The 68,412-nt window shown below is 41.2% G+C and overlaps 8 protein-coding genes across 11 annotated transcripts in view; 5 read left to right on the top strand and 3 right to left on the bottom strand.

Annotated features, from left to right (window-relative positions):
- The window catches only part of LOC103154073 (serine/threonine-protein phosphatase 2A 55 kDa regulatory subunit B beta isoform-like), a 4,771-nt gene extending 3,310 nt beyond the window's left edge, over positions 1-1,461 (top strand). The window contains exon 4 of the mRNA XM_016662420.1: positions 1-1,461. This exon is cut by the window's left edge and continues 403 nt beyond it. The gene's annotated coding sequence lies outside the window, so the exon portion shown is untranslated.
- A 916-nt stretch (positions 1,462-2,377) lies between these two features.
- On the top strand, positions 2,378-4,461 carry LOC103154069 (probable G-protein coupled receptor 151). Its single transcript, XM_007575225.2, has one exon. It carries the CDS (start codon positions 2,627-2,629, stop codon positions 3,953-3,955), a length of 1,329 nt encoding a protein of 442 aa, XP_007575287.1. The 5' UTR covers positions 2,378-2,626; the 3' UTR covers positions 3,956-4,461.
- A 2,270-nt stretch (positions 4,462-6,731) lies between these two features.
- Positions 6,732-11,511, top strand: LOC103154072 (serine/threonine-protein phosphatase 2A 55 kDa regulatory subunit B beta isoform-like). Its single transcript, XM_016662419.1, has 4 exons — positions 6,732-6,934; positions 7,478-7,569; positions 7,661-7,784; positions 9,648-11,511. Exons 1-4 carry the CDS (start codon positions 6,791-6,793, stop codon positions 9,801-9,803), a joined length of 516 nt encoding a protein of 171 aa, XP_016517905.1. The 5' UTR covers positions 6,732-6,790; the 3' UTR covers positions 9,804-11,511.
- Positions 11,512-12,427: 916 nt separating this feature from the next.
- LOC103154068 (probable G-protein coupled receptor 151) lies at positions 12,428-14,509 on the top strand. Its single transcript, XM_007575224.2, has one exon. It carries the CDS (start codon positions 12,677-12,679, stop codon positions 14,003-14,005), a length of 1,329 nt encoding a protein of 442 aa, XP_007575286.1. The 5' UTR covers positions 12,428-12,676; the 3' UTR covers positions 14,006-14,509.
- A 3,076-nt stretch (positions 14,510-17,585) lies between these two features.
- Positions 17,586-40,058, bottom strand: LOC103154067 (disintegrin and metalloproteinase domain-containing protein 19-like). Its single transcript, XM_007575223.2, has 23 exons — positions 39,712-40,058; positions 39,408-39,520; positions 39,162-39,232; positions 29,852-29,930; positions 29,521-29,597; positions 27,096-27,297; positions 26,681-26,746; positions 26,269-26,340; positions 26,003-26,169; positions 25,188-25,272; positions 24,915-25,054; positions 24,619-24,796; positions 24,430-24,519; positions 24,048-24,243; positions 22,086-22,194; positions 21,783-22,005; positions 21,427-21,504; positions 20,035-20,143; positions 19,795-19,918; positions 19,587-19,677; positions 19,132-19,482; positions 18,928-19,028; positions 17,586-18,631 (listed from the first exon to the last, which is right to left on the bottom strand). The coding sequence occupies exons 1-23, from the start codon at positions 39,815-39,817 to the stop codon at positions 18,625-18,627; spliced, it is 2,835 nt and encodes a 944-aa protein (XP_007575285.1). The 5' UTR covers positions 39,818-40,058; the 3' UTR covers positions 17,586-18,624.
- A 905-nt stretch (positions 40,059-40,963) lies between these two features.
- On the bottom strand, positions 40,964-47,756 carry LOC103154066 (probable tRNA(His) guanylyltransferase). Of its 2 annotated transcripts, none has more exons than XM_007575220.2 (7): positions 47,276-47,756; positions 46,771-46,962; positions 46,516-46,692; positions 46,252-46,421; positions 46,090-46,178; positions 44,548-44,655; positions 40,964-42,404 (listed from the first exon to the last, which is right to left on the bottom strand). In XM_007575220.2, the coding sequence occupies exons 2-7, from the start codon at positions 46,953-46,955 to the stop codon at positions 42,246-42,248; spliced, it is 888 nt and encodes a 295-aa protein (XP_007575282.1). In that variant the 5' UTR covers positions 46,956-46,962; positions 47,276-47,756; the 3' UTR covers positions 40,964-42,245. The 2 variants fall into 2 exon arrangements, with proteins under 2 accessions (XP_007575282.1, XP_007575283.1); XM_007575221.2 differs by lacking the exon at positions 47,276-47,756 and adding an exon at positions 47,184-47,257.
- Positions 47,757-47,849: 93 nt separating this feature from the next.
- LOC103154065 (U7 snRNA-associated Sm-like protein LSm11) lies at positions 47,850-51,175 on the top strand. Of its 2 annotated transcripts, XM_007575219.2 has the most exons (5): positions 47,850-48,456; positions 49,390-49,529; positions 49,621-49,704; positions 50,719-50,759; positions 50,796-51,175. In XM_007575219.2, the coding sequence occupies exons 1-5, from the start codon at positions 48,021-48,023 to the stop codon at positions 50,968-50,970; spliced, it is 876 nt and encodes a 291-aa protein (XP_007575281.1). In that variant the 5' UTR covers positions 47,850-48,020; the 3' UTR covers positions 50,971-51,175. The 2 variants fall into 2 exon arrangements, with proteins under 2 accessions (XP_007575281.1, XP_007575280.1); XM_007575218.2 differs by having other exon boundaries at positions 47,855-48,456; positions 50,719-51,175.
- Positions 51,176-53,471: 2,296 nt separating this feature from the next.
- LOC103154064 (clathrin interactor 1-like) lies at positions 53,472-66,913 on the bottom strand. 2 transcript variants are annotated; one of them, XM_007575215.2, is made up of 12 exons: positions 66,777-66,913; positions 62,378-62,482; positions 61,301-61,397; positions 61,042-61,150; positions 60,656-60,820; positions 60,348-60,534; positions 59,571-59,787; positions 59,369-59,459; positions 58,000-58,065; positions 57,272-57,567; positions 55,718-55,910; positions 53,472-55,602 (listed from the first exon to the last, which is right to left on the bottom strand). In XM_007575215.2, exons 1-12 carry the CDS (start codon positions 66,815-66,817, stop codon positions 55,307-55,309), a joined length of 1,863 nt encoding a protein of 620 aa, XP_007575277.1. In that variant the 5' UTR covers positions 66,818-66,913; the 3' UTR covers positions 53,472-55,306. The 2 variants fall into 2 exon arrangements, with proteins under 2 accessions (XP_007575277.1, XP_007575278.1); XM_007575216.2 differs by having other exon boundaries at positions 57,272-57,564.
- Positions 66,914-68,412: the final 1,499 nt, after the last annotated feature.

Raw genomic sequence — 68,412 nt, 5'->3', positions numbered from 1 at the left:
GGATCAAATCCCGTGCGTTTATGCAACACGAAGGACCGCTGCATGAATAATGTTATGTAGCAGCCCTCTGGACCCTGAAGAAACAGGTGGATAGGGGAGCGATGCATTTTCAAACAGAGCACAGAGACAGATAGCCAGCTCACGTGACGATGGCTCTTCTTCATGTAGCGTCGGGGCCTGAGCCCCCCAACAACTCCCCCGACGTTTCAGCCCGCTCGAGCTGCAGCGCATGCGATGAACCCTGCAGCCTCCGTCTGAGGTCGAGCACGGGACAACACAAAAGGAAGAAGAAGAAGAAGAGACTGTTAATAATGCCTAACCCCAGCCCAGAAAATGCACGCAGCACGGTCAGTCTCACCGGTTCCCCGTCTCCTAGCCGAGACGTCTGTAGTCTGCGACGCGAATGAAGCCCTTCCGGCGCGAGTCGATGGTTTTGTTTAAAGCCGTTCGTTTCGTCCTTCTCTCGGTTGGTGAGTCTGTGTAGAAGCTGTGGTGCCTTCTTTTGGTATGTGGGGCTTCGATGTAATTGGGTGTGGGAGGGAGGGTAAGGGACTGTGTGAATGTTTTAAATTAAATGTTAACTTAGGGTGTTTTTGTTTTTTCGTTTCTTTTCTTTCCCCCTCTCTTTCTTTACCAATGAAAATGAACGTAAGAACAAAAAGGCTTCATTAAGATCGCAAATGGACAAAGTTTTGCAAGTGATAAGGAGAAGACGCTGTGTTTTGTACAGAGGAACCGCCGTGTGTTGGATGTTCGCGATTGCTCAGAGAAATGATAAAGCCACAACTTTTTTCAGTTTTTGGGATTGTTATTTAAAAAAAATAATAAAACTGAACTCTTTGCTACATGTTGCCCTGTTTGGATAGCGCTGAAATTGATTTGTAGGCAACATGATCACAAAAATGTTCAGCTTTATGATTTAATATGACCTTAAAGTAGACCATTTGGGCGTCACAGTGCCACACTAGCTTCTTTTGCATGTGCTGGATGTGAATCTGTTGAAAACGGCAGATCATATGAGGCACTGCGCCATGAATGTTTTTTTTTTAATGTTGTTTTTGTTTTTGTTTTTTCTCCCCAAAAGATGTCAGCTAAAATCACTTTTGTATGAGATCGTTCCGATACTTGTGCATGTTTGTCCTCTGGGTTGAAGATGTGGGCAACGACGGACAGCAGCAGGTCGTCTCGCAGTAATCGGCTCGGATCCTTCTCCGGTTTCGGTGCAAAATGGTCAGAAGCGATTGTGGACTCTGTAAAATCAGGGAATATTTGTGTATGAGTCTGTTTAACGGTGATATCTTCTAAACTGCCCCTCCTTTGTGACACTTCTAATTGAAACAAACCAACTTTTATAGCTCAGAATGTATCGAAATGCATTGAATTACCATGCAGTCTTTATGCTTACTGGACTTACTTTGAATAAAAAAAAATAAAAAAAAGAATAAAGATTTGCAAGCTGAACGCCTGTTAGTGTGGACTCTAATCTGTAAACATCTGTTCAATCAAAGATCACAGCTGTGCCGGCTAGGGGTTGACTGAGATCAGCCTCTGATGTAAGGTCTCCCTCTAGTGGAGAAAGAGTGGTAAAGGGATTTTGGCTTCTCTTAGTGCAATCATTTCTGTAAAATGTTAGCACAAACTTGTGTGACTTTTATGAGAGGGAAGGAAAATTTTACATGGTTTTAAACATTTTTATAAAATATCTGCTGACTTAATTTAACCCCCCCCCCCGCCTCCCTGAAACAATACCTTAGAGAACCAACTGTTGAATTTGTAGCTGCAAGTCTACAGTCTAATTTTTGCAAAAATGTCATAAAATATCCCATTCTAGTGCATTATTATGCTTTTTAATTTAAACCATTCCACTGTAGCTCTGGCTGCAGTAAATCATGAGGGCGCAAGCGAGGAGGCATTGCTTTATGACCTGACTGTTTTGGACTTCCTTTATGTCTGTGCTTTGTTGCTTGCTTTGAGGTTTTCACAGAACTCCTGGGTTTATATTGGAATTACATCCGACACCAGCAGAATAAGGTAACGGACTGGATGCAAATTCATGCTTTTTTTAATGTATTTCGTAGCTATGCAGTCCTGTGTGTTGATGTACCACAACTACAACAGGTTATAGTTGTAATGTGACAAGGTGTGAAGAAGACCAGAGGTAATGAATATATTTTATGTATGTCTAATGCTGGCCTATGTTTTATTTAGTGGTTTAGTGTTCTTAAACATACTGCTTTTGTGCAAAACATCTAAACTTTAGGCATCATTATCACTTTGCTTGGCCTTTTTTTCCCCCTCCCTAATTGGCCCCATGTGGGTGTAGTCTGCATGCTTCTAGCCAGCTTGGGACGACAGCTGTCAATCAAGCAGCATCTTTATAACTCGCCGCAGGGGCTGCATCTCTAGGTCTAAGGATAAAGCCGGGCGCACGCAAGAGCTCCACTCTTAACTCCTGACTGCCAGCTATTGACTTGTCTGATGTGATCTTTTCATCAGCCTTTGATCTCAATCCATTTCTGTCTTTAGATCGCTTCATTTTTTTTTCCTCTCAGGAAATTTTTCACCTCTTCTGGCTATCTCTGAATACTTTTTTTTCTCTTATCAGATCATCAACTCTTTGAGATCTATGGATAAGCTCGTTGGAAACAACGTGACTACGGAGAACAGCTCCTTGAACAAGTGGACGCTCGGTGAACCAGGCTTGTTCCACCATCGGGACCCCAGCGAACTCCGGGTCTTGGTGCCAGCCATCCTGGGAGTCATCTGTGTTTTAGGTGTGGCTTGTAATCTCACCGCAATGGTCATCCTGTTCTCGAACGCCCACCGGGGCAAGCTGTCCCTCATCAACTCGCTCATCTTCAACCTGATGTTCGCCGACGGGCTGGTGCTGATGTTCACTGTCCCTTTCAGGGCTGCCTCCTACTCCAGGGCGAACTGGAGCCTGGGCTGGGTGGTGTGCAAGACGGCCGACTGGTTCCTCCAGTCCTGCATGGTGGCGAAGAGCCTCACAGTGGCTTTCATGGCGAAAGCCTGCAGCCGATACGTGTCAAACCCCACCAGGCAGGTGAGCATCCACCTGGGCTCCATCCTGGTGGTGCTCTTCTTCATCTGGCTGTCTGCCTGCTCCGTCACCATTCCACTGTGGCTGTTTGCGAAGCTGCAGAGAGAGGTCCGTGGGCTCGTGTGTGTGCTGATGTTTCCTCCTGAAGCTAAGGAGTTCATGTCCGTGTACGTCAAAGCGTACCCCTTAGGGGTCTACTGTGCGCCTCTCAGCGTTGCCCTGATGTACTTCTGGAAGGCTTACGGACACTGCCAACGTCGCTCCAGTAAGTCTCAGAACCTGCGCACGCAGATCCGATCCAGGAGGCTCACCCTGATGCTTTTCAGCCTGACCCTGGCCATGGCTATCCTGTGGCTTCCTCAGTGGGTGGTATGGCTTTGGGAGAGGCATCTTGCAGAGAAGGAAACTGAAGGAGCTCAGCCACTGACTTCCTCTCCTCCCCTTTTCCTCGCCCTCTCTGCTCAGCTTCTCACCTTCTCTCTGTCGTTGGTGAACCCTCTGATTGTACTCTTCCTCTCGGAGGAATTCAGAGAGAGTTACCGGGGGCTGTGGAGGCGCCTCACCCTGCGCAAGCAGCCTCCACCAAAGCCAAAGCCCGGACCCCACAACCCTACCTCTCTCCAGTCCCCTTGCCCCAGACCGGAGACGTCAGGACAGCTCCCTGGAGAGAGAGGGATCCATTTCAGCTCCAGCCAGGAAACCAGCGACAAGGCTCAACCTCCGCCGGACCAAGGCAAACCTGGCGGGGAAAAAGAGGCGGACAGGGTGAGCCTTAAAGACGGGGTTGTCTTGCCTGACGTGGAGCAGTTCTGGCAGGACAGGGAGACCGGCTCGCACACGGATGAAAACGATCCGGTGCCGTGGGAGAACCAGGCCCAAGAAGAGAAAAAATAATAACCAGCCAGTCGCCAACGCACCTCTACCAACTGCTGCAATGTGAATGACTGATGTTCTGTCTTCTGTGTGTGCAATATTGTTCGAAGGTAAGACGTGCAATCAGAGCGAGTGAGACCCACAAATAGAACAGCGTCATCTGCATATGTGATAACCTTTTGCAGTTTGTGAGGTAATTATTAGTGCCTGTAAATTAAAACTTTATGATAGGACAAAATAATTTATACAAACTTTCTTTCCACATGGAGTCTGTACCAAAAGGAATAAAAAAATCAAAAAGCAGCCGGCTTGAAGTGTTTGCAAATAATTTCGACCTCTACTTAAAGGCTCACGTGTAAAATTCTTACTTTAACGAACTAAATATTTAAATGTGCATTTGTCGTTTTTATGATGATTAGAAAGTGGTTTGCATGCCGCCGTTGACGTGACAGTAATTGGCCTCGGATTTATTCGCAACGTGTCTCTAAATGGAAACTTGTTTTCAATAAATACGCTGTGAAAATGTGGCCTGAGTGTAGGCTTTTGTTTGGATTTCATGCTGGTCATTCAAAAGTGTCCACACACACACACAGGTTCAATAGAGTCTTTGTGGGATTGATTCCTGCTGACATTTAATCAGTGAGTATTTTTCACAGGGAAATCCTTTACAATTACCAGGGGTTCTAATTAAAGCGCTTGTCTGAGCTCAGACGTAGCATCCGGTATAAAACGACCTGTCTATGGTTTATATAGGCATAATTAAGAATATCTTTTTTTGTTGTTTGTTTTGTCTACAACAGTATATTCATACTTTGAATCATTTAGCTCTAAAAACCGATCTCAGTTACCTAACAACTCCTGTTTTCTCACTCCCTTCCTATCTGACATTTCCCCCCTCATTGATTATTTATGCTGACCTTTTATTGCCAGAGGCAACTCACTCAATCAGAGCAACGCTTAACTGTATAACCCATCATCAGTCCCTGGGGTTCCTGCCTGCCCATAAACACTGAAGGTGGAAGAAAATGGTGCACAGGCAGAACATTTAGCTCCAGCCAGAAAAAAAAATAAATAACCTTTTTCCCATCAGCTGTAGATGAGAAATAAAAGTGTTGTTGCTGTTTGTTTAAAGGCAAAACCCAATATGGTGGTTGTCCCCAAGCTGTCTTGTTTACACCTCTGGCCCTGGCATTTACCCTGTGAAATGAGCCAGTAAGTCTGTAGTTGTGGGATTTTATCCAATTTCAGCAGAGAGCCTCGGAGCTAGGATTCACTGAGCCCCAAAAAGTACAAATTAAATCTGCGTTTCAGGCTTTGACCCGAGCAGCAAAAGCTGAAGCTCCAACACCATCACTGATCATTTTTGTGAGGTTTGTCCAAATGAGGCAGTGTGTATTGTGGCCGAGCAGCTCTAGTTTGGCCTAATTTCTTGTTGTTCGTCCAGATGGAACTTTGAACTCTGCACTTGAGTTTGAATTTTGTTTTCAGGAAGAAGACGTTTTCTTGAGGAAGCCCTTGCAAACATGCATATTCATTGATTTGCGGTCGTCGCGAAGATGCTAAACGAGCACGTAACCTACAACTACATGTTCTAGATCTGTAAGGACATCCGTTCTTGGAAAGACTGCCACTTGTTTGTAATATTTTATTGTTAGCAATCAGTCTCAATGACAATTCTGAAATTGCACTGCAAACTTTCCAAAGTTGAGGTATTTCTGTCAGGTCATTGCTGATGTTTTACCGCCTTTTTTTTTGAAACCCTTTCTCCTCCACGCAGAGTTTAATGCATTACGTCAAACTCAGAAACCTTTCTGACCCTAATTTCGTCCCTCATTTTGAGGAATCAATCAGCGCCAAGTTCAGCAAAGCAGCAGAAGTGATTTCTAATCCTTTTGTCACTCAGACACAGTTTGAAATGTTTTCTTCATTCAGTATAATGCAGAGCTCCACCAGACCAATAAGGATACTACTACTCTGCAAACCTGCAGATATGGGAGCAGTAGCATTATAGAGTTCAGTCACTGAAAAAAACACAAAATTTTACCAAGTAATTTTAATACAGTTTCTCGTGCAAACATCTTAGTATTCTTGAAATAAAACAAAACTAACATACAAGTAACTTATCAGCAATAAGAGCTTATTTTAAGTAAATAATTCCTTAATATATATATTAAGGAATTATTTAGATGAAAAAGTTCCGGTTCTATTGGCTGATTATTTCACTTATAACAAGACATTTTTCCCATGTTATAAGTGAAATAATCTGTCAGTGGAACTAGTAGTTTTTCACCAATATTAAGAAAATATTGGCTCAAAACAAGATACTATCTTGCTTAGAAATCAGTTGTGTTTTACTTCAGTCCTAAGATATTTTCACCAGAAACCAGACCAAAAGTACTTTTTTGTTTTGTGTTTTTACAACTACAGGTGAGCACTCCTTTAATTTCTTCACATTCTGAAAAGCAGTGTTTAGTTCTGGACTCACAAAGTGTTTTTGGAAGCGGGCCCAAAAAAAGTTACACTGAAGGTCTCACCTGACCAGATTGTTTTTCCTCATATTNAGAAAGGAAGAGCGGGGAGATGCATTGACTTGACAGCTAACGATGGAATGCCTGGCTCCCGTCCCCGGTGTGCTGGCCTGCACATGGATCAGCAGCTGCCAGAGTCAATATGAATCATAACCAATATTTGCCCACCGCGCTGACCTGCCATTATCTCCCCGAGTAATTCCGCAAAGAGATGCAGCTGCAGCCCTTCTGCGATCCAAAGCCGTGCGTTTCTCTGCAGTAAAATAACTAATTTTATTTTTTTGTCTCTCCGTCCTACGTAGACTTCGAAGAGCCAGAGGATCCGTCGATGCGTTCCTTTTTCTCGGAAATCATTTCATCCATCTCTGACGTAAAGTTCAGCCACAACGGGCGCTACCTGATGACAAGAGACTACCTCACTGTCAAGGTGTGGGACCTCCAGATGGAGAACAAACCACTCGAAACCTACCAGGTAACGTATCCGTCGTATCCGTTGTCTCCGTCGTCTCCGTCGTTGGTCTAAAAAAAAGAAAAAAGAAACCTAATCTCAGCTGGGGAAGTTAGGAAGTTCCATTTTGGCCCGGATCAAATCAAATCATATTGATCTCAAGCTAATCAGTCTTGGTAATACTGTTTCACTGTCAGTCTGCCGCGCCGTAACCTTGTCATCTTCAGCGATTACCCCAGGAGGGCTTATTGAGCCAAGTATCCATTAGAGGGTAGTGTTAGTGCCGATGCGAGCCGAAGGGTGAAACCTCCCACTGTGTGGTCATCGGGGTCAGATCCACCCTGTCTGATGTAGGAAAGTAATCCTGCAGCAGGTCATGATTGATAAGGCCATCAGGGGATTCTTCCTCCGGCTTCACCTGCTGCCTAACGTCTTAGCAGGGGTCACCAGGCCTGGAGGATTACTAAAAGTAGAGCATAAGGCACTGGAGCTTAGGGTTGTTTTTCTTTTTTGTTTTTTGTTTTATTTTACTGAAAAAGCAACGCAGTAACCGACTTTGTTTTTCAGGTTCACGACTACCTGCGGGGCAAACTTTGTTCTCTGTACGAGAACGACTGCATCTTCGACAAGTTTGAGTGCGTCTGGAACGGATCGGACAGGTGAGACATCTCAATCGGTCATGAGAGAAATGAAATCCACGCACGCGTCTTTGTAATGCTCGCCTCGCTTTCCCCCTCTCCCCCCCTTCAGCGTCATAATGACGGGCTCCTACAACAACTTCTTCCGAATGTTCGACCGGAACACCAAGCGGGACGTCACGCTGGAGGCTTCGAGAGAGAACAGCAAACCCCGAGCAATCCTGAAGCCTCGCAAGGTGCGACGCCGGACGCAATTATTTGTAGCTTCCATCAGAAACTGGCATTTTCAGATGACTAAAACTCCACTGGAAGCTCAATATTTTATTGGTCATTAAATCAATAATAACATATATCGCAATAGGCCAGTGATCAATATCAGTCGATACCACGCCTGATAGAATATTCAATATGTATAATATTCACTGAACATTCAGAGCTGAAATGTAGGCAGAGGAAAGACTCAACCTCTCGCTAAGCTGGGTTTGTGGCATCAACTAGCATACTCTCTCTTTGGTTGCCTAGCAACAACTTGTTGAGTAACTCACGCAGCAGCAGTTCCAGGTTTCGCCTCATAACTGCTTAAAAATATAAAAAAAATAAATAAATAAAAAAAAAACAACAATGGCGTGGAGTGAAAATTGTGAATAAAGCAGGAAAGATCATGTCACCAGTTTGGCAATATTTCATAAAAAACTATTTAATAATTATTGATACCCACTGATATGAACTGCATATATCATAATGGGTTTTTCGGCCATGTTGTCCAGGCCCACGTTGTACTTATTCTTCCATCTTTCCACCATTATTGGTTTGAATTGGAACGATCAGGACTAATCTCGAGGGAAGGAGGCGAGTAAGGATGGCCAAGCCTATTAAAGTGACACTAAGTTTAGAGTTAGAGCAGGAATAAATCTGTTTCACTGTAGACAGCAGATCTCAAGCGTATTGAAATATGCTAAGTTTTTAGACCGTGACAATTTTTCCCTGTATGTTGACCTTCAATGTGACATGCAGAATATCTTATGCAATTCCAAAGAGAAAACAAACAAGTCTGCTAGGAATGGTTGTATTTAAAATAATTTTAAATACAACCTGTCGTTACCTGGTCGTACACCATTCAGGGATCTGGTGCTTTTCTCTAGCAGTCATTGGGTATCGAGGTGAGGTACCTTAAAACAACACTAAGATAGACGGGACTAATAACTATACTTCTTTTGATCCAGTTGCAGCAATTGGTCATATTTGATACACACCTAACATGGTAAATGTGATAATGTGATTATCGAAAAACCTTCCAAGTGTGCAGGTGGATTACAAAGGCAAAGGAAACAAAAAAACTGATTAAAGACAAGATGGAAACTGTTCAGGAAGTCTACAGAGTCTGACAGCAGCACTGAAGGAGCTGCAGGAAATCCTGCCATCTGCTGGTAGTGGGCTGCATGTGACAACTGGGACTTTGATTACACAAGTTCATAAAGTGACCCAAAAATTTTAGATGTGTGCCGGGAAGCTGGAGGTGAAAATTTAGTTCATGCAGTTATTTAGTTTTAATGGTGCAACTTTTTCCTAATAACAAGGGTTAGATAGAGAACATGAAAATAGTTTTTTTTTTTTCTTGGTTGGAAGAGACTAAAAAGACTTCCAAGACCAAATAAACTGGACTTTTTTTTTAAGTTAGGAAACTGTCTACCTTTTATTAAGACAAAATAATTATTTTGCTTTTTAAATTAGAAAAATAATACTGAATTATGAGTACTTTAAATTTTGGTATTCTGGACCATGTTGCAAAATGTTTGGACAACACCGTTAAAGAGTAATTCCAGCTTTTTCATTGCTTATATTTTTTTCTCTAAAAAAAAAAAAAGATTTTCAGTTGAATTGTAAAAGATGAATGCCAAAAAAAAAGTATACAATGTAAACTATTGACATTATTCAAGTTGTCCACCCCTGCTTCAACAATATATAGAGAATTTATCTAGCATTCGATTGATCTGGAGTGGTTAAAAAACTAAAATAAAATGAAAAATGCAATCCAAAAGCTGCTCCAGATGTGAGATGCTGCATGTGTAAAAACGCCTGACTGTCCCTCTGCCCTCCAGGTGTGTGTAGGTGGGAAACGTCGCAAGGATGAGATCAGCGTAGACAGCCTGGACTTCAGCAAGAAGATCCTCCACACGACGTGGCATCCACATGAGAATATCATCGCCGTGGCAGCCACCAACAACCTCTACATCTTCCAGGACAAAGTGAACTAAAAAAAAAAAAGACAGTCTGCCCCAAATTATGAAACCTCCCAGGACCCAAACATAATGTGAGGGGCTGCTGTCTTAAATCCCCCCCCCACCCCACCCCAAAAAAACCTCCAACTCTACTTTAAGAGAGTCATTTGTCCAGACACTGATGTGAAAAAGTGAACAGTGAAACAGACACAATTCGAGGAAAAGGCTTCATTCCAAGAAAATGACTCCTAATTTAATTTATTCAGCCATGCGGACAACAGGAGGATCAAATCCCGTGCGTTTATGCAACACGAAGGACCGCTGCATGAATAATGTTATGTAGCAGCCCTCTGGACCCTGAAGAAACAGGTGGATAGGGGAGCGATGCATTTTCAAACAGAGCACAGAGACAGATAGCCAGCTCACGTGACGATGGCTCTTCTTCATGTAGCGTCGGGGCCTGAGCCCCCCAACAACTCCCCCGACGTTTCAGCCCGCTCGAGCTGCAGCGCATGCGATGAACCCTGCAGCCTCCGTCTGAGGTCGAGCACGGGACAACACAAAAGGAAGAAGAAGAAGAAGAGACTGTTAATAATGCCTAACCCCAGCCCAGAAAATGCACGCAGCACGGTCAGTCTCACCGGTTCCCCGTCTCCTAGCCGAGACGTCTGTAGTCTGCGACGCGAATGAAGCCCTTCCGGCGCGAGTCGATGGTTTTGTTTAAAGCCGTTCGTTTCGTCCTTCTCTCGGTTGGTGAGTCTGTGTAGAAGCTGTGGTGCCTTCTTTTGGTATGTGGGGCTTCGATGTAATTGGGTGTGGGAGGGAGGGTAAGGGACTGTGTGAATGTTTTAAATTAAATGTTAACTTAGGGTGTTTTTGTTTTTTCGTTTCTTTTCTTTCCCCCTCTCTTTCTTTACCAATGAAAATGAACGTAAGAACAAAAAGGCTTCATTAAGATCGCAAATGGACAAAGTTTTGCAAGTGATAAGGAGAAGACGCTGTGTTTTGTACAGAGGAACCGCCGTGTGTTGGATGTTCGCGATTGCTCAGAGAAATGATAAAGCCACAACTTTTTTCAGTTTTTGGGATTGTTATTTAAAAAAAATAATAAAACTGAACTCTTTGCTACATGTTGCCCTGTTTGGATAGCGCTGAAATTGATTTGTAGGCAACATGATCACAAAAATGTTCAGCTTTATGATTTAATATGACCTTAAAGTAGACCATTTGGGCGTCACAGTGCCACACTAGCTTCTTTTGCATGTGCTGGATGTGAATCTGTTGAAAACGGCAGATCATATGAGGCACTGCGCCATGAATGTTTTTTTTTTAATGTTGTTTTTGTTTTTGTTTTTTCTCCCCAAAAGATGTCAGCTAAAATCACTTTTGTATGAGATCGTTCCGATACTTGTGCATGTTTGTCCTCTGGGTTGAAGATGTGGGCAACGACGGACAGCAGCAGGTCGTCTCGCAGTAATCGGCTCGGATCCTTCTCCGGTTTCGGTGCAAAATGGTCAGAAGCGATTGTGGACTCTGTAAAATCAGGGAATATTTGTGTATGAGTCTGTTTAACGGTGATATCTTCTAAACTGCCCCTCCTTTGTGACACTTCTAATTGAAACAAACCAACTTTTATAGCTCAGAATGTATCGAAATGCATTGAATTACCATGCAGTCTTTATGCTTACTGGACTTACTTTGAATAAAAAAAAATAAAAAAAAGAATAAAGATTTGCAAGCTGAACGCCTGTTAGTGTGGACTCTAATCTGTAAACATCTGTTCAATCAAAGATCACAGCTGTGCCGGCTAGGGGTTGACTGAGATCAGCCTCTGATGTAAGGTCTCCCTCTAGTGGAGAAAGAGTGGTAAAGGGATTTTGGCTTCTCTTAGTGCAATCATTTCTGTAAAATGTTAGCACAAACTTGTGTGACTTTTATGAGAGGGAAGGAAAATTTTACATGGTTTTAAACATTTTTATAAAATATCTGCTGACTTAATTTAACCCCCCCCCCCGCCTCCCTGAAACAATACCTTAGAGAACCAACTGTTGAATTTGTAGCTGCAAGTCTACAGTCTAATTTTTGCAAAAATGTCATAAAATATCCCATTCTAGTGCATTATTATGCTTTTTAATTTAAACCATTCCACTGTAGCTCTGGCTGCAGTAAATCATGAGGGCGCAAGCGAGGAGGCATTGCTTTATGACCTGACTGTTTTGGACTTCCTTTATGTCTGTGCTTTGTTGCTTGCTTTGAGGTTTTCACAGAACTCCTGGGTTTATATTGGAATTACATCCGACACCAGCAGAATAAGGTAACGGACTGGATGCAAATTCATGCTTTTTTTAATGTATTTCGTAGCTATGCAGTCCTGTGTGTTGATGTACCACAACTACAACAGGTTATAGTTGTAATGTGACAAGGTGTGAAGAAGACCAGAGGTAATGAATATATTTTATGTATGTCTAATGCTGGCCTATGTTTTATTTAGTGGTTTAGTGTTCTTAAACATACTGCTTTTGTGCAAAACATCTAAACTTTAGGCATCATTATCACTTTGCTTGGCCTTTTTTTCCCCCTCCCTAATTGGCCCCATGTGGGTGTAGTCTGCATGCTTCTAGCCAGCTTGGGACGACAGCTGTCAATCAAGCAGCATCTTTATAACTCGCCGCAGGGGCTGCATCTCTAGGTCTAAGGATAAAGCCGGGCGCACGCAAGAGCTCCACTCTTAACTCCTGACTGCCAGCTATTGACTTGTCTGATGTGATCTTTTCATCAGCCTTTGATCTCAATCCATTTCTGTCTTTAGATCGCTTCATTTTTTTTTCCTCTCAGGAAATTTTTCACCTCTTCTGGCTATCTCTGAATACTTTTTTTTCTCTTATCAGATCATCAACTCTTTGAGATCTATGGATAAGCTCGTTGGAAACAACGTGACTACGGAGAACAGCTCCTTGAACAAGTGGACGCTCGGTGAACCAGGCTTGTTCCACCATCGGGACCCCAGCGAACTCCGGGTCTTGGTGCCAGCCATCCTGGGAGTCATCTGTGTTTTAGGTGTGGCTTGTAATCTCACCGCAATGGTCATCCTGTTCTCGAACGCCCACCGGGGCAAGCTGTCCCTCATCAACTCGCTCATCTTCAACCTGATGTTCGCCGACGGGCTGGTGCTGATGTTCACTGTCCCTTTCAGGGCTGCCTCCTACTCCAGGGCGAACTGGAGCCTGGGCTGGGTGGTGTGCAAGACGGCCGACTGGTTCCTCCAGTCCTGCATGGTGGCGAAGAGCCTCACAGTGGCTTTCATGGCGAAAGCCTGCAGCCGATACGTGTCAAACCCCACCAGGCAGGTGAGCATCCACCTGGGCTCCATCCTGGTGGTGCTCTTCTTCATCTGGCTGTCTGCCTGCTCCGTCACCATTCCACTGTGGCTGTTTGCGAAGCTGCAGAGAGAGGTCCGTGGGCTCGTGTGTGTGCTGATGTTTCCTCCTGAAGCTAAGGAGTTCATGTCCGTGTACGTCAAAGCGTACCCCTTAGGGGTCTACTGTGCGCCTCTCAGCGTTGCCCTGATGTACTTCTGGAAGGCTTACGGACACTGCCAACGTCGCTCCAGTAAGTCTCAGAACCTGCGCACGCAGATCCGATCCAGGAGGCTCACCCTGATGCTTTTCAGCCTGACCCTGGCCATGGCTATCCTGTGGCTTCCTCAGTGGGTGGTATGGCTTTGGGAGAGGCATCTTGCAGAGAAGGAAACTGAAGGAGCTCAGCCACTGACTTCCTCTCCTCCCCTTTTCCTCGCCCTCTCTGCTCAGCTTCTCACCTTCTCTCTGTCGTTGGTGAACCCTCTGATTGTACTCTTCCTCTCGGAGGAATTCAGAGAGAGTTACCGGGGGCTGTGGAGGCGCCTCACCCTGCGCAAGCAGCCTCCACCAAAGCCAAAGCCCGGACCCCACAACCCTACCTCTCTCCAGTCCCCTTGCCCCAGACCGGAGACGTCAGGACAGCTCCCTGGAGAGAGAGGGATCCATTTCAGCTCCAGCCAGGAAACCAGCGACAAGGCTCAACCTCCGCCGGACCAAGGCAAACCTGGCGGGGAAAAAGAGGCGGACAGGGTGAGCCTTAAAGACGGGGTTGTCTTGCCTGACGTGGAGCAGTTCTGGCAGGACAGGGAGACCGGCTCGCACACGGATGAAAACGATCCGGTGCCGTGGGAGAACCAGGCCCAAGAAGAGAAAAAATAATAACCAGCCAGTCGCCAACGCACCTCTACCAACTGCTGCAATGTGAATGACTGATGTTCTGTCTTCTGTGTGTGCAATATTGTTCGAAGGTAAGACGTGCAATCAGAGCGAGTGAGACCCACAAATAGAACAGCGTCATCTGCATATGTGATAACCTTTTGCAGTTTGTGAGGTAATTATTAGTGCCTGTAAATTAAAACTTTATGATAGGACAAAATAATTTATACAAACTTTCTTTCCACATGGAGTCTGTACCAAAAGGAATAAAAAAATCAAAAAGCAGCCGGCTTGAAGTGTTTGCAAATAATTTCGACCTCTACTTAAAGGCTCACGTGTAAAATTCTTACTTTAACGAACTAAATATTTAAATGTGCATTTGTCGTTTTTATGATGATTAGAAAGTGGTTTGCATGCCGCCGTTGACGTGACAGTAATTGGCCTCGGATTTATTCGCAACGTGTCTCTAAATGGAAACTTGTTTTCAATAAATACCTGTGAAAATGTGGCCTGAGTGTAGGATTTTGTTTGGATTTCATGCTGGTCATTCAAAAGTGTCCACACACACACACAGGTTCAATAGAGTCTTTGTGGGATTGATTCCTGCTGACATTTAATCAGTGAGTATTTTTCACAGGGAAATCCTTTACAATTACCAGGGGTTCTAATTAAAGCGCTTGTCTGAGCTCAGACGTAGCATCCAGTATAAAACGACCTGTCTATGGTTTACATAGGCATAATTAAGAATATCTTTTTTTGTTGTTTGTTTTGTCTACAACAGTATATTCATACTTTGAATCATTTAGCTCTAAAAACCGATCTCAGTTACCTAACAACTCCTGTTTTCTCACTCCCTTCCTATCTGACATTTCCCCCCTCATTGATTATTTATGCTGACCTTTTATTGCCAGAGGCAACTCACTCAATCAGAGCAACGCTTAACTGTATAACCCATCATCAGTCCCTGGGGTTCCCGCCTTCCCATAAACACTGAAGGTGGAAGAAAATGGTGCACAGGCAGAACATTTAGCTCCAGCCAGAAAAAAAATAAATAACCTTTTTCCCATCAGCTGTAGATGAGAAATAAAAGTGTTGTTGCTGTTTGTTTAAAGGCAAAACCCAATATGGTGGTTGTCCCCAAGCTGTCTTGTTTACACCTCTGGCCCTGGCATTTACCCTGTGAAATGAGCCAGTAAGTCTGTAGTTGTGGGATTTTATCCAATTTCAGCAGAGAGCCTCGGAGCTAGGATTCACTGAGCCCCAAAAAGTACACATTAAATCCGCGTTTCAGGCTTTGACCCGAGCAGCAAAAGCTGAAGCTCCAACACCATCACTGATCATTTTTGTGAGGTTTGTCCAAATGAGGCAGTGTGTATTGTGGCCGAGCAGCTCTAGTTTGGCCTAATTTCTTGTTGTTCGTCCAGATGGAACTTTGAACTCTGCACTTGAGTTTGAATTTTGTTTTCAGGAAGAAGACGTTTTCTTGAGGAAGCCCTTGCAAACATGCATATTCATTGATTTGCGGTCGTCGCGAAGATGCTAAACGAGCACGTAACCTACAACTACATGTTCTAGATCTGTAAGGACATCCGTTCTTGGAAAGACTGCCACTTGTTTGTAATATTTTATTGTTAGCAATCAGTCTCAATGACAATTCTGAAATTGCACTGCAAACTTTCCAAAGTTGAGGTATTTCTGTCAGGTCATTGCTGATGTTTTACCGCCTTTTTTTTTGAAACCCTTTCTCCTCCACGCAGAGTTTAATGCATTACGTCAAACTCAGAAACCTTTCTGACCCTAATTTCGTCCCTCATTTTGAGGAATCAATCAGCGCCAGGTTCAGCCAAGCAGCAGAAGTAATTTCTAATCCTTTTGTCACTCAGACACAGTTTGAAATGTTTTCTTCATTCAGTATAATGCAGAGCTCCACCAGACCAATGAGGATACTACTACTCTGCAAACCTGCAGATATGGGAGCAGTAGCATTATGGAGTTCAGTCACTGAAAAAAACACAAAATTTTACCAAGTAATTTTAATACAGTTTCTCGTGCAAACATCTTAGTATTCTTGAAATAAAACAAAACTAACATACAAGTCACTTATCAGCAATAGGAGCTTATTTTAAGTAAATAATTCCTTAATATATATATTAAGGAATTATTTAGATGAAAAAGTTCCGGTTCTATTGGCTGATTATTTCACTTATAACAAGACATTTTTCCCATGTTATAAGTGAAATAATCTGTCAGTGGAACTAGTAGTTTTTCACCAATATTAAGAAAATATTGGCTCAAAACAAGATACTATCTTGCTTAGAAATCAGTTGTGTTTTACTTCAGTCCTAAGATATTTTCACCAGAAACCAGACCAAAAGTACTTTTTTGTTTTGTGTTTTTACAACTACAGGTGAGCACTCCTTTAATTTCTTCACATTCTGAAAAGCAGTGTTTAGTTCTGGACTCACAAAGTGTTTTTGGAAGCGGGCCCAAAAAAAGTTACACTGAAGGTCTCACCTGACCAGATTGTTTTTCCTCATATTAGCTGCTCCCCTTCCAGGTTTGGGATAAACTTTAGACAGACCTTTTAACACGGACAGTAGTTGTCCTCCTAACTGAGCTGTGGATCTCTGCAGCTCCTCCAAAGTTGCTGTGGATCTCTGTGGCTGCAGGGCACGTTTGCTTCCATTTATTTATGTTTGTCCACCATAAAAAATCTCAACACATTGAAGATGCTTTTGTTTTTAGTTGTAACAGAGATTCAAGGAGCATACATAGGATGAACTTTACACGTTTATATCCGAGGTGGCGCACACATTGACCATTGAGGACTGAAAGCTTAGCAGAAAGCTGGCGCTAAAACACTTGTAGGATAATCAACGTTGCAAGCAAGAAAAACAAGCCCAGCCTAATTGGGTCATTACACGAGGCAGGGGGGCTTTCAGCAGGTGAGATTCTCCCTTTGCCGCGTCTCCAACCTGCTGAGAGGGGACGCGGGGGTCTCACCCCTGTGTTTTATCCCTCAGCCAATCATCATCTCTAATAAATTAAACTCTACTGGAAGTGACACACTAATTATGCTCACCAGGAGAAGCTGGCTGCAATTAAGCCACACGATGAAACCTTTTTTTCCCCCCGCTTGTCAAACCTTCACCCTCAGTCACAGTTGCCGTTGCCTCCATTTGCCCCCCCCCCCCAAGAGCAAAATCCCCAGGCTCTTCGGCTAGTGTAGAGTTAAAAAAAGAAAAAAGAAGGGAGTATTTGTGAGCTGGAGGTCGGTTAGTTCAGGGGGTCTGGCCTCTGGTATTTAACAGGCTTTTGATTAGAATAAATCAGAGAGCTTTCATCTCAGTAAAGGCTGCAGAGATCTAAAGGGCAGCAGCATTTCAACGTTTCCACCTAAACTTAGCAGGGAGGGAAATCATTTAAACCTGGCAGCGTGTGGACCCCTGCAGGCTAACTGAGAGTACTGACACAGACTAGTTGAAGGGTTATGACCGGAGGATTTCCACTTAACGAGCGACAAGTTTGTGCTTACAAACTGCAAAAATATGTTCTTAAGTATTTCATAGACTGACACAAAAAGACATTTGTTTTTTTTTTTTGTTTTTTTTTATTTGACGTCCAGTTTCAGATGCATCGGCTGCATCCATTTGCATAGGTCTGGTGACAAGGTAAGTCATGCCATTTGACAGAGTGATTTCAGTGAACATTACCACAATTTTGAGAAAATAGTTGGACGAACGACATTACATTTCAAAACGTGACCCAGCCTGCAGTTTCCCCAAATTTGTTAGTTTTTCTATGAACTTTTTACACAATCACATGTGATCATTACAATCATTGTTGTGGTTTTGGTAGACTATATGAATGGCTCAGTTTAATTACTACTATAAGTGCACAGAAAAAAGAAAGAAAAAATCAGATTGTCAGAGTCAAAATGAGTTATTTAGGATGAAACGGGTACCTTAAAGTGACTTCAAAAAGGTTTCATAGGTGATACAATTATTTAGATTATTGTGGAATGGCCTACAACTCTTTGATGTACACCCACAATATGACAACAACAAAGAATTAAAATTTAAAAAAGACCTATAAAGCTAAACATCCTTTACATTTCTTAACATTGATCATTTATCCTACTTACAGCATGCTTGTGAGATTTTTGCGGTTATCCTGTCATCACCCAAAAGCCATTTATTACCCAACATCATTCACAGGTCACATGTTTTCTAAATATAAGACATTCTGGGTTGATGATCTTCGGAGTACTGTGTTTGGTACATAGGCTGAACTGTAAACATTATTTTCCTCTTCTTGAATAAATAGTTGAAACACTTTCCATTCACAACAAGCACACTCAAGTAAAAATAATAATTAAAAAAAAAAAACCAGAATAAAATTCACAGCTCTGGCGGTTTCACGTGGATGAAGCAGACACGTTCGTTTGCAAACTGCTAGTGAGGCTTTAGATCTACTCTGCAGTACCTCAGTGCACTTTAAGTGAAAATACACGATCAAGTATTTCGCATAATCCACAGTACTGCAGATTGGAATAAAAACAGTACAAGGCAGTCCAGTTCTGGATACAAGAGGTGGTCCCAGTTCCTTCCTGAGCTTCCAGTTTAAACTCTGGAAAGATGAGATGCAAAGACAAGGAGCTGATATGAACAAACACATAAACTACTGTTCAAACTCATTAAGTTTTACTGGAACATCAAATGCTTTAATATTGGGATTTTGTCTCAGATTTAAAAAAAATGTAGTGCACAATTGCACTACATTTGTAGTTATGCACTACTTTATGTTGTCACAAAAAAACTGAAACAAACTGAAGTTTGTTGAAGCTTAGAGGTCTAACAGTTTTATTATATTAGAGCTCAGGAATTATGACTACTTGTTGCAAGGCTGTTTTCAAAAACCTTTACCTGTTTGGCATTTTCTGACCAGCAGATGGAGCCAAAGCGTCATTTCTTCGCAGCACCTTATTTGCAGGCTGGAGTCTTTTCACATGAACAATATGGTGATCCTAAATTAAGAAAAAGAAAAGGAAAAAAAAAACAACAGAAAAAATATGTTTTCTTTTGTGTGTTACAAAAATTAAGTTTTGATGTTTACACAAACGGGCTTACCGCACTCTGCCTGCTGACTGGACAGGGCGGCGGCGGTCTCTTCGGGGGGTCAGGTCGCATCTGCCTTTTAGGGTTTTGAGAAGGTAAAGATGGAGGCCCTGGAAATGTTGCGGACGCCTGGCTGGGTCTCTGTCCAGCGTCCTGAGCTGCTGTAAAGAGAGGCTGGGTGTGTCCCTGAGGAGATGTTTGCTTCTGAGGAGGACGAGCTGCAGGTGGGACGGGGGCCGGCGGCTTCTTTCTGACGTCTTTGTGCTCAGCAGTGTAGGCGGGGATGGGCGGCGGCTTCACCGCCGGCCGCACGATCGCCTGCCTGGGCCTATCTGGGCACGACGGGCTCGGATGAGGGGTAGACTGTTCGCGTGAAAAAGAACAACAAAGTTCAAGGTCTTCTACTAAGACACAACGAATCACACACTCATATCTCCGTCAAAATGCACATGAATGTTCTTAATTACCAAATCCTGCTTCGCTAGGAAAGTTGGGTTGGCATGACCGATGATGTGAGAATCGGTTTCCATGGGTTTACCTTCAGCTGCCTCTGAACATCTAGAAGACCAATCAACCACAGCGGCTACAAATTCAACAGAAAACTCGGAAGGGAACATCAGATATCAACAGTTGTTGCTGTAAATCTTTGGTATTTATCGTTGTGAAATTACATACTTTGGCACTGGCAACGGAGGAAAGGTCTTCAGTGGACCGAGTCTACGTTTGTAGCAGAACCAAAGTCCAAAAACAGCCAAAACCACGAGGAGAACCAGAATAAGCACCAGTGGCAGCAGAATGCCTATTATTGGAGTACAACAACAGAGAGCAAACAAACACAATCAGCATAGGAGGAAGATTTAATTTAATAAAGTTTTACAATCTGGCAACACGCAAAACCTCAGCCGGGCTCTGTACCTGGATTCCTGGGAGGTTCGCTGTCCAAACTCCCCCCAGACCCACTCTGGTTGCACCAAGGAGGAGCCCAGCCCGGGTCGCAGTGGCAGTTATGGTTGTTGTTGCACAGCTGGAAAGACGAAAACGTGAAACATGAACGTGGGAAAACGTCAGCCTCTATTCCCAACACGGATAAAGGTGCAAACTTTTTAGAATGACGAAATTCCTTCGATCAGATCTGAAGTTGACTCAAGTCATGCTTTACAGCCAGAACCCCTTATCGTCTTAAACGTGTGAAACAAGTGAGTCACAACTGGCTTTACTGTTGTTTCTTCAGAGCGCATTGCTAGTTCTAGCAGAATTATCACATAAAAAGAGCCTTCAGAAAAACACCTCTAAAACTGGCAGGCATGGACAAACGATGAGGTTTTCTCTAAAAATGCAGACCAAAGACAGCCAACTGTTTAAAACAAAAAAAATATATAAGTGTGTCGTGTGTGTGTATCTGTTTTTGTGGGCGATATAAGAAAAGGAGTGAGTATTTCTACTTTCCCAAAACAAACAAGTCAGGGAAACTTGTGAAAGTAAACCAGGCGGATTTCTCCTCACCCACCAAACAGCTGGGATCTTTCTGGTGCTTTAGCTTCTTTCTTTCATGCTTTTCTTCAAACATTGTTTAACTTGGAACACGTCAAATATAAAAGTTACATGTCTGAAAAAGACTGAGAAGTTGGAAAAATGATATATTCCCTTTGAAGCATTTTAAAGATTCAAACCTAATCAAATTTGACAATAAAAATACATATTAGAAAACATTTTTAGGGTGTGCATTTTGCCTTCTCTCTAAATTCTCCTTTTAGAGGTCATAGCAGAAAAGTTTTCAGTAATTGTTAAACTACTACGTTATGGTAACAGTACATAACATTGGTAACATTTTGGAGAAAAGAAACAAGCTCCCACCCAAATCCATAAACCTGTTCACCTTCGACACTTTTACTTAGTTTTTGCTCATAATTAAAGCAGTAGGATATTAGGAAAACCAGAAATTACCATTTCATTCTTGAATTTCCCGCCAACGAGAATGATTTACCCAAGTTTTCCTAATTTCACTTTATCATTACAATGGCACCTTAAAAATTAGATGCTACCAAATACTGCAGCTATTGGGCACGTCAAAAATGCAACGATAAATGGGATTCCATATATCTCTCAACACGACTCTTCATTTTCTGCGTCTTTCGAAGTAGGATTTTAGCATTAGTAGTAGAATTCCTACAGCATCGCGCTGTATTTTAAAAGGGAAATAATTTCAATAGTTCTGCTGGCCCCACTGCCAAAGACGATTACTTTCCATAATTACAGGCCGGCAGCCAAATAAATCCATCATTTCTGCTGCAACACACTGGGACCTACTCCGTGTCCGTGGCACTTGGCGTTGCAGTCATCCGCTCTCAGGAACGATGCATTGCGACACTCTCCGTTAAAGCAGATCTGTTGGGGGGGGGAGAAAAGGAGTTCTGTGAGGAAGAACATTAGAGAAGTGGCAAAATAAAACACAATCGTAATGCAGTTAAAACAAGAAAGAAAGAAAGAAAGAAAGAAAGAAAGAAAGAAAGAAAGAAAGAAAGAAAGAAAGAAAGAAAGAAAGAAAGAAAGGAAGAAAGAAAGAAAGAAAAAGAAGAAGCTAAAAAGAAAACACTTCAAAGCCTGAGGATTTCACACTTTGCTAATTCTGGAAATCCCATTTAACGTATTTTCACACGTCTCACAGAGTTATCAGCACACTTGGTTCCCGTCATGACCAGACCCGGGTCCAGAGTGTCGCCCTGCGGCTCCTTGTCCCCTTGGCCGAGCTTGTGCACGTGCGTCCCCAGGCACTTGTACTCGGTCCTCTTGCTGTCCACTTTGACCGTCGTTTCTATGCGGACCGCGTTGTTCTCGATGGGCTTGGCGGCGGAGGCAGAGCACTGGATTTTCCCGCATTTCGCATCCCTGGACAGCAGCGACGAAAGACGTGCGTTAGACGAAGGAGAGCGAGAGGAGCACTTCCTGAATTTTCCCTGAGTCTTCACCTGTCTCTGCAGCTCCTGTACTTTCCGTCTTGGTCTTTGCCGCAGTTGCCGTACATGTCCCCCGCTTTGTTTACTTCTTTAAAGCACACGTCAGGGGATGGGCGCGCATCTGTGGTTTGGAAGAAGAAGAAGAAGAAGAAGAAGAAGAAGAAGAAGAAGATCACAATAGCAATACAAAGCACACACAAACACACACGTATCCCTCTGTGATCAGCGACCACCTGATGAAGACCAGATGGGCTCCCGACTGCCTCTGATACGACTCCTTTGATGCATCAAAGACTCTCTAGGAAGACTGTTACGACATCAGAGGCTGGTTAGGGGACATTATTATTGAAGCAGCTCACTTCACCTAAAGAGCCTCAATATTTGGAGGTTTTATAGGATAACAAAAAAAAAAAGAATGAAATAATTGATTAATTATGTCCAGCAGAGAAACAAACATCTACTGTAAAGTTAAGAGCTGATGCTTTAAAATGGTTTTAAAATAGGGCAATTTAGATATTAAAATGATTGCTTCCTAAACACAATCCATAATAACCTGGCTGCATCTAAAAAAAAAAATACAGATTGGGTGCTTTTGTCTAAATATATCTCACTTGGCTTGTATTTGAAATGAATGTGAATGAGTAAGATTATCAGAATCTTTATTGGCCTAAACTACTGCGTCATCACTTTCATCCACACACAAGACTCTGAAAAACTCCTTTACTATATGAAAAGTGGCGTTTTTAGCTATAATAAATACAAAAGTATCCCTTAAGAACTTAAAAATATCATTAAATTTAAGTGCGCCGCAATGAGCAGATGTTTCCAAGCACAATTTCCATCCATGGAGAGAGACACTTTCTGAGAAGAAACATTTAAAAAAAAAAAGTTTTCAAGGGGCTTAACTTTATAGGTTGATCTTAGGGACTTTAAATCAGTAGTGAATCCTTGTCTCCCTGACGCACAGATGAGACGAGACACAGACAACTTTCACTTATTCCTCTTCAAAATGGGAAAGACGTGTGATGTCTTCTGATATTTGTAAGTTGGGAAACGATTAGGCTGGATAAGGAATCAAGTCAAGTTTATCCTGTCAGCAGGATGGTAGGGAATATAAAGAAACATATCCAAGAATCACTGCTGTCAAACTACTTTGGGTCACCAGTTTTCCAAAACAACTACTGGATTCTGCCTACTTGACTTGCCAACTGGTTGCTTAGGAGTGATGCAAACACATTTTCTGTAATGATGTTTGCTCAACTCTTCTTTAACCTTCCAACATGAGCCAAACTCTCCAGCTGGCTCTGGTCATAAAGAAGGGACGTGCTTGTGGGAAACTCATGCCCACCGGAGAACTGGAGACACTGTGGGCCTTTTCCTCTACCAAATCCACTGAGAACCTTACTTGTGACTGGCATCATGGACTCGTAGAAAAAGAAGGACATCTTTGATTAAAACCTTAGTGGTTTCTGTCATAAAACTGAATACGGTATAGTAAAGCCAACCTACAGCATCTGCAGAGGAAATGGCCAATCTAGTTTGTGACCAGCCTAGGCATCCTAGTTGTTAGCCTGTCCGAAGCTAACACAACTAAGTATTCTCCTCCTCATTTGCCAGTGCTGGTTGCTTAGTTACCATGCCTACCCATCATTAATCAGACTAGTTGCTGGCTTCAGAATGGATTTTGCCTCCTGTAGCAAGGAAATAGCCACAGCTGGGTGGGCAATAGTCTTAAATGTGGCGATAAAACCACTTCAGCCATAAATGATGATGACTTGAAGAGATCATAAGAAATGATTCTGTGTGATCTGTAGGAATGATCAAAGATCCCTTTCTCTGTATGTTGCAACAGACAAAGCTTCCTATATGCTTTAGGAGGCTGTGCATAATACTATTAAAATGGGATCTAAATAAACTTTCTCAAACTGTGAAACATTCAAATGTGCACACATGACATGTGTCCAGTTTACTCACCTCCCCCCCAGAGGAACTGACACTGTTGCTCCAGAGTTAGACACATGCCCGTGTAGCAGTAGGCCCGCCCGTGTGCGCAAGATGTACCATCCGCCAAGTAGAAATTAGCTGGACACGACTCCGACTTTCCGTCGCAGTACTCTGGAAGATCGCACAGCCCAGATTTGCCTCGGCAAAGCTCTCCTGTGCTCTTTATCTTCACAGTGAGACACAGAGGGAAGATAAGATGATTCAAAGAAAGCCAGACTTTCTTAATAACAGTAGTGGTCAATCAAAAAAAAAAAAAAAAAAAAAAGGTTGTTAACATTTATTTAAAAAAATGTGAAAAATACTTTTCTTTCACACCTTGCCATAAACAGCCACCTAACCTAACCCTGCATACCTTACAGTTATGGCAGCAGACTCCATGGGCACACTCGGCTCCAGCTTTAAGGGTGCAGTTGTTGGCGTTGCAGCATGGACTGGTGCATTCCTGTTCACGACGTTTAGCAGCGTAAAATATCAAAAATCAAAAAAAAAAAAAAAAAAAAAAAGGAAAAGAAAAAGTGTCTGCACACAGAGCCCGTCTGACCTCTTCCTCCCCACAGTCACATTCCTCTCCGCTCTCCAGGTAGCCGTTGCCGCAGCGCCGTCCTCCGTACAGCGAGTCGATGTTCGGCAGGTTAAAGAGACATTTGCCTCCTCCAGAGTTCAGGTAAGTCTTGAGTTCCTTCAGGTTGCAGGGATTGAACACGCGGGGAAACGGAGACCTGCAGAACGGAAGAGACACCAACCATACGCCAGGTACAAAATGAATCGCCTTTCCTATTTGCCTTCTAAATGATGTAGCCTGATTTCACGTCATGCTCCAAGGGTGTTGCGTTATACCCGGTGGCAGCGGCCATTATGCAGCCGCCGTCTTCTGCCTTGGCCTGGCAGCAGCCATCTCTGTCGTGATTCATGCCAAAGTTGTGGCCCATCTCATGTGCAATGGTGGCGGCGACCCCGACAAACTGTGGCGAGTGGTCCTTAGCGTTCAAATATGACATAAGGTTACACATTAAACGACAAGGACACGTGGTTGCAACTGCAAGTGGAACGTGAGAGTCGTATGTTGGAAATTAGGATTATTGTAGCGGTTTTGTTGTTTTTCTGTCTTACCGTGTTCACGCCACCCGACTGGTATTCAGAGCACATGGTTTTAAGTGGTGCCAAGCCAATAGTGCTGCCCTGGAATGACATCCCCCTGCACACAAAAACACCATCAGTAACTGGTTCTGCACAAGATATTTACCAACTGGACTGAGAACGTACAAGGAGTTGTCAAATATATTTTCTATCACATAATTTATCCAACTCTGGACTGTCTGTTCTAAGCAGCAACGTAGAGCCGGTCACTTTGTTTTTTTTTTTTTACATCCTGTGAGCTACTGAGGACTTTCATGTAAAAATTAGACTCCTCCATCTCAGTTTTCTGGGGGATCCCGAAGGAGGAAGTCAGGACAAGAAAAACACTTGAAGAGACATGAGGTACTTTTCCAAGTGATGTACGAACCACGCAGTTCAGTCGTCCTGTGGGTTTTAAAAGGATTTTGTCAAATCAGAGAGCTGACCGACCACAGCCTTGAAGCAGTGGTGAAAGACAAAGTCAGCTCAGCAACAAATAAGACACCATCATGTCTGTGGATATTTCCGTATCATCACTGAATTGAGCTGAATCACATTTTTATGGAGCTATTTAGGATATCACTTCATATGATTTCTTGTCCCATTTTTACTCTACCGTCAACTTTTGGCTACTTCCGGATCATTTTTCATTTGAATTATTTGAAATAAAATACACACTAAACGTTCAACGGGTGGCGTGCTCCATGGACAAAAATGCACAGAAGTTGCAGTTAAAGGAAGCACAGAGATGAAGACTTTTTGGGAAGAGTAAAACAATGAGGTTTCATCATATGGCGAGAGACACCGACGTGACGAGCTGAGCGTTGTCGTTGGGGAGATTTTTCAGCTCCTTCCGTCTCCAGGACAGGAACGCCGCCAAGGTGCTGTGCGGGTTATTGGACACGACGATCTTGTCCTGGTCGGTCCACACCTCCAGTCCGATTAAAGCCACGCGGATATTCAAAGCCTTGTAGTACTGCAGGAAGTCGATGGGAGGGGGAAAGACAACAAACAGGTGCACTGAATCTAAATCCGACATCTTGTGTGTTTAATGACGTTTCAAACGAGACGCTACCTTGTCAACCAAGTTGGCTGCTCCCAGTAGCTTCTGTCTTGTCTTGTCCAAACTCCTATCGTGGCTCTCGAACTGCAACGCAACACGAACCACAATAAACACACAAGTGATGCATGTGCTGCTTTTCTGATTAAATCCATCTTAGTTATGAAAGGGGGAATTTCTCAGAGATGTGTCTAAAAAGAAATAGTCGGTGCAATGTGTTAATTAGTTCATATTTACCAACTAAAAATGTAACAGCAACCATGTAAGATGGAAATTTATATATAATCTAATCATGTACTGATATATTAATAAACACGTGTGAATTCCACATATACTTCTCCAACTCCTATGTTTAAAGATGCAAAACCACAATTAGCATCTGATAAAATGCGACCATATATGGACATTTCCCAACCTGTTTCCTTACCTCAGCTCTGTCTGCAACCAACAGAAGCTCCACATATTTCATGTTCTGCATCACCTCCCTTTTCTCCTGCATATAAAGACGGTTTAATGGGTTAACAGTGTCATACACACCCCTTGAACATTTTATTTACATTTTGTCACATCGTAACCACAAACTTTCACTTGCTTTATTAGAATTTTACGTGTCAGCGCAACACAAAGTAGTAGCTTTATCTCTAGAGGTGGCAGCAACAGGTCAGAAGAACTTACATGAGTGTCCCTCTTTGCTTTGTCTGCATTCCTCTGAGTCAGCTACTTTTCGTTGGCATATTCTCAGTAAAATACGTTAAAGTTTGTTGTTCTGAACACGTTTAAGGGTTAGGAACATTTATGAAAGCCACTTTAAAGCTTTGGTTCTCATCAAGATGGCAACCCACCCTCCCAATCCGTGGAGACGCCGTTCCTCGGATGAAGTCATTAAGCCTGCCCCGATGCTCCTCATCGCCATAGTGATGTGTGCAGCTCCCCTCGGGCAGACGGAGACTCTCCGCTCTGAAGACAGCATGCTGCCGGGCACCGGTGGAATCGGGAAGAGGCTCTACTAGGTAGCTCACGCTTTCGTTCAGAGAGATCAGTCCCCTGAGGAAACGACACGTAAAGTCATACATCATCACGGAAATCAGTTCGCTTCCTTGATTTGGAAAGAGTGCCAATAATAAACCCATTTCTTTCTACTGCTTTACATTTTCACAAGTAATACATTTTCAGCTGAAACAGAGGGGAAAAAAAAAAAAAACAGTAGATCTCATTTTGGTTTCTTTCACTTTGACAACTTTACGTGTTGTCAGGACAGAGAAGTGCATGCCTCCTGCTGTTGACAAATAAAGATCAGCTGGGACCGACGCAGCCGAAGCACAATCCTCTCGGCTTCTCCGCATAAGCAATGCGTACAACAACAGCAGGGTCGCGCATCTGCAGAGAACATCTGCTGAAGTCGGGCGCCCACACATCGGCGTCCCGCTTTTGATTTGTTTGCATTCCTGAAAAGAATCGACATGGAGATGTACTCCTTCGCTTTCCCTCCAGATGTACGGCCAAGCATAAACACTTGATTTGTGGCAGGGTTCCTCCTCGGCTGAAAGGGCCTCCAGCGGGAAACATCAGCAGCTCTGAAGCCGCAGGAGGAGAAAAAAAAAAACACAACAACAAAACACTAAGCTGCACTGGATGAACCTATTTTAGAGCCAATAACCTACTGACTCAAAGGACTGCATGAGAGATTAGACGCACTGCATAAGCGTTTGGCCCCAACATTATCACAGTATAAGTGTTTGCGCAGTGTTTTTTTTTTCTTTTTTTTTGCAGCACAATTATTCAATTCACAGACAAGCTTCTCAGAAATGTCCCCTCTTGCATACCAAATATGCTTATATTTATTTATATATTGAGTAGTCTCAGTTTTGTTGTCAACGTTAGACATTTGTCGTTATCTATGTACGCGGGTCCTACATGGTTTTCATTCAGAATCACCAAACTTGTCAAGACTCTATTTTTTCAACCTGTGGTTTTTATAGTTTGTGGAAATTTAAATACAGAGAATTTTTTTTTAAAACTACTTTCCTAGTAGTTATATTTTTAAGTTCCACAAGACACAAATGTATACAGTACTGAAATAGAGAGAGGAGTAGCACCGCTTCACAGCTTTAGTTTGGCATCTGGATTTGTTTAGATCAGCTCTATTTCAAAATCTGTAACTCTTGCACTTGACAAATAAGGACTGGGTTATCTGTTCAGTGTTTCATCCAGACTCCATTTAGACACTACAGGTTCATTTCAATTTGAATTTCATGATTCCAAAAAGCAGTAAAATGGGCATTTTCTACTTCTGAATGATTAGTCAGTCTGATAATTAGAAAAAGAAAAAAAAGAGGTGGATTTTCACAGCACTGTGGGAATCCACAACGCTGATTGGTAAAATCCTAAAATCAAGGTGGGACATCTCAAATCAATGATAAAAAAAACCAACCCTAAAATTTTAATATAAAACAATATAAAATTTAAAGACTAGAAAAATTTACTGTAAGCCACACTCTTAATAGATGCTTCAAAAATATCACTCCAAATAAAATAAATGCATATAAAAACTAAGTTTTTTAGCTACTCTATTTTAATTTACTGAGATGCATATCTGTATTAAAAAAAAAGAAAAAGAAAAAAAAAAGGTGATTGTAAAAGTTTTTATCATCAAGATACGATGATGGCACATCTACAGTTAGAATACTCAAACATTATCACAGCATAACCTAGTCAATTACAGGTAATAGATTAACAGATACTGGTAATAGATTCCACTCAGATCTTCCTGTTGTTAGTTAAGGAAACATGTTTTTTCTGTCAGCCTTAAATCTGACGACATGTCCTTCTCTCTACGGGCTGAAGAGTTTTTTTTTAACATTTGATTCTATGAACTCTTATGATAATACTCGTAAAAAAAAAAAAAAGGCGAACATTCAAAAGTATACCTGCTAAATTCAGACAAACCAGTCTGCTTGTGCCTTCATTTAAAGTGCATTATGCAGGTACTTTAGGGTGAACAAGGAACCAAACATCTGAAAAAAAAAAAAAATGATAAAATAATTTCTGTTTTGCGAGTAAGTCATATAACTGAAAACTACAGCAACCTGCTACAACAAAATAAATTAAAAACCTCCCATCTGCTAGATTTAATGAATATTTCTGCTCCTTCATCAAAGCTGTAAAGCCCGGCCTTTGAGAGTGAATCTATATATTTACTGCAGTCTGCTTTGTGAGTTCAATGCACGAGTAAATAAAAGTCTGTGAATAAACGTTGGTTTTCTTTACCTGATCCCTGAACAAGTGCTGACAGCAACACTGGAGCCTTCAATGCCCAGAACTTCGCCATGATAGAAACAATTTTCCTGAAAAACAAAGTCTCGTTTCAACCCTCAGCTTTCTGTTTTCAATGTAACGTTCTTGTATTTTCAGAAAGAAACATTCTTGCATGTATTTTCAGAAAGAAACATTCTTGCATTTAACACCGACGCTGATTTTCACTTGATTTCCTCAGGTTCACATCGAATCTTCCTTTTTTTTTTTTTTTTTTCTCAGAAATGCGCTGTAATGTTTTTTTGCTGTGTGATTTAGGAGCATAAAACTGTTTCTTTAGACTCACGGTGCTGGCAGGAGAAGCGGACCGGCGAGCTCCATCAGGGCTGTACCAGATTTCCTGATACCCAGGGGCCAGCAGCTGTCTGGAGGCAGTCAGCACAAAGAGGACGTAAACATTGGAGACACAGAGCAGCAAAACATATAGAGATCTCAAGGGTGAACGTGAACCGTGGGCAATGGTTAACAAGCAACAGCTGAAGGAACGAAGATAGTGAAAGAGAACATTGCATCTCAATCTTGTAAACTATTCATTCTGGGAGATAACCTCACTGAACCAAAGTGCTTTAACGATTTTCTTAAGCAAATCTGAGATAGTAACGAACAAAAAAGATGTCATGAGTGTTTAAATAAATCTATATATATGTTTTCCTGAAATCCTTCACCTGCTGCCCGGATTGTGTAACTCAATGGTGAAAAAGCATTTTGTGGACGAAGTTAGCTCCCCATGTTCCAGATGTATTTTTTTCTACAATAAAAACATTTCTCAATTGCTAAACAAGTCTGACTCCACCGCAGAGGCTGATAAATCAGTGGAGGTTGCATGGATGTCTGGACATTGAAAAAACATTGCTTTGGGTAAAGCCTTGCATTTGTCTTATCCTGCATCTCCGTGTGTGCATGCGTGCGTGTGTGTTTGTGTGTGTGTGCACGTGTGTGTGTGTGCGCGTGCGTGCGTGCGTGTGTGTTTGTGTGTGTTTCAGCAAGGGCCTTTGGACTCAGATCAGCGTTGATGCTTCTTTTCCTGTAGTGCTCCGTCCAACTGTGTCTCAATCCATCCTTCCTGTTTTCATTCATAAACTTTGTCTGCCCTGCAGATGGTTTTCTTTTGTTCTGCCTCTGCAAGTGTATTTTTCTCCCCTAAGATTGAACTTAGAATCCTTTAATCATTAGTCCAGCAAATTCCAATTAGAATGATAGATGCATTTACCAAATCAAGTGACAGCCGTGACCCAGACCAATTTGACTGAAATGCATTAGGTATTGTAGTTTTATTTTTTTAATATTCAGTATCTGTTTCGTGCTGCAGCACAAAAGCTGGAAGACAACATTGATGTTGTTTTAAACACCGGGTGAAGTTAGCTTAATTAATCAAACAACTGACTTTGGAAATGAATTGTCCTTTCACTAACACGAACCAAATGTTAGCTAGCATTCTGAGCTTTAGCGTAGCTAAAAGCTAAGCAACTATAGATCTCTCTGAAGTTGTAATTCAATTGAAATACGGGGGCTTCTTTTAAATTCAAACTCCAAGCTAAGCTTGTAGCTGCACTTATAACCTGTTTGTATCTACTGTATTTTCCGGACTATAGAGCGCACCTCACTATAAGCCGCACCCACAAAGTAAAAAAAAACAACAACAACAACAAAACTTACAAGCTGCACCTGGCTATTTGCAGCTGGTATCTCCTCTCATGTGGGTTCCATGATGAGGGGGTATGAGTTTGAAAACATTTCTCCTTCGTGCCTGCTGCTAGCATGTTGTTGTAAATGAAAATCAGCACTTTCTTCTTTGATTTACAATTTTGACTTCCAATGATTCCCTTCCTGCTAAAGAGCCCCCTGGTGGTTGAAGAAAAATCCACAGAAAAGCCGCACCGGGCTGTAAGCCGCATGATTCAAAACGAGGGGAAAAAAGTACCGAAAAATACGGTACTTATTGGAAAATCAATGTTAGACAATGTGTTTCTACAGTGTACGAATGCACATAAGGCTAATAAATTCAGCCGAATTAGCATTAGCATGGCATTGCTAAGAAAGCTCAGGCTGCTTGTCATAATTGGTCATTTCAACCAATCTATTGTACAAGTGCTTCACGTTTACTGCACCATTTGAGGAATGTTTAATTCCATTTGAAATTCAGACACTACATCAATAGCTCACTTCTGAATGAGGGAATAACTGCTAAAACATTTCCCAATTGAGTTCCATCTCCAACCTAACCTCAACCTCCAATATGGCTTCTACGTAAGATGTAGTGGTGATGATGCATTGGTAAACATTTGTATTTCATAGGGTAAACAATGTATTCAGTTCAGTACAACGTCTTTTAAGGACTGTGGTGTTGCCGTGTTTGAATGTATAAAGTGCTAAGAAGTACCTTTCTGTCAACTGGTGCTGCTAACAGAGGAGTAACTGTGCTAAAGAATTATCAACAAGTCTGATAATCTATACAATGAGCTGAGAACATTAGCACAGTATTAGTCAACTCAGGCCACAGTGTCTGATGGTTTACCATGAACATTTCTAGTGAAATCCAAACACCACTTAAAAATGGCTGACCACTTCAACAGCTAAATTCAGACATCTTTGATCTGTGTCCTCTCGTTTCCTGCCGTATATGTATATTTGCTAAATTAACACACTGCTTGCTTTACATACAATGCATATCATACAAATTGCATCTCACAAGGACGCAAGTGAGGAGATCTCCCAAAATATCTGTTTCTCTAAAGCGTGATTGGGACAAATGAAGGGAAGTCTTTTCCGTCCCCTGTCAGACGCCCTGAGGGAGGCCAGCCACTTGAAACAATGACAGCCTGTTGATGCAATCTTCAACAAAGCAAGTCACAGACAGAAACGACTACTTCATCATCCACAGAGAAAGAGGAGGCTCTAAAATTACACACGTCCCACATAGAGGATTTAAAACTGATCAGTCACTGTCATCGCAAACAGGGCAACCCCCACAGTGTTTGGATTTGACCTCCTGACCTCATCTGGCCTTTCTTTAGTTTTGCAGCCTCTTGAACTCAGATTCCCGTCATGATCTCGGGTTATCTTTAAGACTCTGTGGTTTTCAGAGACCGAATGAACGACAAACTCAACTTCGCTCTGCTGCTACTTCGCAGCTCTTTTATATGAAGGGCAATTATGTCGTCTGAAAAAGAAACAAATGACTCCGTCTCCATTCTTGCTTCTGTTCACACGCCAATCAGCAGCTCTGTGCCTGAGCAAAACCACTCTGACATACCAATCCTTGGGGATAACCGTTTGTGTACACTAGCAGACTGATGGCTATATAACCTGCCCCGGCGTGACACATAGTCAAAACACACCATCTATGAAACTATACAACTAGCCTCTACCGCCAGCAACACATTTGTTACACCCTGGTGCAGCTCCTGTCGGTTCTTAAGGGTGTTTGGCAGAATTTATTTAAAAAATGTATCCAATCAAAGCTGCACACATAACATATTCCATTATCTTTATGGTCATTTGCATACCAGAATGCAAAGGTTGGCATGCTCATTCTTATCATCAGTAAGAGATGTGGCATAGATTAATTCCTTTAACCGGTATCTTAAATAGAGTAGGTAAAAGTGCCACACTAAATCACAGAGGATGTGATCAACGCAGTTTCATTTTGTCTCAGTATTTCCTGACAGATGGGAGGCGTCAACTGGTGATTAAAAACTGGAATAAACAGCGGCGACGAACCTGCGTGACAGAAACTGTTTTCCTTTTCAACAACCATGTGCGCTCCAAAAGCACAAGGTCAACTTTACTAATTTTACAAAGTCATATTCACAAAAGTATCAAACACTGCCAGATGAGTTTAAGAATATAATTCTGATTTGTAAAGATAAACTCAGTTAACCAAAACAGAAAACCAAAAGAGACATATTGTTGCCACAGTAATGGCAAAACAAGGATTTTGATCAAAGTATATTCATGTGGTTACAAATTGGTGTTAACACATAAAATCCTCCTTTGATCTTACATATCTTATTAATATGAATAAGTAGAAATCCTGGCTTGTACGTGTGATAAGACAAAAAATAACTTCACTTAGTATCTATGCACTTCACTGTACTGATCTAGCACATAAAATCCCACTAAAACAAACAGAAGTTTGAACCGTGATAAAATGTGAAAAATAAATTTGCGAGGGATGAAACACTTTAGGAGCAGCACAGCTAAGCATGGCCAGGCGCCGCGAACCTCATTCCACTGCCAAGTTTGAGCCAATCAGCCTAAAACGCATCCCATTGACTTTAGAAAAACCTAAAGCCTTTAGCTTATTTGCATTCCAGTAAATACCACGAGGGCTTTCAAAGTGAGACTGTAAAAGTCCTATGTGCTGGCCAACGACGTCTGGATGCCTTCCAGCGCTTGGACAGATGCTGTGATTTAGCACAGCAATGTTGCTGGAGTCTGGGCTGTCCAGCAAATGAAGCTGAAACAAAGAGCCGGTTCAACATTGGCAGGAGAAAGACGGAGTGGGGGAGTAATGCTAATGTACTTTGGAGATAGTGACGGGTGGGGACAGGGTTGGGGAGCGAGGGGGTGTAATGCAACAGGGTCAGAGGGTTGCATTCTCTCATAGTATCAGATGACATCACTGCACAGAGGTAGGGGGTCAGGAGAAAGATGGCTGACGCAGAGCAAAAAAGAAAAACTACATTTCTGCAAAGGCTTCTGAACAGGGAGGATGGCGAAAAAAAAAGATGACATCCCGCATCTGTTTTCACCACTCCGTCGGATCAACCGTCTTTGCTTTCTCTCGTGGTGCTGAGTCTGTAAAAGTTAGCTTGCGGATGTCATCTGTCTGCGTGTGGCCGCCGACTCCCTAAGCCTCGCTGCCGGGCTCGTTTATTTACACTGGAGCCCCGTGGGAGCGTCAGGCGAGGTGAGAAAACTCCGGTTTCCGAGCTGGTCAGTGGAGGACGGGACAAGATAAGGGCGGACTGAAGGAGAAGGAAAAGAGCAAAGAGGAGAGACAATGGCCGCGTTTCCTTAGGGAGTGCAACATTCAGGTTCATGCACTTAATGATGTGCAGGAAGGGCACTAAGCTGAAGAATAGAGAAAGTCAGGCAGTGGAGGAAGAGGTAGTATCCACACGGGTCCTGTCTGAACCAGAGAGATATAACTCACGCCCAAACCGACCCCAACTGTCACACTTTTCCTCTCAGCTCATCCTTGCTCAACCCTCCGGTCCATGACACGCCCTTTCACACCGCTTCCTCTCCATCTCGCTGTGTAGTTGCATTACCTTTCTTGCACTCTGAGTCAGCCTGCACTCTCTGGTCCTCGCCTTGCTCTTAACCGAATCAGCCCGACGCAAGTGCGCCGTGGCCTTTCATTTAGATAAAAGCTAATGCAGACACACACACACACACACACACACACACAGAGAAGAATGACTGGGAAGGACAGAAATGGATTAGGTTTGGACTCCGGCCACAAAGAAAACCAATGCCGACAAACACTAATGTCTATGTTTTCCTTCACGTTTTGTTGCTGCGACTGGCTAAAGAACAGATGAGGTAAAGCCGGGAGAAAAGAAGGACAGCTGGAGAACGATAGCCTTGGAGCGTCACAAGAGACAAATAAAAAGGATGACATCGAGATCGTTCCACAGCTGCTTTGGGTTTCCCATATATCTGCTGACCTTGTAACACAGTTTTAGGTGCAGAGAGGATACAGAGATGCAGCCAGGATACTACCATGGCATGTATTTACTGGCAGCGTTTCATCTGGCTGCTCCTGAAAAATCATTAATCTTCCCCCTCCGACACAAACTGCAGTCTTCCCCGGCCAAGCTTTTAGTCTCACAGCCATTTGTGTCTCAGCACTAGAAACGAATCAAAAGTACTTTGGGAGTCTTTATTGGGAAACAAAGGGGTGAAACAATGATTTGCGATGGGGGGAACATAATACTAGTGCTAAAATTAAAGAGTGAAAAACAAAAAACAGGGTCTTTCCAGAAAGCATCAGAATTGTTCTGTAGGAACTTGAACATGAACTATTGTAGCACTCAATGCATTTAGGCATCTAGATGTGGTGAGGGTGATTTGCTGGAGTTCTAGCGAAGCACCAGAACGAGGACGGAAGAGGAGTCAAGTGAGTTTTGTTGTTGGTGGGAGATGGGATGGTCTGAGTATTCCAGAAATACCGTGTTGACGTCAAAAGTCAAAGAAGAATGCGAAAACTGGTTTGAAATGACACAAAGGAAACTATTTTTGGTTTCAAAGTAACTACATATTGTCAATTAAGGGTAAAAAAAAACCTGGAATTATTGGAGCACAATATTTTAGTAAACAGCAGTATCAGTGTTGGTTTTCTTCACCTCAAAAGCCTTTTGTCCAACAGCAAAGATTAGTCAGATATGAATAATAAATATTTATTTAAAGACCAAATATCACCATATATTAGAGCTAGGATATCCAACATGCATGAGCCATGACAAAGCAAACTGATGACGGTGCCAAAAAAAAGAAGGTCTATTTGCTGGAAGCAAGTTTTGTCAAAAGGACCAAGGAACTGAAATCTTGGATTGAAGAGAAACAACTGGGGTGTTGTTTGTGAGCATAAAATGTTTACTTGGTATTTTTTTTCCCTCTCAGTAGAAAACATTTGCTGTTCTCCTTAGATCACGTTACAAACTAAATCACTAACCATTATCTGTAAACATTCATTATAAAATGGTGGATCTGTGACTCCTTTTGTCTTCATGCTCAAACCAACAGTAGACGATAACACTCAACTATCAATGCTGCTGGAGTATTTCAGCTTTCTTTCTACATCACCACATGTTTAGCATTAACTTAAAAGATCTTCAAGGCCCCGCTATGGTGAAACTCAGCAGCCTGGAATCAGCAAAAAGCGCTTTTAAATCCCTGGGAAAGGTGCAGGTTTAATGGGTCTTCAAGCAACACTTCTTAGACAACATTTCTCTCGACTTCCTCCTATTCTCTGAATAAATACTTAGAAAAAAAACTTTGTAAGGTCAAATTTGAGCTACAGATTTTGCTGTTACAAAGATGGAGACAGTAAGCTCCAAACCCAAACATAATTAAAAAAGAAAAGTTGTAAAAATGATGACTCGTGGTGCTTAACAGCCTGGGCTGGCAAGCTACGCTGTGAAAGTGCACTAAATGTAAATCTGCATGCCAGGCAGATGGGCTGCAAGACACCATAAAACTCTCAAGGATCCAATTAAGTGTTAGAAGTTATGATGAGCGTAAATTTTGTTAAATATGTTTGCGTAATGAAGCAAGTGCAGTCTCTAAGTGAAGTGCAGCATTCGAGCTATTATGAACACGCAAAAATATATCAGGACAAAACCTAACTGGATGTCTTGAAATGTTCAGATCGTTTCCTGGCCCAGAACAGAGGAAAATTGCACAAGAAGGATTTCAAAATGCTGTTTTATCTTTGCAAGAAAAAGATCGTATTTCCTCTTTTTTGGAACAGCTTGTAATCATTTCTTGAGTATATTAACACCTTCTCCATCCTGTTCCGAGAAACACACTGTACAAGTTTTATCTAATCTATGTCAAAACCTCACGCCCGTCGCCTCATCAGTCATCGTTTCCCGCTCTGTCTTCTGACCACACATGGTCGGACAGGTTGTGATTGATGAAAATCCCTTCTCCCAGAGGGAGGTGGGAGGGGGGCCCCCACAGTGAGACCACCTGCCGGGTCGACGGAGCGGAGGGGAAAATCCCTCGGGGCGGGTGGGTAAGGGAGGAACGTTCATCCAGACTCGCTGGAGACGCGGCTCTGTGAGAATCCAAATGAGGAATACACTCGAGGGCAGAAGCAGACTCCGTGGCTGACGTTCATTAAGGCTCTGCTGTCCACTTGTCTGCTGGCTCCAATCCAAGTGATAAAACCTCAGCTCGTTTATCGTAAAAAACGCAGACCTACCCTGCAAACTTTCTATTAAAGAGGGGCAAGACACTTGGCTCTCGTTCTGCCATCGTCTCATTGTTAGTGGACAGGAACCGCAACATCAGATTGCAGGATGTTCGCTGGAGAGGCACAATCTCACTTCCTGTTAGCTCAAGGCGGACGGATCGGGTGTCTGTCGTCCACCACGACCCCCCTCCCTCCGCCCCCCCTCGTCATCACCCACCACCGGGGGCGCTGACCTTGTGAACGCGTCCATGTCACAGCTAACATCTGGTCAAACAAACAAGGGCAAGCAGGTCGGCCCGCTGATGACTGAGATGCCGTAATCCTATGGCTCTCAAGTGCCACTGGTGGTACTTGGGTTGTCGTTAGGGTTACTTAGAGAAAGTTTCACTCTTACAAAATAAATGTGGAGCAAATTAGCTGCAGGGGTAATAAATTAAAGATGCAACGGAAGGCTGATCTGGGCTTAAACAGGCTACAACCGAGATGAAGACGCAGTGGAGAAAATACCTCTGACTCCATAACCTTTTACCTTGGATCAAATAACATTGTCGAACCCGACTTATTCGCCGCTAAGAAAGAAAAGCCTCCCCACCGCATGATGTTGCCACCATGTTTCACCCTGTGGATTCACGGTGATGCACAGTGTAGGTTCTCTACCGCACATTAGCACATCGAATGTAGCCAAAATGTTTAATTTAAACAATCTGACCAGCTGACTATGTGGCTTGTGGCAAACCGTAAAAGGAGTTTTTATGGCTTTCAGTCACCAGTGAGTTTCTTCTTGCCACTCTTTTGGGGAGAGCGCACTAGATTCTCCCTCCTGAGCTGTGAGTTTCTGCAGCTCTTCCAAGGTCACCATCTCGGCAAGCAGCCAATTGTGCCTACTCTTTGCATTTTTAGATGAATGAATGAATTATAGTGCTCTGTCAGTTACCATCCATTATTCATGTTTGGACTGTATTAAACTAATTTGATGACTTCTGGAAGTAATTTGTTGTAGACTGGATTTTATTTACGGGCATCCGAGTAAACCAGGCTTTACTTGTTCCCCCTGCAGGGTAAGCATGGCTTATTTTTTTTAAATATTTGCATTTTTTTTAAGACTTTATAGTTGTTGATCAGGTGTTAATCTTCCAATCTTTCAATAACACATAATTGTCAAGTGATATTTTCAAATTTCCTGTCTAACTCAAAAACGCGACGGGGCTGCTGGATGAATGACTGCCCTAGCGCCCAACCACTTAGCAAGTTTTCTGGCGTAAATCTTGATTCGTAAAATAAATTTGCACATCATCTAACACTTTGGCCTGCCACCAAAAAATCTGGTAACACTTTATTTGAAAGGGTGTGAGCCAACTTTGCATGATTTTGTAAATTATGATAATTTAATGCAAAGTTGGCATTTTTAATGGACTTTCAATGCAACTTTTAGAGCAACTTTGCATTAAAAGTGTCATTATTTACCGAATGACACTTCATGACAACTATCAGAAACATTCATAAAGACTTCTTTATGTTCATGACAGTCTTAATATGTTCATATTAGTCTTATGCACACCCCTTCAAATAAAGTGTTACCAAAAATCTCAATAAAATATACTAAACTTTATGTCCCCAATGTAAAAAAAAAAAAAAAAAAGATGCTGTGTCTTCCTGAAGGTACACTCACTCGTTTTTTTCCAGGTGTATTCTGAGCTGCTGGCCCTCGGCTGAGATCAGAACCTGGACCTCTGCCGGATGCTGGAAAACACAAAACAGAAGAGATTCAGCCATAGCAACGCACACTGGCTTCACATGAGAACAAATCTCAGCTGTTTTGTTACTTGGGTAAATATCCAACATTTCTCTCTCTCTCTCTCTCTCTCTCACACACACACACACACACACACACACACACACACACACACACACACACCTCTTTGTTGGCAGATCTGATGTGTCTACGAGGATGCAGCCACACGGGAGAGGTAACCTCATAACTCTGGATATGTTCGAGGACGCCTTTCAATCTGTTCTGATTGTTTTCTCCTGCAGGGGAATAACAAAAGAATTGGGAGATAAACAGGACAACGCTGCATTCTCGTCTATTTAATTAAAAACAATCTCCAACAAATGCATATTTTGACACCACATCCTGAAGAGGAAAATGCGCTGGAAAAGAATCCCCCAACGTGCAAAAAAAAAAAAATAAAATAGCCCCCTAAAACAAACCGCCTCACCCTTATAAGCAGCTTCTTCAGAGCCAGCAGCAGAGACTCGGTGCAGAAAAACCGTAAGGCAGAGACACAGAGAGACCCGCACGGAACCGACAGGAGGGGGACGCATTCTACTGATAAAACAACCGAGCCCACCGATACAGAACCGACCAGAGAGCAGCCTGGTGTTTCACATCCGATGGAGAGAGCGTCGCCAGTGAGACATCGCGATAAGCCGGCGCTGCGCGCAGTATTAATGGGATGCTTCAGCAGCAAAGCGGAGAGAGAACATTTCTGTCATTTCCAAAACCCCTCCCATCTCACCACGCACGGACATTGATCTGTCGAAAGGCAAACCCAGGATGTGATGAAAGGATGTAGAGGTACGGCGGAAAATGTCCGCTGTAGACATGAAGCTGACTGAAAATAAAACTGATTACCACAGTTGATTTCCCCCCGACCCCCAATAGTAAAACGTCGTGGTTAATTATTGGTATTTCAAATGCCGCATTTGGATTCGCATTTCGGCTAAGTCGGCCAGAGGTATAAGCGAACTATGGCTGCGTTCACACAGCAGGTCTTGAGGTTCGTCTGATTTTCTTTAGTTTTTCAGGAATCCTTTTATATTTATTTGTTTGTTTTTGCGTGGCCAGTCATATAACTAATTAGAGTTTAGGTTCATAGCCCCAGGCCCGACCAAAAAATTACTTTCGTGATGTGGAATTGGGCTTCTGTTATGTGGAATAAGCCTAAAATCTGTACAGCATGGAGAAAACAAAACGAAAATGTTTCATGTGAAGTTGCTTCAATCTACTTATTGCAGTCTAAACAGAGGAGTATCCTGTTGCCTAACAAGTGCAACATGCCACAAAACTGAATGTGTAAACTACGTACATTAATAAGATAAAGAAAAACATTAAAATTTTAAACTGAGGTGAACACAATATTTTGGGAATTCCAAATCGTTACATTATTATTTTTTTAAAGAGAACCCATCTTATGAATAGAAAAAGTTACAATTATCTCAAGTAGTTGTGACACAATGTTTTTTTTTTTTTTAAAAAAAAGACAAGTGCAACGCAATTACATTGATGAAACCATGACACTTGACTCCCCATACAGACGATACATTAGATCTGCTGAATTGTTTCCATTCTGAGACTACTCTAACACGCTAAATTATTTCATTCTTTAACAAAGTATATAATTCCAAGTTGTACACATCTGTTTACATCAACTAGTAAAATGGAAAAACTGGCTCTAAAGAACAAAGTTTTTGAAACAAGATGGAATCAATTTTATTACACCAACCATACGTTTTTCACAAATCTGGGCCTTAAAACATATTTAACTTATAAAAATGTTTGACCCCTCAAACCTGGTGTAAAAGCAAATGCTGCCAGCACATCTGTCGCCATCCAAGCTCAGAACTAAAAAAAGAAAATTAAAAAAACCGTGAAAAGCTGAACTTAAATAGAAGCGATCCTCTTCTTTCCACGACAGCAGCACAAGGGGATTATGGTTAAGCACGGCATATCCATGCCACCTTTAAATAACAGGCTCACTTGTCTCAACATGCTCTAGTTTCTAGGGTTTCCTCTGGTCTATGTGACCATGTGTCCAGTCATTGTCTGCACACACACACACACACACACACACACACAGAGAGAGCCACCAGTCACAGCAAATGGACACACAGCCGGCTCCCGATTTTTATCTCGTTACAGCAAATGATCCTTTTTGACCGAATTAGCGTCTAGTGATCAACAAGAAGGTTCGCTTCCCGTTGCGTGAGCTACAGTAACAGAATACAGTAAAGGCTTTGAACTCCCCAGGCTGCCAGCAGCCGCTCATTCTGGGTCGGCCGCTGGAAGTGTGATATGCCACGCAGCGCATGTCAGAGGGGTAGAGTTAATGCAGGGTGTGGGGAGGTATTCTTAGCCCTGATGACAGCGCACACCACTGAATCCACTCACGCCTCTTCATGGGTGCCTTGGCTCCAATAAACGGCTATTTTTTTCCCCTGTTGTAGTCTGGATCATTTCTACTCCCCTCTCCCCTTTTTTCCTCTACATACTAGGATTTTTATTTATTTTTCTTTTACAAAACTCTTTGCTTTCTGCAAGATTAACTCCGATTTGTAGTTTGCATTGCAAAAGAGCCGTTCCGTCAGAGCGTAGTGGTGATGTTAGACGTGCAGAGCGATCAGGTGTTGGTAGTATTTTGAATGCCATTCATGATATCGTATGAGGGTATATTTTTAGAGAAGTAAGGCAAGACATGCATGCCCCTGAATGTCCTCGGTACCCGCTGGTGGTGATGGGAAGAAATTAACGTGAGCATAATTTGACTTTTTGACGGATCATTTTGCACGTGATTTAACAGATGAAAAGTAGAAACACAAATCAGCTGTTGGGAGAACAACTGTACTGTGAACGATAAAAAAAGCATAGTTTGGTTTCAAGAAAAGCTGCGGTTGTGCTTCTGTAGTCTCTGTCTGTGAGAGCCGGCTTTAAACACGCAGCTCAGAGTCGTTTTTCCGAGGAGAGTTGCTGTTGTCAGGTGTCGTCTTCGAGAACGTCCGGGTGTTCCTCCCAGAACTGGTCCCCGATAATGTCGCAGTAGTAGGCCTCCACCTTCCTCCTGCTCCGTGTGACAGGAACCTGCTGCTCCTCCTCATTCGGTCGCTTTATGCGCTTGCTAACCGTCTCGTTCCGCTACACGGCAGAGAAATGAGACAGACGTTAGAGACAATCGGGGCCTTTGCTTTTATATTTCTTATGTTGCTTATGCTGAGTCCTGTTTTCCATCTGCAACAGGTTTGAGTTCGTGTGTCTTCGTTATGGTAAAATGTACCCGTTAAGTCAGTTTTGCTCTCTAAAAATGTCAACATTCCAGACTTCTCGGTCTTTATTTAGTCAACTTTAAAGTAAAAGTACAAAGGTTCAAGGTCAAGGAAGGAAGGATGAGGAACAAACAGTTGGACACACAAGCAGATCTTTTAGACTGTGGACTGGAGATGGAATATTTTCAATATTTATCAATATTTTTCATCTTTTTTTGGCTGCATGTGACTTCTAAGATAACAAAAATTGAAAGGAAAGGTGCACTGTCTTCAATGGAGGAAGTAGCTTTGACTCCAAGTGATGACAAATATTCCAATCAATGTGATTATTCCACATAAGCATATTTCCATAACTTCTGAGTTTCACTGAACTTAGACAAAAAACTGTGTCGGAAGCCCTGCTGTTTGTTATTACTAATGAGTTACAGACCAGTTTTTCAGTATTCGACCTGCTTCAGAGCCAGGAAGGCAAAAACTGAGAAATTTCAGAATCAGAGCAAGAAACCAAATTTAGAAATGCAGTAGCTATTAACAATTAAAAACTCATCTTTATTCAGAGAATTTTAACAGTATAATCCATTTTGTCTTGCTTTTTTAATAACAATTTACAATGTTCTAATATTTTAGTCTTTCTGATTTATTTCATCTTTTTGTACAGTACTTTGTTTATCCTGATGCTATCTTTAAAGCACTTTATAAATAAACTGAAGCTGAACTTGTAAGCATTGTTTAAAAAACAGTCTATTTAGTGAAACTTGTTCTTGTTATGAATTTATATTTAAAGAACTACAGTTCATCAATGAAATAAGCTTGCCTGTGATAACATTTCAAAATACATTCACAGAAACAAGATTCTTTTTTTTTGTTGTTGCATCAAATAAACAATCAACATCACAAACAGAATATTTCAGCGTTAACACGAATATTTTCTTACTTCTAAAAAGGTCATATTTATAGAGACCAATCTGTTTAAGATATGGGGAGAATACTCATTTGGTCCAGACTGTGTTCAAATGCACAGACCTGTGAAAAAAAAACTCTAATGTCTTTATGCTTAGCATGCATAAACCCTCAACTAGTACGTGACCATATAAGCTAATTATGAAAACTGAGTGGCTGAAGTGGAAGTGATTAGTAGCCTGAAAATAAAATTCTGAATAATTTTTAAGGACTGATGTCAGTTTCCTGACAACCAAATAAACATGAGACAAAAATTGATTCTGCAGCTGCACATGACAGAAAGAGAAGTGAATAATCCGAGAATGAATCAGGAAATATATCTCTACATAACTTTATAAGTCATGTAAAAAATTCAAGCAGTTGAATTTTAACAAAATTCAACTGTTAAAAAAACTATAGGTACTATAGGGATAAACCTGTGATGTTTGCACAATTCTGCATACAGACGTATTGCACTGAGTCTTCATTTTATCTATTCAACTAAATGTAAGCATAATATTAACCGACTTCCTCTTTAACCACTTCATAAACCTCAGAGCTGTAAAGAGTGACACAGCAGAGTTAATCTGGTCACAGTCATATTGCTAAGCTAGTGTTAGCAGTTTTAACATAGAAAAAATAACAATAAACATGGATTATCCAAAGTAAATATATTTTTAAACAATTTCTTAAATCAATACATAACACATAATTTTTGTTTTCCTAGCAGAATGAACATGAAACACACCTGCACATCACAACGTTAGCTACATTGCTTAAAAATCTGAATAAGTGAGAGTCCGGCTAAGCCATTACTTAAAAATAAATAAAAACACTGTGTCACTTCTGAATCAAAGAAACGACTGAGACAGAGAGGAAATGAAAATAAATGTTCAGCTTTAGGATTCGGTAGAAAGAGACAGATAAAGGATCTGAAAATAGAGAAACTGTTAAGATCCGAGTCACAAAGCAGCTTGCAGTTCATATCAAACTGAGCTGGTTGGGCACATGCTTGGAATATCCTCAACAGAGGTTTGCAGAAACTGCGCAGACTTAATCACTCCGGAGTATCTCACCTTTTCCCAAATGAGGGTGGTGCCTTTCCGGTGGACGGCCGATTCGTTGTTATAGTTGGTGTCGAATTCTGAGAACAAAATCTCGTTTTTATCTGAAGCTAATGTTCCCTGTTTAAAAAAAAAAAAAAATACAAAAAAAATACAGATATATTAAATTGAGTTCAGCTACTTCTTAATAAAAAATACTCATACACAAGAAGCAAGAAGCAAGAATGGGTGTTCACATTACTGGCTGGCACCACCTGCTGGTTGCATTGTGTCAGGGTGTTTCAATTACTCTAGAAGATATTTCAACATATTAAAAGTGATTTAATATGCAGACAATGGGCGTGAGGAGAGGTTTTTTTTTTTTTTTATAAATAATGAGGTTTCTAGATGCTGTTCTCTGGTTGACTCCCAGTCTGGACTGGAAAATGAAATAAGTTATAAAGAACAGCTGCATCAGTCCCAGGCAGCTGCAGTCATTAAAGTCTATTTGTGTCAATTAATAAGCTATGGAGAGTCTGTTGACATCTAAAACATACTGCGCTTTCCACTACTTAGCCAAATGTTATAACAAAATGTCAAACAGTTCAGGCAGTAAAGTTGTGGCTTAAAATAGAAACATTCTCTGTAAAAGAAACCAAATAATAATAATAAAAAAAAGTTTGGAGCTGCCTTAGAGGATGCATTCCAAAAGCTGCAGACAATTTTTTTCATCAATTAAAAAAATTACAAAATAATTTAAACAAGACGATGCCAATCCAGCTGATTATAAAACAAAACATAAAAAAAAGAAAAGCACATAGAACTATCCCTAACCTAAATCCAATTTAAGTGGAAAGACTTGAAAGTGGAACATGAGATATTTTACACAGAACCGGCCAAAAAAGATCCAGTCTTTATATAATTAAAGATGATAAGTTCATACTTTAAAAGACTCCCAGCTATAATTGCAACACTCTCCAACAGTGTCGACTCAAGGAGGCCGAATATAAACATACGCCACACTATTCAGATGTTAAACTGTGAAAGATTTGAAAATAGCGCATCGTTTTATTTCCACTTTACATTTACGCACTACTTTGTGTTGCTCTGCGATGCAACATTTTGATAAATTGCACTGATGTTTGTAGCTGTAAAAGGACAAAGTACAAATAAAAAGAGTTAAGGGGAATTAAAATTCACAGGTGGTTGATAAAAACAGAAAAGAAATTTTTAAAATTTATTTTAAAAAAATATAATGTAAAAACCTCAATAATTCTTTCATTTGGATTGACTTTTATGTTAATGAAGGGATGATAAACCCAAAGTATTTTAACATATTGTGATCCATTTTGAACATAAATGCCTCCCTCCTTATAGGCTTAGAGACATTCCAAAAGAAGCATAACTTGCCATATCTGGCAACTAGACACACCATGACAATGGAATTAATACATTTATAACTGGTTATAAACTACATGTATGCTTAATGTACTAAATATTGTTATTTCTGTCTGAAAATTCATACAATTTCCTCTATACAGAGAAAATGAGCCATCTGCTTTGTTTTGCTCTTACCTTTAATCGATCTTCAGCCTGTGTTGTAGTGAGTCCTCCTTTTTGAATCAATGTCCAAAATACGGTGTTATACAAGTTATTTATATGACCTAGAATATAAGAAACATATATAAATATGTATCCTGTAGATTTATCCACTGAAACACACAAGGATGGACTTACAGTCTGCTTGCCTCCAGCTGAGGTAGTCCCTGAGGTTATGGTTGGTGGGATACAAAACCACCCGCCCGTCAAAGCCAGGTGGGTACAGGAGGGGCTGTTCTCCAAAAAACTCCTTCCAGTAAAACACATAGGAAGAGGAAAACTGGGAGGCCACATGAGTCATGAGTTTACTGCAAAACAAGCATGGTGGGAAGAAAGTGAGGCGGAACAGAACCGTCGTGATGTGGACATTTTTACAGGCATGTCAATGAAAGTGAAGTGTACCTGGCTCGTCTTTTGAACCAGGTAGTGGTTCTCTTAAAAACAAAGCTGAACTCATCACTTTGACCATAGGCAATGGTAATGTCCTCCAGCTCCTCCATGACAGAGCGGGCGCTCCTGCTCATCAGCCCCAGAGCCCTGTCATCGTTGGGCTTGGCGAACTGGTGCTGCTCTGCAAACCTGAAACAGATTGTAATGTGACAGAACAGTCAAAAACACATTCCAGACATTAGCGTGAGATGACGGAAGAAAACTAACTTGTGGAAGTTGCGACCATCCAGTCGTACGACAATGTAGCAGTTTCTGAGGCAGGTGTCGTCCGTTTCAAAGCTGCGGACGTACTCAAACTTGCTTTTGGCCATAGCGCTGGACCTGGAAAACCGACGCAGAGATGCTGCGGCGAAACAGGACCTTCCTGCTGAAGCAAGTGTTTCTATCAGCATCCAGAGACTGCCGGAGGGGAAAACACACCACAGACGACATGTAGCTATTATTTAAGGATTCTGACATGACAACAAATCTATTTGTTATAAATAGACTAATTTGGTTAAATTTACTGTAACAAAACTGCGAAACAGACTCATATTATGAATGGCATTAGATCAGGCAGCAACTTAGCTAATCGTTTATGCGACAATTAAACAAACAGATAAGCTAATGACACAACTGACGTGATAATTTAAGTTTCCTGACACCCAACCAAATTGATTTGATACCTATTTAATAACAGATATACTAAAATACTGATCCCGTGATAACTCACGTTGCTTTGTGTACAGTCCGTCGACCAAATATGCCGTAGTCCCAGTACCACCTCCAGAACTGCCCTCACAAAGGTTCCGAGTTTAACAATTTTTGGTTTTTAATCAAGCCCCATACGTTATTTGCTGTTTTTTGGAGACATATAACGCAGCCTATATCTGGCGGCGACCTGAACGGATTAATATAATGCGAATGGCAATGAAGTTACCCAAAAGTACGTTATGTTTCCCGTGTTGAACTTTCGAAAGCGCAAGTGGGTGCACACCATTTGTCAACCGCTACAGCAAACGCTGCGCCGAGAAGAGGAACTTTTCACACAATTTATGCCACTCACTTCACGCTGAAATAATAAGTTATTTTGTACGAGAGTTACAATATTTTTGATATCATTTCAAGGATGAAAAATATTTTATTATAAACATTTTATCCAGGCAAAAATAACTCCTCCCACGCCGCTTTATCTTCATTTCTACCCACGTTAAGAAACACAGCCACTGATAATCACGTGTATTGAAGAGCTATGGGATTTGTAGTCCAATTAAAAATCGTTTTTTCTTTTTATTGGTACTTGATTCTTGGGAGATAAAACTGGGCTCAATAAATAACATAATATTGAGGGGGAAATACTCATTATGGCGTCTTTAGGGAAGCAATGGAAATATTGAAGTGTACAGAAAAGGATAAACTCAGGACAGCGACAACTTTCCCAGGATTCCTCGCTTCATGGCGTTCCGCTTGTTTCAAACATGGAGGAGAGGGAAAGAAAAAGTGCAAGGCCGGACAGTAAACACTCTGCGTTTGGACCGGAGCTGGTACCGGAGGCAGACACAGGAGATGATGAGGCAAATGAATTAAATGTCTGCTCTGAGAAGTTTGACCCGCTGCTGGCCCTGTACTCCCCAGCAGCGCCGCCGCTTCCCTTCCCCAACATCAAGTGCTTCAACAATGTGGCGGAGTACGAGAGCTTCTTGAAGGGCGGCCGGGGCCGAGCAAAGCCAGAGAATGTGGAGAAAAGACAGCGGAAAGCGATGAAGGGGGTGGCAGACCCGGAGCGCATCGAGAGGCTGAAGAAGCTGATGGTCAACAACCCGGTGTCAGAGGAAGGGGACAGCAGCGGCGGCGCGGCGCCGCGGACGAGAAGGAGGCAGAAACCGCTGAAAAATGTCCTGACGAGGATGCCCTGTAGGTTCAGCCGTCACACTGCTGCTACATAACAGCAAAACCAGGATGCGTTCAAGTGCCTTGCAAACAAGGCACGACACGTCCTCTTTAGCTTTTTAACAGCTTATCTCAACCACTATGTTTGGTTTGCTGTGTTTTTTTTTTCTTCCTATTTTGAACACGTAGTTAGAAATTAATTCGCAACATTGTTTCATCCAAAACTCTGAAAAGTGTGGAGTGCGCTTTTCTTCAGGTCAATGGTTGCATAAGCTCTTTCTTAGCAATTCCAGCTCTAAAGATATTTATTTCTCCACCAACTACACAAATGTAGATGCTGTTTGGCCCTTCTTCTCGGTAAAATATGTCAAACTTAGTCGGTTTTGTGAAGTGCATGATTAAAACGTGACGGATTTGTCACTACCCCTACTATATTCGCTGAATATAGTTTAATTCTGGATATTAACAGTTAGGGACGCACTGATATGAAAACTTAGGCAGATCCTGATATTAATATCACTAACATGGCCAATAACCGATATTTATTTTCCTACTTTTAAGATGGTGTAAAATGACCATTTTGCTGATATTGCTTTTCTGCTTCAGTTTAAACACTCCCATAACCTTGTGCTGCATTACCATCACTGTCACATGACCAAATAAGCACCAAATGACCAATCGCATCTCCTCCATAAACACAAACAGCAGCAAGATGAAAATCATTATCGGGTGTTAATACCACCCCAGTTTTGTTATTGTACTAGAACCAACATGTTAAAAAATGACTAGCATCAGCCAATGTCAATGCCAACATGTCGTGCGTCACTATTAGCAGTAAATAAAAAATGGAAACGTGAATCTCTCAGCTTACTCGAGGAGAGATGTTTCTGCGCTTCACCTGAATTCTTTGCATGATTTATGAGTCGGCTGCGTAACCTGCTGCTCACGTGTCTTCAGTGTGTCAGGGCAGTCCTCTGGGGGAGCTGCACCGCTGCGTACAGGAGAGGATCAGAGTCCGAGTTCACATCAGGACCTTTAAAGGCCTGAGGGGCGTGTGCTCTGGCTTCGTCGTCGTCTTCGACAAGTTCTGGAACATGGTGAGAAGACGCCCAATAGTCTGTTCGCTGTACGCTGCATGTCTTTGCACTATATGTTTGTTCATCGCCGGGTGCTGTGTGTGTTTGTCAGGCCATGGTGGATGTCGATGAGACGTACAGAGAGCCTCTACTTGGAGAGGCGTTGTACCACGAGAAGGCCCTCACCGTTTCACGGGTATCCACTTGATGTTTTTTTTTTTCTCCTAACTGAAATAATGCTGGCAAAGGTTCTGTCAAAGCGACGCACATTTTGAGGGTGTTCAGCTGCTGGACGGTTTATTTTGGAGAAAATAAAACGTCCCACTTTTCTATCAGTGCAGCCCCTGGGTTTCCATAGTTCAGATGTTACCGAAGAACCACCATCTTGTTTGACAGCTTCTTCTTTTTTTTCCTTACTGGCTTTTAATTCAAGTCAACTCACAGAGTTTGTTAAGATATTTTCTGTCATTAGTAACTTTTTTAAGGAAAAAAAAAGAAGAAAAAGTATAATTAGTATAACCAAATCATAAATCAGATTTGGTTTAAGAAAAAAACAAATCTGGGATTTTATTTTTAAGCCATAATGTCCCCCCCCCTTCTCCGCTAAGTCTTACACATCTGTAATTTTTCAAGGCAGGGGTGTCCAAAGTGCGGCCCGTGGGCCATTTGTGGCCCTTGCGACGATTTTGTGCGGCCCTAGAACACAGTTAAAAATAGATACAACTTTGCACCAATAGGGCAGGAGCTGGATGCAGGTGTATACTTTCTAAGAAAAAAATAATCTGACAAATCAAAATCATCTTTAAAAGGAAAATGTTGGATAATAACACAAAGTATGTGCACATCTCCTCTGAGCAGCTCCTAAAAAATATCAGCTGAGAAGCTAGGCTTTGCTTCTGTTTAGTCAAAGAAAAAAAAAATCAAATATTGATAAACAGGCACTAACCTTTCAGATCGGGTGAATATTTGCATGCAGTCGAATCGTGTAGGTGTTCCCCCTACAGTGACGAGTCATTTGAACCCTTCAAATGATCATAACTACACCCAGCAGTGACTATAAACAGGGTCTTTATTTAGAAAGTGTAAAAAAACGACCTGATAAAGAAAGTGCTTAATGTGCGAGTTTGATTTCATAAAACCTTTCTAGACGTTTTTTGTTATCGTCTTGCTTTTATTGTCGAGCATTAATGCCACCAAAATCTTCATCCAGCTCTTTGAGAAGCTAAGTCTCCAGGAAACCCTGGAGGGCGGCGAGCCGAGGGAAGACGGCGACGGGACGGCGGAACCCAAGCCGTCAGAGGACGTCGGAAGCAAACGACATAAAGGCGTCGTCTCGGTGAAGGCCCGGGATCCAGCGGCCCAGCAGAAGAAGAAGAAGTACGGGAAGGTGCACACGCGCCACATTAGCCAGCTTTTCATCCGCGGTGAAAACGTGATTCTGGTAAACCCACAGCCTCTCTGATTTCTTTTTGATGTCCGTGACTTGACATGATCAGAGAACAGCTGATCAGAGAACAACCGTGTTGGGTTGTACCGAGCGCACGTTCGACGTTGTGAGACACTGTGATAAGATTCAGATGAATCGAGCACAAGCTGTTGTATCATATTGATATGATGAGCCAGAGAAATGACCATTTTATTGAGAAATAAAAAGCTCCTGAATTCTGGCTGAAGTTTGTTTCTGGTTTTTTTGCGTGTGGTCTGTGTTATGGTTTTTACCCAGCAGGTGGCAGCATAAACACACCAGAGCCGCCGGTGAAGCTATTGTCATCTGGTAGGCTGCTTGTCCCTTTATGTTGCTTTTCCCGTTAGTTTGAACAGGAATGACAGCGCAGTCTCAGCGGACTTCATAAATGCATTATGAATAATTGAGTTTGCGAAGCTCGAGATTGCAGATGGCACTCAAAAGCTGTCATTTGTCTTGACGTCTCAGATTGCTTTTTACTCTTTAATGGGCACATTACCCATAAAAGCACAATTTACTGCATCTCGTGGAAGTTGTAAAGATGTTGCAGTTTCCTCCCCCCCCCTCCCACCACCCGCTTTCCTTTTAAATGACAGAGGTTTATTTCGGATGATAAGTGGCACTGAGCGGATGTTTGTCGCGACCGCGTCTGCAGTTCTGCAACTTTTCCTATTTGGGTTTCTCTTTATTTTGTCTGCGGAGATTAATTGACCCTTATTCCGTTTTATTTTCAGTCACAAGTGGGGCACATCCTATCATTAGTTTAGATTTTTGTTCATCTACTGTATATACCGTTACACTTCATGTAATGTATCAGAATATTATTAGTGTAGCCCATTTAACGGGCCTCTCCAGAGAGGGAAAACGGGGTCAATTGTTTAATGCAAGCCGTGTTTGTCACACAAGTGTGCTCAAACAAATCTTGACACAATATAAGAAGGGCACAGCGCTGATTGTAAATTGACCCAAAATTAGATCGAGCTATCTGTGTCCTCTGCGTTACACCAGAGAAATCAGGCCGTCCTTCTCGCTACAAGAAACTGGAGTATTTAAACATATTTTTTTTTTAGATTGAAGTTTTAAGTGGAGTTTCTTTTCTAACTGCGTCAATCTTCCACGTGCGGTAATTACACTCAAACCTTTTCCACTTTATGTTATCGTAGATATATTTTTGCAGTTTTATATGTGCTAAAGTAAGGAGAGCATAAACGAGGACTCATGAAAGAAGACTGAGGGACACAGCAGGGAGAAAGTTGTGGAGAAGTTCAAAGGAGCTCCAGGCTATAAAACGATATCTGTTATAAGGGAAACTGCAAAGCTGACAGGATGCGTCAGAGAAGCAGCCGATAGGCTCGTAATTCAAGTGTGAAAATCTGGTGACAGAACAACCAATAGTCAGCATTCCACAAAGCAGTAGCAAGAAAGCAACTGTTAAACATATGGAATTTTAGTTTAACCTGGTCAGGTTAAACTAAAATTCAACTTTTTGTCCCAACATTGTGTGGCACGACACTGACGCTGCGCATCACTCAGAGCTCACCCTCCTCCAAGACAGAACAATGTGTTGGATTTTGCGCTTCTTTTCGGTGGCTAGCTTTAGCAGTATATACAGACAACACTTCTCTCCATTTTCTGCATTCAAACACAAAAGGACACGTTCACAAATACCACTATCTGCTGAGGTTCTAATGGTTTATATCTGCAGCTTTAACTACATTGCCTTTACAGTCAATGTGACACTGAGCTAAGGGCTGCTCGGTAAGCTTCGACTTTCGCCATTTTAATTCTGACTTCAAGGATTACAAAAGTACCCAATACATTACATTAAAGTCTTAAATTCATGTATCTGAAGATAAGGTCTTAAAATGCCTTAAATTCAATTCTGAAAGGCAAGTTGGCCTTAAATCACAGAACTACTTAATCTTGTATATATATTTTCTTTTTCTCACTTAAATGTTCTGTCAGGCAAAAGTTTCAGTCACATGCAGACATCTTCATAACGTTCTGTGATTCACAGTTAATGCCTTCAGTAACTCACTGCTAACATAGTGTTAGCTACCTAGCGCGTCTATCAGGGCTAAGTGAGGACTTATCGCCATTTGGTTGGACAAAGTTTGCACATTTCTATGGATTTTCTTAAAAAGTCTCAAATTTGAGATGGTGAAACTTACACACACCCTGCATTTTCACACAAAAAAACTTGATTTTACTTTCTCCTCCTTGTATATTAATCTGAGTTTTATACCACACAAGTTCTGCCTGTCCAGCTGTCCCAAATAAAATCCATTGCAAATTTAGGTTACCTGCAATGTAATACGTTTGGCAGTCATTCACAGCAGCCCCCTCCCATCTCTTTATTAGCTCAAACAATAAAGTTTAACTCGCATTAACTAAACTCAATTTAGAAGCCAAATGTGTTGGCTTCACTTTTGCTGCTTGAAGCATTTTTGAATGAGGCTAATGACACAGCACACCAAATAACACACATCATTAACAAATTTAAATCAACTGTTTAATGTTGTCCATAAGGAATCCTGACGTTCAAATCAAATCAGAATGGGAGTAAATGCAAGATCTCATTTTCTCAGAGGGTCTCTTGTACATTTGCATATACTAGTGTTTCAGTAACAATCCCATTTTAAAAAGAGGACCAAAAAAAAATGATTTAAAGTAGAAAACAAAATGCATAAAACAATTTCTGATATACATTAGAAAAAACAGCAAACAGATTTTGGTCATTTTAATGCTTCAGACATCAACGCAAGGCTTCTATGTGTTACTGCGCTCAGCTGCTTGAGCCCTTAAGGAGAGTCAGAAAGCGCAGGTTGAATCCTCCTCAGAGGCTACTGCCTTCTTCTGTTGTTGGTGAATTATTTATCTCAGATACAAACAAAAGGAAAGGTCCAGCCTGCGCAGTTCAATTTTGATTATCACTCATTAGCAAGGGTCCGGAGGCAGCTAATCGGCAGGCACTTGGAATCACTTAGGACCAACCGTGTTCACATGTTAACACAAACTAACAGCAGCTGAATTCGCTTGAAAAGTTCCTCGTCCTCCTTTAACCTGTACCCGACGAGTCGCAAAACACACCAGCTTGCACCGGCGATTGTTGTGACGTTAAAAACTCATCCGAGGCCGTCGCAAGAATGTGCAAGAACAGTGACGAAAGGCACTATATACCACCAAAACAAACGAATGAATGGTCGACGTTTCGCATAGATGCATCTTACAGTCTTAACAGCTTACGTTAACACCTGAGGTGCTGAGAGAATACGTTTGTGTGTTTGGAACTGAAGCTATCACTGGCCTGAATAGTTCGGACACAATTAAAAGAAAAAAAAAAAAGGTGCACGGGACAAAACAGAGTAAAACTATTTTATCTTGTGTGTGTGGCAGAGTCTCATTGTATCTGCTGAGGGGAAGGAGGAAAAAAAAACAGTTGTAATAAAAATCCCATACCCTTCATCACCCTCCCCCCTTACATGAGGCAGTTTTTATTGATTATCTCGCTTGGACGCAAACTGATTATAATATTCTTCATAAGTAAAATATATATAGACATCTTCTAATAAGAAAGGCCACAAATTACACTTTACCAAAAGGAGACGTTCCTTGAATTAACAACTTTTCACTGCAAACAATTAATAATAATTACTCCCCAACTGTAACACTTAAAGCCACATTTGGAGTGTGGACACATATGTACAAAGAGAATGCATTCACATGTGCTTTGCGATAGATCTCGATTCATATCAGATTTGGTCTGTATGATGCAACTCGTCACATTTTCGCTGCCTCTCAGTGAACTTCATAACTTATTGCAAGGGCTCCAGATTTCTATTTACACGTCATAGGAAGACAGAGACCAAAGAAGAAAAAAAACAAACAAAGAGAAACAAAGAGGTAACTTGACATTCTTTGACATATTAAGGTGAAAATAGCTGATCATGTTATCCAAATGAATCATTAGATAGTTATTTAACAAATGGAGCTATTAATATACATTTATTTCTGCTACTCTGATTTTGTGTGATTGAGGTTATAAAGCAAATCCCCCTGACATTTTCTCAGTGGCACTGTCGTCTCACTGAATAATAAATCGAACAAGGCACACCATCTTGACGTCTATTGGTTCAATCATCGCACATTCATTTAGATCCACATCACTACAGAATTGTTAAAAAAAAAAGAAAGAAATAGGGAGATGGCAGGGTGTTAATATGATAGTTGACATTTTTTTCAAGTACTCTTTGTTTGGAGCTCATGATGATCCTTCACCCATGGACGGCAAGAGACTGCCTCCATTACCGGTAATCTCCACTCTCTGGTTCCATCACTTTCCGAAGTTGCCAAAGTCAGCAAAGGCGTCGTGTTTGGGCTGTTGGACCATTGCAGGGTGCATTCCCATCCCCATTCCCATTCCGCCAGGCATTCCCATGGTCATACCTCCCTGTGGCATCCCCATGTTCATGCCCATCCCCATCATGCCCTGGTTAGGAACCATCCCCATTCCCATCCCCATCCCCGCTCCAGGCTGCATCATAGCATTAGCAGGAGGTCTGACAGGTGTAGGTCCAAGATTCATACTGGAAAATCCCTGGGTGAGCATGTTGGGAGCCGGCTGATGGCCTGGGAATCCCAAAAGACAGAAGTAAGTACAAGTGCTACATTTTGAGACACTTCTGAACGACATGGAGACTTGAGAAGAGACAAAGTGATTACGCTTGCTGCTGGTTCAGCTCACCTTGCTGGAGGGTGTTGAGGCTGGGCTGGCTGGGCTTGGGAGGCTGCATGCCAGGCCCCAGAAAGTCCAGGCTGATGTTAACCGAGTGATCGGACCAAGTGGAAGGAAGGGACACTTTGGCTCCAGGGCCTTGTGAGGCCATTCCTGGCTGCATGGGCTGTGGCTGCAGAGGACCACCCATGTTGGGGACGGGCTGGTAAAAAGAAACATGTACGCAAGAACACACAAAATGCTGAAACAAGCCAATTCTTGCCTTAACCCACAGTCAGAAGAGTTAAAAGATCCAACACTGAAAAATCTAAGATGGAAATTTGCAGTTTCATACTTTAAAACAGTGTTTCCCAACCCTGGTCCTCAAGGCATACTGCCCTGCATGTTTTAGGTGTTTCCTTGCTTCAGCACAGGTGATTTCAATTAGCAGGTCTTTGCTGAACTGCAATCAACTGAATGAGGTGCATTAAAGCAGGGACATTTCTAAAACATGCAGGGCAGTGTGCCTCGAGGACCAGGGTTGGGAAACACTGCTTTAAAAGGCCTAAAACCTTCAGTGTGACCCACTTAACCCCCACGCAATCTGCCCAAACGGGTGGCGTGGGCGTCAGAGCAGCAAAACGGAGTTTTAAGTAGGTCACCCTTTTAACTCAAAAAATATGGTCGACATGTAAGAGCTTTTGTTAAATTTGTAATGTTTTTCAAACTCCTGTTTCATTCTGATAAGAGATAGCAAGAGAAGTGGGTGGTTAGTTGGAGAAATGAACATCTGGTGACGTTAACGCCCTACCAGCATGAAGGTCAACACAAGATAATTCTCTAATAATTAGGCTAGCTTAAAGATGCCTTCAGCAAAGAACTATAAATTACAGAATCAATAAGTAAACATCATTAGTGGAGGATTGATTCCGTCTTATCAGTTTCTTTCTTTCAATGGGTTCATTTTCTTTTAAGGTGTTTGCCAATCTTCCATTTCAGAATCAGCACATAACCAACTTGTTCATATTTTACTTGTTCCTTAAGAAGTTGGGGAATGTTATAAAACGTAATTCAAAGTATTTCAGAAAACCAGATAATTGCATGTATTTTGAATCATTATAGTAGTCAGTAATGTTCTTTGACTTACGGTAATTTAGCAGGTATGCCAATATTACATATACCACAATGTTACTGTATTTACACAACACATCTACCTTATTGTAATGATTTCTGTTTCTGAAATACTAACAGTTAAATTATCAGCAGGAAAACAGCAATTTGTTGTACAATGTTATGAAAATAAATACTGATATTAGCCATTTAATTATCTGGGCTATCTGCTCAGGTCTGCAGACGGCTGCCTGACAGACATGTCACTAGACGTTTGATGGCTTTCGTTTTACATCAGTGATGGGTGGTGCTTCTTTATTTTCCAACCCGTGATCGTCTGTTGTTTTCATGACCAGACAAACACAAAAGTTAGATATATTTTTGTAGGCAAGAGAAAAGTAGAGTATCGCCAGTGTGCGGCAAAATCCTGCTCCATTTCATGAGTTTTCCACGTTCGGCTGAGTGCAGGCAAACCTGTGACACTGGCTGCGGCATGATGTTGGTGCTCATTGTCTGTGTGCTGCTCATGCTAAAGTTGAGGCTCTGGGAAGAAGTGAGGGTCTGAGACGGTCCCATCAAGTCAAACAGATCTGCCGAGGCGGGAGCCGGGGCTGCCGCCGCCACCGGGGTCGGTGCTGTAGGGGAAGCTGTTGCCATGGCTCCAAAAAGGTCTCTTCCACTGTTTTCAGGACTCTGAGCAGATGCTGGAATCTGGCCTCCAGGAAAAGCATTCCACTCGCCAAAGTCTCCATTGGGGCTGGAGACTGCTGCTGCAGACACATGAGAAAAACAATACGTTTGATTTTTCCCAACTAGATGATCATTTATTATTGGAGCTGAACCTGTTTTCACAAGAAGGGGTAAAAGTCAAATTTGAGCCATGTTTTCTCTTTATCCAGAACATTTTCAGTGACCACTGGCGCTACGTTTTAAATTTTCATTAAACTAGCCCAGCTTGTTGTCTTTCATAGAGTTCCTCCCCCCACCTCCACCAACTTCTTCTCCTGTCCCCGTCTCCTTGTCATCCATAACAGGAGTTGATGTGTGTCTGTTCTTATTATGCAGAGCAGGTAGCAGGCTCCATATGGCCAGGGCTGCCTCCCAACATATTCCTGAATATTCTAGCAGCATGGCTGCAACAGGACAGCTTACTCCAAGGATATAAAAAAAGAAAAAGAAGAAAGAAAACTCTTAAAACATACCAGATCCTGAGACCTGTCCAGTTGAGGCAGCAGGTGAGTTGAAGTCAGCAAATCCACCGAAAAGATCTACGGCGAAAAATAAAAAAATAAAGTTTTAAACAGGTAAATTCCAGGTGTCAATCTTGTTTAGTTAGCATTCCTTAAGTGTTGAGGTGTCAGAAGTGGGTGGAGGGAGGACAGGTGGAGGAGCCCAAACATCTGTTCAGTGCTCCCAACCTCTTCATTCACCAGGGACTCCTCGAGAAAACATCTGGTGTACTTAGTTCCTATAGATCATCTCCTTCCCCCAAACCTGAAGCCTAGCATCAGCAGCTGGGCGTCATCACTTCCAGCCGGGTCTCCTGTGCTCCTGCAGCTACCGCGAGACGTCTTAATCAGGTTAGTCCAGGACTTACTGGAGGTTACTAGTGGAAGTGCAGGCGTGACTGGTTTCTCTGCTTGGAATCCATTCAATTTTCTTTTAACATGGAGAAAGGAGCTCATGAATAACAAAATGTTTCACAAAATAGTTCACCATCACCCGTGACATTCCACAATATGCATGATGTCAGGGTGTCTTGCAGGTTTCAGCAAATTTAATTAAATTTAAGACTGAAAAAACTATGGATACAAAAGACGATTGGAGGATCCAGCTGTGTTACCATCAAGTATAGCATAGCATAGCATAGCATAGCATAGCATAGCATAGCATAGCATAGCATAGCATAGCATAGCACAGATCCATCCATTTTCTTACATCCTTATCCCACTGATGCTGGTGTCCATCTCCAGCCGTCAGTGGGTGAGAGGCGGGTTACACCCTGGACGGATCTCCAGTCCATCGCAGTCCAGCATAGGAAAAATTGTGAAATTTTTTCTATGCTTTTAAATTTAAATTTCTAGGGTCTGTTTGTGGCTCTTGGCAGCTGCTTTGTGCTTCTCACACTGCATATGAATCTCTACAGCCTTAACCCACACGTTCATTCGCACACAGACATGCACATGTGGGCTAGCAACATGTGCATTTTTAACAAATTCTAAAAAATGTTTAATTTTTGTCGCATCGCGTGTGTTAAGTTTCACTCGGAGTGAGTTGCGATGTGTCCACAACCCACGATAAATGCAAAAAAAGCTAGCTAGCAAGGCCATGTTAGCGGCTGGTTTCTGTTAGCCTCAACTGCCATGAGTCACAGAACGCAATGTAGAAGTTTGCATCTGACTGAAACTTTTGTCTGACAGAAATGTCCCATAAGAAAAAAAAACAACACCACATATGAGAATATTAGATTAATTGCGCTGTCACGACAAAATTTAAGCCATTTTAAGGCCTTGATTTTAGAAGCAAGAAGTTAAGGCTTTTTAAGGAGGCATCCTGGATGTGGTGTTATACCTGTGGCAGCGGGCTGGCTGGGCGTGGTGTCCACCATCAGGAGATCAGCCAGGCCTGTACTGGCAGGTTGGGGCGCTGCAGCTGGCTGGGTCTGGATGAAAAAAAAAAGTTGCATTTGTAGGATGAAGACGTGACCACAGATCCAAAACAAAAACATTTTTTCAAATAACTAATTTCTTCAGGTCAGCTGTGCAGTTGCTACCTGTTTGGCAGTGGTATCTGGGCTCTGGTCTCCCGTGTAGTGGGCTGCGGCCCCCAGGTCCACTTTTCTGGACGGTACTCCTCTCTTCCGTGTTGCTGTCGTCTCGGTTGCCTGGACGATTTGTACGCTCTTGGTTGTAACAGTCTCCTCTTCGTCTTTAAACTCTCTTTTTGACTGGCCGTTGTACGAAGAACGATCCCGGTCCTCCTCGTTGTCACTGCAGGAAGAGAAAGAAAAAAAAAAAAGGCTGTTTTATGAACTTGGATAACTTTTTGAGCTAGATTAAACTGCAGACAACTGATTAAATTATTGCACACAAACACTGGTATTCTAATTTATTGAAGTGAGAAAGAGATGATGCGTTCTTTAGCATGTCTGGTAACTCCGGTTGATCTGATTTTACTCATGATGTAAATAATTCATGGATAGGGCTTTTCAGATCTCATCCTGTAGTTTCTGTACTGCTGCTCTGAGGTCTTCAGTTTGAAAACAATTTTCTAAAGGGAGACCAATCAAGGAGGCAGGAGATGCTTCAGAGACAAAGTTTGAAGAACATTTCCTTTCTTCCCCTGAAAGTGCATTATCCTCACTTGAGATTCATATACTTCCCTCCATCTTTTATTGATCGAGTTTTGAGCCAACTTCACTTTACATGAAAACAGGAATGTAACCACTGAGCAACAGCGCAGTGGGGTTTTTTTTTCTTATAAGTTCAGGTAGAAATCTCCTTCCTTTTTTTGTTTTCTTTGACAATAATAACTTCAAGCTTTCTTGTACCTGAACCGATCTGGGGAGTCGTCTCTGTCCTTCTTCCTAAACCTGCTTATCGTATCGTCAATGGTGCTGCCGATTTTGTCACTTATCTCCCCCAGCTTTTCACTGAAGGGGAAAGGTCCTTTATTCTTCTCCCAGTCATCGTCCCACTTCGCACGGCTTTCACCACCGGAGTCGTACCTGTCCCCCGCTGATGAGAAAAAAACATTACGGCACGTAAACTAAAAGAATACTTTAATTTTCAGGTATTTATTTTTTCAAAAATATTTAAAAGAAAAAAAATCATTCAGAAACAGAACGGTGTTACTTACTGTAACCTCGAAATCCCATACTGTCAGAGGAAACGCCGACGTACTTGTCTTTGTTCTTTTTTGCCTTTTTCCGTTCTTCCCTCAGTCTGTCGTCGTCCTGAACAAATTCTATGAGCTCCTTCACCTTCTGACGAACATTTACTCCTTGATCCTTCCCATTCTCGTCTAGTAACAGATTGAAGACAAGAAAAAAAGAATTTAAAAAAAAAATCACGAAATTTATTGTTAAACATGTTTTGATACAGGGAGAACAGAATCCAAATAAACTGCTTTAATACATTTCAAACTCCAAAATCCATTTTTCCCATTTGATAAACAACACAAATCAAAACAATAATAACAAAAACAAAGCATGACAAGCGAGAAACAATGAAAGTACACCTTACCCACAAAGTGATAACTTTCCAGTGATCTCAGGTCATACAGATGTTCTCTGGTACTGGTTACAACCCTTTCTGACCCATTCCTGATTAGATGTGCCAACAATAGCAGGGACTATGAAAAAAAAAAAAAAAAGAATTACTGATTAATCAAAATCTCACAAAACCAACCGATTTGTCAAGATAACTCTTTAAATGAAAAGAGCACTCAGGAGTCCATCACTAGGTTTGAACCAGAGCTGTGCGTTTGTGTGAGGCTCCAAACCTTATAGACTCTCCTCCAGTTCTTCTTGTTGTCCCTCAACATGCGGCCCCACAGCATGTTCATTACCTCTGGGAACTGCTCATACATGAAGGTGGCTCTGTTTACACAACCACACAAAGGATAAGAGGAAGTCAACAGTCTTTAACTAACAAATGTTTACGTTGAGATGAAAGAAAGTTATTTCAGGTAATGCAAATCTATTTGCATTTGTGCTGAATAAAAGGAAATACAAAGACATATCGGTTTGAGTTGGGCTTCGACGAACTGAATGTTTGCTTTCTGGTCCTATTCTTACCAAATTTAAACTATAAATTAGCATTAGCGCTAAATGTAATGTACTGCAAAACGTTCTGATTTTGTCTACCTGGAACATTAGCAAGTCAAAGAGAGTAATATTAGTTTTTCTGTGTTGCAAAATCCTCTCTCAAAACAATTAAAAAGCACAACTGCACAAATCTAAATTTCCAGACAATATTAATAAACAATTCAGTCAACTTTTACCCGAAGTAAACAAATCAGACTAAATCGATGCAGAATCGTTTAGTTTCCAAGTGAATCGACTACTTTATAATTGTGGGATTTATGTTTCCCAGTTATCAAGATTAATATATTTTTGTCATTAAAAAAATAACAAAAACAGGAAATGCATTTCTCAATTTGGTCAAGAAAAAACTGAATACAATATATTCTTTTCAAATCTGTCTGTTTGTCCAGATGACCCAACAAGGGAGAGTGAGTTATTAAATTGATGTTATGTAGTAACTGTACTAAAAGATCAACTGCATCCATTCACAGGAAACGATGAATTATTCTCAGCTTCATTTACAACATGCATGCTGCACAGAGAGAGCAAATCGTTCGTGAACACAATTCCAGGGTAATTTCATAAACAACCAAACCAGTGCTGGTTCTTCCTGGGAAAAATATGCAATGCTGGAGACAAAGAGTTTAGTGAGAAGGACCACAAATTTAATGAGGGGTACACTCAAAACAAAAGCATTAAGAAAAGGAAACAATAAGTCTCTTTAAGAGGCCCCTAAGGGTGCAGAGATCATGACGTCTTCTGCTTTTTCTTACCTTGAAATTTCAGTCATTAGCTGCCCTGATGGTCCCCAGGGATCGTCATTGGTAGCTTCTCTGACTTTAGACTCCACCTCTGAGTAGTTCATCACCACATTGGTTCTATATATATTCAATCAATTAAACAACAAAGAAAAAAAAAAAAACATGACTCTTGGTGTCTTATCTTAGAATATGGCCACAGCTGAAACCACAACACAGACAATAAAAGACAAAAGGTCTTTCAGTGATGGCCACACCCACACTTTGGTCCCTAAAACAAAAACCGCCACGAGGAAATCAGAAATGAGGGGGAAGACGAGCTAATGGAAACTCAAACTCAACGTACTATAGAAAGTAAACAGAACATGTTAATGAGTAAAACATGGCTGGACTGACTGAGGATAAGCTCTATTCTAAAACCCAATAAGTACCTGTGGAAAGAACAAGTGCAAAGAGAAAACATAAAGACTACAGCTATTTTTGCAGTGCAGCAAAACAAAAACGATAGAAGTGCTTCAATTTTATATGGGATTATAGCAAAAACAATTGTCTTTCAATGAAATGTGTACTAAACAAGTCGAACATATGAAGATCATTTCTGAAGCTGCAAAACATGGAGAAAGCAAACATTCACAAAGCATGCAGGAACGTCAAACAAAATGCCTTTCTGGGACAGATTGCTTTAAAAGCCTGAAACATCTGGGCATAGATATGGTGCATTAACACCTGATAAACTCAATATAGGACAGCACCTGGCAAAAAGACTTTGTAGATTTTTTTTTTTTTACAAAAATAAATAAATAAATAAATACAAGCATGTCATCTTAATTTGAGCATCGTTTGCAACACATGGAGCTCTATATTCACTTCCAGAGCACTGCTGTCTGTACGCCACAAACTATCATTTATTATAATAATAATAATAATAATAAAAAGATCTCCAATAACAAGGCCTGTCAAAGCTTCATTACAGGTACGGCCAACAAACAATCTGAATCTTGTGGCGCATCAAGAAGCTCTAAACACACTTTGTCTAGAATTCACAGAGCTTTATGCTGCATGGCTTTAAATTTAGACTTTGTTAGGATCACGTCAATTTTATTCAGTAAACTATTTTACAACCATGCTAGTTTGGGCAAAGTAATTAAAGTCAGTCTTAAAGTCAACATTTACTTAACATTTAATGTTAAGTAAATGTTGACATGTCTTACAATTTAGTGACCAAACTTTAATTCAGAAAAGTTTCCAGACAAGCTGTAACCTTCCTAATCACCTCAAAGGAGCACAGAGAAATAAAGCATCTATTGCTGCACACTGACAGTCACTACATTTTCTTAAATAAAAATAAAAGAAGTGGCTGTCGTCAAAGTCTGATAACTAGGGTGTGGAAACGTAAAGATCGGCAATTACGCTTACTGACATCAGGCTCTGTTAAAACCACAGCTGGTACACAAGAGGCCGACTGCAACACTTGAACTGAGAAGAACCACCAAGCCAGCTTTTTTATATATAAAAAAGAACAACACATATACGCAATAAGAAACAGGTAATGTTAAAACTGCAACATATTTTTCTACCATCAGCAAAAGATCTGTGGGTTAGATTATGTTCCACATACAATAACATGGTGACGCCGCTGCATTACTGTCCAAGTTACAACCTGCATACAGCTTGAATAACTCAGAAAAATGAAAATATACAAATTTTGGTTCCTGGCTGAAATTGACAGACACACAACAAGAGTATGATGCAACATTTTTCTGTCTTCGCTGAGGTGGCTGCTCTCCTTGCTATCTGTGAGATCAAACAGAAGTTCTGATGCTTCCAGGGTGACACATCAGAACGCAGATTTCCGCTGCCGCAGCGCAGAGCAAAACGCCTTCCTGGCTGTTGGCAGAGGACTTGAGTGAGTTTTTAATCTGTCAACAAAAAAACAAGGTGCTGCCTGGGTTTACGTAAATGACTCAAGCTTGGTGACATGACTTTAATCGTTTTGTTAAACGAGAGAAAAGTCAGCATGAAGGAAACTACCTTAGTCGGTTTCAACGCCCCCGTTTCTCTTCCCCTGACATCTACTAACAAACAAGATGTTTTACACGAGGTCACACTCCAGGAAGGCGAGTGCATCCACGAGAATAAAAGTCTTCAGTAGACTCAATAGCATTCTATTGTCTGGGTTTGCAAAATTAAACCTTTGAAGGGAGGAAATGTTGTGCAATACCCTAATACAGCTCAGAGCACAGGACAGCACACCACGCTTTGTTCAGCCAGCAGCTCTAAACAAATTACGGCGCAAAGCAGAATGAGATGTTGCCCAACTTTAGTGCTGACAGGCGGAACAGTAAAAGAACCAAATTGCTGGCCTTTCATGGCACTTCTACTAACTCATGAAAAAAAATCAATTTTTTCTAAATGCATTCAACTACTGTTAGCCCAGGTGACTTAGCAAGTACTAGATTAATTATGTTGTAAACCGAACTAAAAACATTTGACTCAAAAGAAATTTCTGTTCTTAAGAAATCAACTGGGTGTCCACTAATGAGCTGCAAACACAGCAAGGTCACGAATTGTAAACGCTCTGGCATGAATCAAATATTCCAAAACAAAATTCGGAGACGTTTTTAAAGGCGAACGAGTGTTAAAAGAAGATGCTTTAATTATATATGTTAGGACTGGTCTGCAGCAGTCATTTTTTGGTTCAGTGCCTTGATCAGTCATGATGCAACCTTTGCATATCTGTGGTAATAAAGTAAACATATTAGGAAAAATCTTTCATTAGCCTTTGTTTTCTGACAGAGGGGAAAAAATTATTTTCAGCCTGAAAACAAAAGTTGCTCATTTACTTATGACTGGTAGATTTGTATGACTTACATTAGCTCATGTTTTCAATCATGAATAAAACCCCTTCAAAAGAAATATAACACAAGTCACCTGATTTCCTTGTGTACGCAGATGCAGTTCTAGCCTAAACAAGATCCACTGCACAACAAAATTTGGAGGTAATTTAAAGTTTAATATAAGAATTTCATTTCAGAGATTCATCACAAATGCTTACTTTAAAAAAATGAAAGAAAATTGTTTTTGGGGGAAACTGAGGAACAATAAAATACAAGACCAGCTGTTCTCCATAGATGTTTTAGGCCATTAAACTTTATATTCTGCAGTAACAAATGTGACTTTCTGGCTGAATAAAACTTACACGAGCCACTTTATTTTAGATGCAAAACCAGAGACAAATAGGACATTCTTGAAATGTCCCTTATATCGTGGCAACATCTAAGTAAAATTAGGAAAATATGCTAATTGTTGTCATTGCTGGTCACACATTTTAATATAAACTTAGGAGCCTAAATTACAGAGGAATTGTTTTTACAATTAACCATCCAGCGTCACCACATGTTTGTTCAGGATTAGGAATAATTGCAAGGTAAGTGACTCAATACAAATATCTAAACTATAAATTAGGATTAGGCTATAAACTAAACTATCATGCATCGTACAAACAGGACTGAATTTGAATTTATGGAACTTAATTTGAGTCTTTTTCCTTTTACAAGATTGGACTGATTTGATTGTATAGCTCTGTACATAAATTGGGTCAAAGTATCTTCAGATGAAATTTGTTGTGACTTTACACTACATAAAAACCTGAATTGAACTGGTTTTAAACCTTAATACGTGACCACCGTAATAACAAAAAAAAAAATCGTGAAAAAAAGTAATCACACAATATAGGTAACAAAATATGTACACTACTCGATCAATAATCCGTTTAAATACAGTTTGGGCAATAGAGAACTTTGAATTGTTTATGGCTTTGGCCGATTCAACTCCCTGAACAGGCGTCAACAAGCGAGTTGGTTGTGTAATGATTCAATGATAAACCATTATAATTCACAGTCTAGCTACAGTAGCGATGAGAAAACTCGGCTACAAATACGATAAACCACAAAGTGACAAAAAAAATAAAGCCATTTAAATACATTTCAAACCAAGGGAAACTAAAAAGCAGCAGATAGGACATGGGTTGAGCCTTTAAAAGTCCTTATTGAATTGAATGCCGAAGTGCTGTCAAACTAGCTTAGCTGGCTAACCCAGTGAGCTACATAATTAGCTTGTTAGCTACGCAAGTTAGCTTGCACTTTCGAAGAAAGCACGAGAACGACCCAAATAACTCGTAGCTCAATACTACAGTCGCCACTAGAAGCAAACAAAGAGCTCAACAAAAATGTCAAATAACCATATTGACACCAACAGTAGTCGTAAAAGTCACTTAAATCGGTAGTAGCGTTCAGGCTAGCTAACTTGTTAGAGTGACGTGACGTCAAAGTTTTGGGTACGTGTCTCTTTCAAACAGGTAGACTTCAGGCACAAATGACACCAAATAAACTCAAAACAATCAATATATACTCACGCTTTGTCAACCAGTTCCCGCACTTTCCACATGTTCAGCATCTTGACTATGTGAAAAGGGGCTTAATGCCTCGGTAAAAACCCTTCACACCGGACGAGCACCGAAACCAAACCTTGAACTCTGAAAAGTAAACTATTCCTCACCTCCTCTATCTAGACAGGAGGCGCAAATGCACCAGGCAAACAGGAAAGGTTACTGTGAGAAATGAAATGCCCTTGTAACGTCATCGAAACTGTCCAGAGCAGCATTGGAGTTGTAGTTTATAATGGGCGACAAACAATAACTTAAATAGATAACATTTAAGCGACTAAAGCTGCCAATTTCCTAAAGTTTTACCAGGCAGAACGTCCTGACACAAAAAGTTCACGTTGGGAGGGGATAAGAGAAAAGAGTAGGCACAGCAAATACCTGTAAACTTATTACAGTACTAAATTTATGAGTACATATATAACGTGATTTTCTTTCGGGTGATAGTTTGTATCCAAGTCTCGACTTTGTCTGAGCTGTTGTACTTTTAATGTAGAAGTTTGATAAATTTCAGTGTGTCTGTTGTTTCTTGGCATTATAAATGTTAAAACTGCAACTGTTTTCAAACATTTTACAACCAACTTCAGCTTCAATGTGCTTATTGACCTAAATTTCTTAGTGCACAAACTGTGTTGCATACAAAGTAAAGTACCTCCTTTTTATTTTGATTTTCTCTTTGTTACCTTCTTATGTTTTTTTTTCTTTTTTACTTTTTTATGTTCTTAATTCTGTGGTGCATGGTGGTTCCAGGGGAACCCCATTAATTTTGCCGTGCCTCACAATAGAAAAACTATAAAGTATTATATTTTATCTATGCTAATGGAAAACTTCGTTTTCAGCCTTTTATTTTATTTATTCATTCACTTATTTATTTTTTAAAAAAAGGATTATATAAATTTGTATTCAGCCCTCATCTTTACTCTGATACAACTAAAAGTATTGAATGCAACAGATTGCTTTCAGAACCCAATAGATAAGCAGTGCTTTATGTTGGAATGGTCTGGTCTAGTCAAAGTCCAGATTCCAGTTTACAATCTTTAACAAAGCATGAAATTTGATAACCAGAGACCTCAAAAACACACAGAAAAGGAATCCAGAGAAACATAATTGGAAAAAATGTACATAAGCTGTTGAGTAAAAGAGAATTAATTTATTTTTAATTGCTTTAAATATGAATTTGAATGATTGAACTTAAATATGCAAAACAACTTAATAATTATGTTAAATGTAAAATATTGGGTTGATTTTTTTGTGAAGTAGTTACATTATGATACTTGAAAACTGTTTTAAAAAAAACTGATACCAGAACAAGAAACTTTTTTTATTTTAGTTTATTGTTTTTATTTTTATAGTCCATCTAGATCTGTTGCCATAAGCAACAACTCAATTAATTGGATAATGAAATAAAAGGAGCTCAATAATTTCCATTTGCACGATTTATTGTTTTTCTCTTTTCTTTCACTTTCTACCAAAAACTGGAGCCCAAATGTTTTCATTCTGGTGCATCGGTCTCAACTATCCCTTCTTTTGAAGGACAATTTTGTTTACAGAGACTTTATAATTCATTTTGTTTGTTGTTTCTGTCTTTTTTTTCCTTTTTTGGATATTT

This window comes from Poecilia formosa, unplaced genomic scaffold, assembly GCF_000485575.1.
Source record: "Poecilia formosa unplaced genomic scaffold, Poecilia_formosa-5.1.2 Scaffold372, whole genome shotgun sequence".
Taxonomy (NCBI): domain Eukaryota; kingdom Metazoa; phylum Chordata; class Actinopteri; order Cyprinodontiformes; family Poeciliidae; genus Poecilia; species Poecilia formosa.
Note: the sequence above shows the minus strand (reverse complement) of the source record. Positions and strands in the feature narration are given on the sequence as shown.

What these genes read in the sequence shown, in the direction of transcription:
- LOC103154072 (XM_016662419.1), top strand. Translation starts at nt 6,791, where the DNA reads ATGCGTTCCTTTTTCTCGGAAATCATTTCATCCATCTCTGACGTAAAG. An exon ending in AACCACTCGAAACCTACCAG is followed by an intron (nt 6,935 to 7,477) that starts GTAACGTATCCG and finishes TTTGTTTTTCAG; the next exon opens with GTTCACGACTACCTGCGGGG. An exon ending in CAATCCTGAAGCCTCGCAAG is followed by an intron (nt 7,785 to 9,647) that starts GTGCGACGCCGG and finishes TCTGCCCTCCAG; the next exon opens with GTGTGTGTAGGTGGGAAACG.
- LOC103154065 (XM_007575218.2), top strand. Translation starts at nt 48,021, where the DNA reads ATGGAGGAGAGGGAAAGAAAAAGTGCAAGGCCGGACAGTAAACACTCT. An exon ending in TGTCCTGACGAGGATGCCCT is followed by an intron (nt 48,457 to 49,389) that starts GTAGGTTCAGCC and finishes ACGTGTCTTCAG; the next exon opens with TGTGTCAGGGCAGTCCTCTG. An exon ending in AGGCCCTCACCGTTTCACGG is followed by an intron (nt 49,705 to 50,718) that starts GTATCCACTTGA and finishes ATCTTCATCCAG; the next exon opens with CTCTTTGAGAAGCTAAGTCT.
- LOC103154067 (XM_007575223.2), bottom strand. Translation starts at nt 39,817, where the DNA reads ATGCGTCCCCCTCCTGTCGGTTCCGTGCGGGTCTCTCTGTGTCTCTGC. An exon ending in CAGCCAACTTGGTTGACAAG is followed by an intron (nt 26,170 to 26,268) that starts GTAGCGTCTCGT and finishes GACTTCCTGCAG; the next exon opens with TACTACAAGGCTTTGAATAT. An exon ending in AGTCGGGTGGCGTGAACACG is followed by an intron (nt 25,055 to 25,187) that starts GTAAGACAGAAA and finishes TTGAACGCTAAG; the next exon opens with GACCACTCGCCACAGTTTGT.
- LOC103154069 (XM_007575225.2), top strand. Translation starts at nt 2,627, where the DNA reads ATGGATAAGCTCGTTGGAAACAACGTGACTACGGAGAACAGCTCCTTG.
- LOC103154066 (XM_007575220.2), bottom strand. Translation starts at nt 46,955, where the DNA reads ATGCTGATAGAAACACTTGCTTCAGCAGGAAGGTCCTGTTTCGCCGCA. An exon ending in AGGCTGAAGATCGATTAAAG is followed by an intron (nt 44,656 to 46,089) that starts GTAAGAGCAAAA and finishes TTTTTTAAACAG; the next exon opens with GGAACATTAGCTTCAGATAA. An exon ending in CCACCCTCATTTGGGAAAAG is followed by an intron (nt 42,405 to 44,547) that starts GTGAGATACTCC and finishes TCTGCCGTGTAG; the next exon opens with CGGAACGAGACGGTTAGCAA.
- LOC103154068 (XM_007575224.2), top strand. Translation starts at nt 12,677, where the DNA reads ATGGATAAGCTCGTTGGAAACAACGTGACTACGGAGAACAGCTCCTTG.
- LOC103154064 (XM_007575215.2), bottom strand. Translation starts at nt 66,817, where the DNA reads ATGCTGAACATGTGGAAAGTGCGGGAACTGGTTGACAAAGC. An exon ending in TATGGGATTTCGAGGTTACA is followed by an intron (nt 60,535 to 60,655) that starts GTAAGTAACACC and finishes TTTTCTCATCAG; the next exon opens with CGGGGGACAGGTACGACTCC. An exon ending in CAGCCAGCCCGCTGCCACAG is followed by an intron (nt 58,066 to 59,368) that starts GTATAACACCAC and finishes TTTTCGCCGTAG; the next exon opens with ATCTTTTCGGTGGATTTGCT.